At 34.6% G+C, this 65,715-nt stretch overlaps 5 protein-coding genes across 6 annotated transcripts; 3 read left to right on the top strand and 2 right to left on the bottom strand.

Moving 5' to 3' along the window:
• Positions 1-5,889: 5,889 nt before the first annotated feature.
• Positions 5,890-9,053, top strand: LOC115983329 (homeobox-leucine zipper protein HAT3). Its single transcript, XM_031105974.1, has 4 exons — positions 5,890-6,363; positions 6,769-7,091; positions 7,467-7,546; positions 8,469-9,053. The coding sequence occupies exons 1-4, from the start codon at positions 6,138-6,140 to the stop codon at positions 8,809-8,811; spliced, it is 972 nt and encodes a 323-aa protein (XP_030961834.1). The 5' UTR covers positions 5,890-6,137; the 3' UTR covers positions 8,812-9,053.
• A 3,961-nt stretch (positions 9,054-13,014) lies between these two features.
• On the bottom strand, positions 13,015-16,393 carry LOC115983411 (actin-related protein 2/3 complex subunit 5A). Its single transcript, XM_031106080.1, has 4 exons — positions 16,204-16,393; positions 16,031-16,103; positions 15,638-15,738; positions 13,015-13,407 (listed from the first exon to the last, which is right to left on the bottom strand). The coding sequence occupies exons 1-4, from the start codon at positions 16,299-16,301 to the stop codon at positions 13,272-13,274; spliced, it is 408 nt and encodes a 135-aa protein (XP_030961940.1). The 5' UTR covers positions 16,302-16,393; the 3' UTR covers positions 13,015-13,271.
• Positions 16,394-23,717: 7,324 nt separating this feature from the next.
• LOC115988069 lies at positions 23,718-26,179 on the top strand. The gene has a single exon (XM_031111700.1). The coding sequence runs from the start codon at positions 23,873-23,875 to the stop codon at positions 25,904-25,906; it is 2,034 nt and encodes a 677-aa protein (XP_030967560.1). The 5' UTR covers positions 23,718-23,872; the 3' UTR covers positions 25,907-26,179.
• Positions 26,180-31,975: 5,796 nt separating this feature from the next.
• LOC115983188 (peptidyl-prolyl cis-trans isomerase FKBP20-2, chloroplastic) lies at positions 31,976-35,826 on the top strand. 2 transcript variants are annotated; one of them, XM_031105830.1, is made up of 7 exons: positions 31,976-32,165; positions 33,442-33,534; positions 33,641-33,849; positions 34,195-34,304; positions 34,583-34,691; positions 34,822-34,898; positions 35,467-35,826. In XM_031105830.1, the coding sequence occupies exons 1-7, from the start codon at positions 32,080-32,082 to the stop codon at positions 35,584-35,586; spliced, it is 804 nt and encodes a 267-aa protein (XP_030961690.1). In that variant the 5' UTR covers positions 31,976-32,079; the 3' UTR covers positions 35,587-35,826. The 2 variants fall into 2 exon arrangements, with proteins under 2 accessions (XP_030961690.1, XP_030961691.1); XM_031105831.1 differs by having other exon boundaries at positions 32,009-32,165; positions 33,438-33,534.
• A 945-nt stretch (positions 35,827-36,771) lies between these two features.
• Positions 36,772-41,256, bottom strand: LOC115987606 (cationic amino acid transporter 9, chloroplastic). The gene is made up of 8 exons (XM_031111192.1): positions 40,837-41,256; positions 39,278-39,684; positions 39,012-39,188; positions 38,649-38,873; positions 38,383-38,559; positions 37,833-38,060; positions 37,217-37,306; positions 36,772-37,104 (listed from the first exon to the last, which is right to left on the bottom strand). Exons 1-8 carry the CDS (start codon positions 41,150-41,152, stop codon positions 36,955-36,957), a joined length of 1,770 nt encoding a protein of 589 aa, XP_030967052.1. The 5' UTR covers positions 41,153-41,256; the 3' UTR covers positions 36,772-36,954.
• Positions 41,257-65,715: the final 24,459 nt, after the last annotated feature.

The following is a 65,715-nucleotide window of genomic DNA, read 5'->3' as shown; positions in this document are numbered from 1 at the left end:
CCGAGGACAATGCAATACCTTGGTTCTGTCCAAAACTTCATTTTCTAAGTAGTTGGTTTCCCCATAGGATTGAGTCCGAGGACCATGCAATACCTTGGTTCTGTCCAAAACTTACGAGATTTATTTTTTGTGTTTGGTTTCCCCACAGGCTTGAGTCCGTGGACCATGCAAGGCCTTGGTTCTGTCCAAAACTTGTGATTTCCATCTCTTGTACTTGGTTTCCCCACAGGTTTGAGTCCGAGGACCATGCAAGACCTTGGTTCTGTCCAAAACTTACGAGATTTATTTTTTTTTTGTATTTGTTTGTTTTTCGGATGTAAGCCCCTAGATCAGGGCGGGGAGAGCCGGCTTGAGGCCAAGAGCCCCTAGGGTTGCCTACGCCATGGGCGCTGCAAGGAGTAGCCCCTAGCAGAAGTTTATGTCGGAACAACAGCTGCACGTCAAAGGAGACGGAGGAAGCTCCGTGAATTTTTGCTTAGTAGAGAGTTGACTCCACCGCCACCTGCGCCAAGCGCGCATGCTTCCCACAGACGGCGCCAATTGTAAGGACACGATTCCTGCGCGGCCCAGTGACATTTTTGGGTTCACGCGGGAGAGATCCCTCACAATACGATTTGTAGAGAGTGGGCTTGAAAAGCTTGGGCTTGGTCACGGGGGGATGGTCCGGTCTGGATTTCAGAAAGATCCCTGTGGAAAATGGACTGGGCCTAAACGTTTAAAGCCCCGCCATACTGCCACCTCTGAGAATGGGATCCTCGGACTTGATCCGAGGGCCCTTGTGGTCCTTTCCGGCTGTCCAACGGAGGGCTTTCTCTGTTCTGTGCATGGATCGTTCCGGCGATCTTCCTCATGAAGTCTCCCTTTTGCCTCTCTCCCCCCTCCTCCCCTTACTAGATTCACTTACTTCTCCTTTTATACTAGTGTGCGTTCAATGTCCTTCGTCCACGTGTAGGGTCAGTCTTTACAAATACTGACATTGGTCCCATCAGTCTAATCCCGGAATTGTTGGGGATGACTTGATAAAGCTGTAGAGTACGGTTCTGCCAGGCATTGGGCCTTATCCAGAAGGGTATTTAGGGTAATCGCCCCAAGGTATTTTGGATTTCCTTACGAATTTATCCCTTTATTCTGGGCGGATTATGGGCCTGCCGAGGACTAGACTGTCCTCGGCTGCCTCCCAGAAATTGGTCCGTGCTCGGCGTCGTGGAGCTTGGGCCACAGTTCTCCTTGGATTGGGCCCTCGGACTTTCTAAGGGCAAATGGGCCTGGTCCACGAATTGCTGGGCCCCACATTACTAATTATGTTTTTGTATTCAATTTGTTTTAAAATCTCATTTTTAATTGAAAATATGATTAATTCTCTTAATCTGATATAGTTGATTTCAGGTGGAATAAATACCAAAAAAGAAAAAAAAAATCTAGAATATAAAATTATAATTGTGGGTACCTAAGGCATGTTTGGCAACGTCCTAAGCATGCTTGCAACATCCTCGGCCATCCTTGGCATACTTTGCAACGTCCTCGGCATGTTTAACAACGTCTTTGGCCAACCTTGGCATGCTTACAACCTAGGCGTTCCACATCGAAGGAAACCCCCCCCCCCACTTTCCACCTTATAAGCTGTAAAGCAAAGGGAGTAGTGTACCACCAAGCATCTGGTACACTACTCCCTTTGCTTCACAGCTTATAAGGTGGAAAGTGGGGGGGGGGGGGTTTCCTTCGATGTGGAACGCCTAGGTTGTAAGCATGCCAAGGTCGGCCAAAGACGTTGTTAAGCATGCCGAGGACGTTACAAAGCATGATGAGGACGGCCGAGGATGTTGCAAGCATGCCTAGAACATTGCCAAACATGCCTTAGGTACCCACAATAATATAAGTAGATAAGTTTCAAGGTTTCAAGTAATAGCCTAATGGTATAGATACCTTTTGTGATGCTTGATGTTTGTGGCTAGAACTCCACATCTCACTCTCAAAGTATTATGAAGTCTGAATTGATTTGCCATTGCATCAAATTTGACTTAATAAGATTTGAGACCTAAGACGTAACTTTAATTGAGATATTTTTGTATAATTAGATGTTAAATTAACAAATAATATTTATGAACCTTATATGTTATATTTTTTCTATTAAAAAAAAATTTTTCCTCCCATTTTTATGCAAAAATTAGTAATTAAGCTTTTGGTATTCAGGTTTGCTAACTTCTCATTTTCAATTGATAATACGATTAATACTTAATCTTTTGTGGCATAATTATTTTAGGTATAATTATATTGATTTAAATTTTGAAGACTTATCATCAAAAGCAATTACATCATCAATTTTTTTTTTTTTTTTTATATAAATTAGTTCGCCATTTGGACTTTTTTTATTTGTAAAAGTTATTTTAAAACTTTGATTTCTTAAAATAAATCTAAACTATCAATATCATAATAATAATAATAATAATAATAAATAAATAAATAAACCTTTCTACAATATAAAATTATAATATAAGAAGATAAATTTTAGATCATAAAACAATAGAACCTAATTTGATAAATAAATACAACTTAACAATAGAATCATTCGTAGTCTCAACCTCAACAAGCAAGAATGAATTCATTCAAATCAAATTAATAGTTTTTTTTTTTTCTCACATTGATAATATATAGTGTAATTTATTAAAATAAAATAAACTTATTTAGCTTAAATGTGACTCAAGAGGACTAAGAATAAGGTGTAAAGGAAAAAAAGAGTGGTTTGATGGTGATTGGGTATCAATAAATTCTTAGAGAGAGAGAGAGAGAGATGGTAACACATTGGGTGAGTTATTAGATAAAGAGGGGAAGAGACGTTTGATGGGAAGATGTAAGGACCTTCTTACTTTTGATAGATGATATATTAATGATTTTTAAGTGAAATTGAGAGAGAAAAAAAAGTATATGGATTTCTTCTTTGTTTATTTATTTTAACTAGACATGGACACTTTCCCAAAAAGAAAAAAATGGGTATATGAAATGTTTTTACTTTAGATTGCTATACAAGCATAGCATTGTGTTATAATATCAAAATTATGGGGACTTAGTTTAGGGGGGGTTCATGCCATAGGCAGTTGCCTAAATTGCCAAGGAAAAGAGTCAATTCTAAATTATCCTTTTAAAATTATTCTCTTATTTTTGTAATTATAAAACAGTGCAAATAAACTATAAACAAATTTAAAAGATAAATGTATTGATAAAAAAATGTTAAAATATATTTTTGTCTTAATAATTGGTTCAAGTTTGATTTCCATCCATAAAAATTTCAAATGATTAAAAAGTGCTAATTTTAGTTCACTTCTGTTAAATTTACACTAGATTATCTCAAATATTTAAAGTAATACATCAATTAGGTGTGATTACAAGGCATGACAAGTTTGGATATAGATACCCCTATCTTTACCCTTGTTTGAAGTTGGGAAAACTTGTACGGACTAAGAGTGGGACAAGTTGGAATTGAGCAAGGTGTATAGATTTTTTCATCCTTAATAAGATGACTCCAACATTAGCAAGAGAGTATAAGAAATTGCAACGGAGAGTGTCGAGAGAGACAAATATATTTAAAGGTGGTAATAGAATAGGTATAAAAATTATATTATAAGTATAGTGTATAAATAAAGATTAAATTTTATATACAATTAATTTAAGACTATACATATACAAACACATTTGGGGATGCAGAATGAAATACTATAAAATGAACAAAACTTGTCCTAATCTCGTCCTATTTTTAGGAAAGGAAAAACCTGCATATAGCAAAATAGGGGCATGGTGGGTCTGAGTGGATTGTCATTTTTGTAATTGTTAACATTAATCATTTGCCTACAAAATGGGTAATTATTTATAATGATTTTCAGAAACAAAACTTTAACCTTAAAAATGCTGGGAATGAAAATCAATTTATTTCTGATTAAATTCAAAGTATATGTCACTGTGTCAGCTAAATTTTGACATCAAAAGTAATGTGATACAACTACAACGCCAAAAAATTATAACTACTCTACTACCAATTAATAGTTTCTCCTTGGATCATTATTATTATTATTATTTAATTATAAAGTCAGAATTTTGTAATTGGCATTGCAATTAAAGAAGGAAATACATGAGCATTAATGATATGTTATATTACCCCACTAAACGTTAATTTTAAATTTAATAAGTCTTTGGGTGGGTTTGGATTCAGCGTTTGCTGAGTCCACGTTTTTCCCTTTTTTTTTTCTTTTTTTTTTTTTTTCACTTTCATGCGTTTAAGGAGAGACATATTTTACTGTTCAGAGACAATTTTCACTATTTATGCACTGTTTTGTCACTATTCACATACTGTAGCAGTACTATTTACGCATTTAAAAATATTAAAAATAGATCCCACGGTACTTTTCACACATTTAAAAATTATTTTGCTACAATGTTTTCAATTTTCAGTTTTCAGTTTCAACAACAATAAGTTCAATCCAAACAGCCCCTCTATCTCAAAAAATAGAAAATACTTAATAAGTCTTTGAAGTTTCTTTAGTTTTAATTAACTTTAAAGTCTAAGAAAACAGAGAAAATTAAATAGTGTTTTGACGTGCATTAAAGTAAAAAAAAAATACTAGTACCATTTGCGTGTTCCCTTTACAGGTGTAACTCCAATTCAGTTTCCCCAAACACCTACTTGACCAAACAATGTAACCTACTACTATCATTTCTTTTCAACATAACAATAAATAAGAGTAATAATAAATTTCCTCTCTGAAACAACAAAAAAAACATAAAAAGTAAAAACAATTTTTTTTACTCTCCAAAACACACGCGCGGGTCCTACTTTTTTTTTAATGACACTCGTTTGCTTCGTGATTTGATGCTGGCTTTTCTGGTAAAAAAGGCCCCCACCATGTCAAGTGGGTTCCACATGACACTCGTGGGAAACATGGGTCCTACTTGAATGATGGCACATGAATCTCTCAATCTCCTTCCTTCTTATTATCATCATCATCATCATCATCATCATCATATTAAAATGATTAGATTGAAATTAAATTTCAATAATGTATTTTGATATTGGGTCCGGTCTATGTGTGCCCTTAAGCTATTTATTTTTAGGAATATTTTTCAGAAATTGAAAAAATTGTCAATATTTTTTCAATTCTTGAGAAATTTTTTTTCAAAAATAAAAATTAATGTGTGCCCTTAAGACACACATTAGTAAAATCCTTTGATATTTGGGTAAATGTCAACCAAGTTCAAGATTTTTTGAAACTGACTTATTAGGTTTTTAAAAGCTGATTTAGATATGTTTGTTAGTAGTTTTTCTCAACTGTTTTAACAGTTTTGAAAATTCTTGAATATGATTGATACTAGCACAAGCATCAAGTATGTCAATAAAACGAGAAATATTACGTTCATAACATTTTCACAACACTTTTACAACAAAATATTGGGTGTGACAAGTATTTCTCTATATATAAAATTTGCCCCATAGGTTATATTATCATGATTTGTAGCGAGTGAGCACACGCGCGTGTGGGAGTATATTTTGCAATTTGGGCAGTCTTTAGTCAACGGTCAACCAGCGAGAAAGCCGCTTTCTTTAACAGACGGTAATAAAAGCCCCCCTTTAAAGACAAAGAGACTTTTTAACCTATGGTTACAAGAAAGCCATCGACAATAAAAGAAACTCTCAGTTACACACAAAAGAAAAAGATAAACATATAATTACTTGTCCCTTTCTCTGTCTCTAGTCTCTACATGTTGTGTTGTGTGTCTAATTTTAACCACGGTTAAATTTTTTTATTTTTTTATTTAACCAAAGACAGCAAGCTAAAGCTATGGAAAAGCCAATTATATCATCATTGAGCCAATAGCCTATCTGACACAAGTCATCATTAAATCTATAACCCCCCACACACACACACCCTCTTTTTCTTTCTTTCTTTTCTCTCTGTATCTATATATAGTCCCATCCCATCCTTCTCTACTGTACTGCAATAACAAAAAGGCTGTGACACACCACCCACACCTGCCAAATTCAGTCATTTTCTTCTGTCTTTCTTTTCTTTTTTCCATTTTGCTTTCTCAAATCAAAAAATCAATCCCACTTAGGAGAGAAAAGTGAGAACCTTGGTGGGTTTTTGTTGGAGATGGAGAGAGAGAAAATGGGTGAGAAAGGTTCTAGCTTGGAGTTGGGTTTGGGGTTGAGTTTGAGCTTAGGATGTGGAGGTAATAATAATAATAATAATAATAAGAATAACAACAATCATAATCAGCCTTCTTCTAAGATGAATCTCATGCACAAGCCTCCTCCACAGTTGGTGCAAAATCATAATCAGAAAACTCCTTGGAATGAAATGTTTCAGTTCTCAGCTGGTAAGTTTTGGAAATTTTGATTTTGATTTTTTTTTTCTCTATTTTTGTCTCTATTTTTGAAGTTAAGAATCCAAGAGATTTCAAGGTTGATTTTGGCCTTTATTACTCTATGATTATATGAATATTAACTTTCACATTTTCCTTTTAGATGCAAATTGCATATCCAAAAAAAAAAGTTACAATACAGATCCGTGATTTGAGCCATTCTTTCTATCTTTTTACGTACCCCTTTATCCAATATGTGCTTTTTATTTTTCCTTTGAAGCTTGTTAAAAACTTTTCACTTATAGGCTTATAGCTAAATTAAATTCCTGGGTTTTGTTTTTCTGATTGTGTGCAAATTTACGTAAATTTTACAGACATGGTTTAAAGATTTTGACATGAAAAAACATGTTTTATAAACAGAGAGAAACCAGGATACAAGGTCGTTTTTGCGAGGAATCGATGTGAACAGGTTACCAGCATCATCAACAGTGGATTATAATTGTGAAGATGAGAATGGGGTTTCTTCACCGAATAGCACAATATCATCGAGCATAAGCGGGAAGAGGAGTGAGAGAGAGGCTAACAATGGAGATGAAAACGATGCAGAGAGAGCTTCTTGCTCTCGTGGAAGCGATGATGAAGATGGAGGTGGCGGTGACACTTCTAGGAAGAAGCTCAGGCTGTCAAAGGAACAGTCTATGCTGTTGGAAGAGACTTTCAAAGAGCACAATACTCTCAACCCGGTCAGTGGCATTTTCGTTATTTTTTTCCTGGGTAAAGGGTGAATTTTTAAAAGCTAAAATGCAAAACTTATTTCTGTACTCTAATTTCGTTTTCGTTAATTTCAGTCTTTGAAACTGCTTTTAAATTTATTCAATTTAGATATTTTCGTTAATTTTTGTTAAATGTTGCAGTTAGTTATATAAATTTTTAATTTTTTTATTTATTAAAAATTTGATTAATGATTGAAAAATGTTTTCATTTTTTTCAAAATAAATCTTAACAGAAGTTGATTAAATTTTTTATTTTTTTAATCTTTATGTGTTGGGGCAACTTGGTTATTTTGATTTGAAATAAGGGTGAGTTCTGAAAGTGGGGTTTTTATTTTTTATTATCAGAAGCAAAAGCTGGCTCTGGCAAAGCAGCTGAATCTCAGCCCAAGACAAGTGGAGGTGTGGTTTCAGAACAGGAGGGCAAGGTGAGATATTTCTGTAATGATTTAGGGGTATTATTGGTATTAAACCCTTGGAGTAGGGGTGGAATTGTCTGTTTCACTATGTTACCTAAAAAGGGGTGTTTGTAAATTGTAACATGTATTTTTTTCTCTTTGCCTTCACAATTTTCATGTGTGAGCATTGAATGAGACGAGTCAAAAGTTTTGGTTGTTTCATCAATGGTATTCTTTTTAACTGTTGGTAGTAGTAATGGTAATGAATACAACTCTAGCAACAACTCCCACAGAATTAATTTGAATATCTGAGAAGTTCTCTCATGCATTATATGCATCTTTTTGTAGATCCCACAAAATTAATGATGTATTTGTCATTTTATTAAGATATTTCATGCATTTGTTGACAAAAAAAGATATTTCATGCATCTGATATATATATATATATATATATATATATAAATTTTTCCTTTCATAGTAGGTGAACTCACATTTGAGAAAGTATATTATGTGTTGGATATATTCATCCCTCCTTTCATGGTGTGAGTTAGGTCCACACATCACAAACTATGCATGAAAGGAATATTGCATATTCGGACGCTTGAGATACTTAGGCTACTGTTGGTAGATTAAATTTATTTGGACAAAAGACAACTTTGTTTCTTACATATGGTTGGGCATTTGGGGTCTATTTTTGACAAAATTAATATGTAGAATTTAATACTCGTATATGATGACTATTATTTGTTGAGATCTTAACATTCAAAACTCGTGTATGAAAATAAATACTTGAGTACTTGTTTGTTGTGATGTCACATTCATTTCAAAGTTAGGTTTTATGATTTCAACATCCGTATGTAATGTCATCTATTTATGTATAACATGAATATCACATGTGCTATGAATGAAGGTGTGCAAACTAAATGCCTTATTGTTAAATTGATGGATGCAGGACCAAGTTGAAGCAAACCGAGGTGGATTGCGAGTACTTGAAGAGGTGTTGTGAGAATCTAACAGAGGAGAACCGGCGATTGCAGAAGGAGGTGCAAGAGCTTAGAGCATTGAAACTGTCTCCACAGCTATACATGCACATGAACCCTCCAACCACCCTCACAATGTGCCCTTCATGTGAGCGTGTGAATGTTTCATCTTCCTCCTCATCCTCCATGGTTGCTCCAACGGGCCCTACTCGTCACCCGCAGGGCCCTAATGTCCAAAGACCTATACCCATTAACCCATGGGCAACATTACCCATCCATCGTCGACCGTTGGATGCCCCCGCATCGCGATCGTAATTTGTTTACTCGAGTAAGGGCATTGTGGTCATTAGGAGGAAATGGGGTACAATGTGTACGGAAGTGAAGAGAATATATTGTTAAAGATTTAAGAGGACATGATAATTCATGTTAAGGGTTGTTAGGATATGATTTCATTAAGTCAAAGCCTTGAGCATATCTAATTTTATTTTGAGAGTTAAGTCTTGATAGAGGTTGTAAAGGGTGGATATTAGACAAGAAAAGAACTTTTTTTGTGCTCATATATGGTGACTAGGATGACTTGAATGATATAACAAAGAGAATCTGAATCTCCTTTTTTGATTATTATTATTATTATTAAGGACAAAGTAAAATGATGCATAAAAATAAGTTTATGAATTTAACAATGAATAATATTGATATGTGCGTTAAGAATATAAATAAAATGTAATTCAATGGTCAAATTTTCAAAAAATATAACTATATTAATAAGGGGTAATTACACTCCTGTTCCTTGAGATTTAGGAGAATGACATTTCACCCCAAATTTGAAAGGAAAAAACACTCCCCTCTCTTGAGTTTTGAAAAAATTAACACTCCCTTTTTTTGTTTACATTAGTAATGAAATGTTTTAAATTTTTATAAGAATCTCTTTACAAATAACAATAGTCAATAAAAAAATAAAACTGATAAATTTTGAATAAAAATGTAAAATTTATCAAGCACTAAAATATTTGCAATGACAAATCTCTCCATAACCCATTGAAAAAAAAATAATTAAGCAAATCTCACACTTAATATTTTAAAATGCACTTTAATAATTAAAAATTTAAAACAATGAATTTTAATTATGAAATAAGATGATTTCGAAAATTTGCCCTTAAGTAGAGAGCATGTTGATTTACAACATTTTAAATATTAATTTAATAAAAGTTGGTTAGTCAGATGTTAATTGGGAGAAAGTATTTTTTTTCCCTTCAAATTTGGGATGAAGTCTCATTTCCTTAAATTTCAAGGGAGGAGAGCGTAATCACCTTAATTTTCCTTAATGAAAGTTGTAACATTAAGCTACAACCTTGGTGGTGGGTTCCAGTTAGCTCAACTAGTAAAGTTTTTAATAGTTGAATTAGAGATCTGAGATTCAATCCCTGTCTACATCAAAAACTAATTGATGTATTGGTTTAATAATAAAGAGTTATTCAAAAATGTACGCTATAAGTTGAAACTTTCTAATTCAAAAAAAAGAAAAAAAAAGAAAAGAAAGCTACAATCTTGGTGCTAGCGAAACTTTGTCCTATTATTAATGTTATCTTGGTATGATTAGAAACATGGAATTGTGTGGTAAAGGGGACAGAAGAACAATATTAAGTTTGAAATTAAGAAAGAAATAGTGATGTCAAACAAGGTGATTTTGATGACCTTAAATTGATGGATGGCATTTTGTGGCAAATTGGCAAATGGTTGTCAATTACGGTGGATTAGATTCCGGGTTTCCTTTGTCAACATTATAATATGGGAATTGGTCCCTTTATCCATGAATTACAGACCAACGAATTTTGATATCCACTATCAGTGGCTACTTTTTAGTTCATCGTACATCTTACCAAGAGTGTCAAATTATTATCTGTCTAAATCCAATTTATTTATCGTGGGGAAAAATTATAGGTATCCTAGTATAACAGATAATACTATATATGATATATCTATTTTTAAAATAGACATTTCCATCTTGACCATAAATATATTATCAAGAGTAATGATATAATGGGTTATCTGTTTTATTTATTTATTTATTTTTGATAAAAAAAAAGTGGCTCACGATTCTTCATCGTTACTTATGGCCTATGGGAAATTGGGAATGACAATTACAAAATATATTACGCATCAAAATTTATATTAAAAAACAGAGGTTCTATCTATGTAAGAGAATTAAATTAAGAATAAAGTTGAAATCAATTGCGTACAAGTTATTTTAACTTTTACATTTGATTAAAAAAAATCATTTTTTTGGGTGATAAATGGCTTTATATAATGACTAATATTGAAAAATATATATTTATGGAGCAAGTCTTTCCTTCTCAAAAAAATCTTCTAATTAAGGGGGGTGTTGATACCCATTTTTGCAACACATTTTTTACAAGCCCAACCTTCTTGTGGATCCAATTCATGTATTATATTATATTTTATTCTTTTAAGCAAGACCCAAGCCCATGCAACATATTGGAAAAATTGAGAGAGTGTGATTTGAAGGATATGAGTCAATTCCTTTTAGACCTTTTGCATGAACCCAATCCATGCATGCTACCAAATGGGTAAGGGACATTGATAGCACCTTAAGCTCATGGAGGAGGTTTTGTACCCGAAATTTCCATCCAAGAAAGGGCTCCATGCTCTAGTTGACAGTGTCCCTAATTTTTGACTCAGCTCCATTTTTCACACAAAAGCATAGTTGACTGTAAAAACTAATTAGCCTAGTCTATTATAGCCACCAAATGCAGCTGCCAAGAGTTTGGGAAACACTAGCTCTTGAGTGAGGGTCACTTTATTTTCCAAATCATGCTAAAAGTATGTCAAACTCTTGAACAACAGCAATCCAAGCTAAGACATCAAATTATTAGTGTCATGGGGGATAAAAGTCTCTTCTACTACCCAACAATCGGTCATTAATAACATCCCAAACTCAATATAAAACTCTCTATTCAACTAAAAAATAGGTCAATCACGTTTTACCCATATAACTAAAACTTTAGAATAAAATCTCATTCAGCTAGCTAACATTCTCACAATTTTGAAGCTTGGGAGTGGAAATATGGGTACAAAGGAACCTTTCTTTTCTTTCTTACGACCTCTCTCAATATTCTCTTTTCGCTGATTGTAGGTCGAAATTTCAAACCTGTTGTGTTTTTATGCATTTATCTACATTTTTGTTTTTGGCATTTTGATTTATCTCTTATTAAAACACTATTAGCTTTTATTCACTAAATATTGGAATTTTGCATTTGATACTCTTCACAAATAATTACTTCTAAAGAACCCAAGGAGAGATTTGGATCATTCTAGCATTTTTGGCTCTTGTTGCACATCGTCCTTCACAGGGGGCATGCATACTAATTTAGAAACATTTAAACTGTAATTTGGGTGGTGTCAGGGAATTTAATGTGGTCCAAAACTGAAACCTTCATGTGGTCCACAGTTACTATTTTTTAATTTTTTTTTAACTTCTCCAGCTGCGACCTGCATATGCATATCCCAATGGCTGCAATGCAAATTACATTTTCATGGTTCATAGACAAATATTTCAGAACATTCAAAATGGCAAATTTTAAGGAAAGCTTGGAAACAATAAACCTTGAGATACAAAATTTTTCTGGACTATTGTGATTGGTAAATAATAAAAGTAGTGTTAAGTGGTGAACCCAATTAAAATTAATGTTGTTTCAATCACAAAAAGCCTATAACCCATGTTGATTCTACCATTATAGAAGAAGTCTTAAAGAGGTAATTTGGGGTAACATGACCATGAGATCCAAAAGCCATCTATTATATATAAACAAAAAATTATTTTTAAACACGTGTGTATGTATATATGTATTTTTTTTTTTTTTTAAATCATGAATTTTCAGAGGGCCATGCCCCCTCTCCCCCTGGACATTAAACTTATAAAGCATCTGTTATCTGGTCTTATCACTAACATTTTCTTCATTTGGACTTATCACTAACATTTTCTTCATGCATCTAGAATAACAATTTAATTGTATCAATAGTTATCATAACACAAACTCTAGAAAAAATTTGCCATTATAACTTTTAAAGCTACATTGAACTTTTTCACATTTTTTTCATATATATATATATAAAAGAAACTCTATAGTTACAATGGAGGATAAAAAATTTGAATTATGGATGTCTTCATTAGAAACATCACAAACACCATGAAAACTTCTGCACACAATTTTTTATTATAAGTAAATAAACTTCTGAACACAATTTTGATCACTGACTACATGCACTTAGGTTCTATGACATGGAGTTAAAAAAAATGCGTTCCCTCAAGTTAAAAGCCAAAAAAGCTTAAAAGTTAGAAGTAAATTTGTAAGTCAAGTCTTTATCATTCTCTCTCATATCAATATTATGCAGTTTTGGGAAACTGAAGCAACCATGAAAAGCTAGAAACTGAAGCAGCCAAGAAATAAGAGAAACAAAAAGACAGGAGGAATCAAAAACAGTAAGAACACAACAAAATAAATCAAATGATAAACTTTAGTCACAGAATCTTTGAAACGGGTACATATTTTACGCCAGAGATAGAATTGATTCTGCATGATTTTCCATAAACTCTAACAATTAAAGTCCAAAGATTTATACTTTGACAGCATAACTACCAGTGTAACATAGCATCGTAAGCTGTAGTTTGGCATACATGTGTGAGAGGATAAGAACAAATGAGAACAGACAAATTCTTCACAACATTAACTTTATTGATGTAAGGTGTGGGAAAATTAAACTGTATTCACAGTGTCAGCAAGGCAACGTAGTATGCATCCCAAACCAGCTCTCTCTGTCAGTTTTTCATGGATCCGAAGGCATTGGTCACATGTGGGACGATCTCCAGTAGACAACCCTCTATACAAGTACCTGAAAATGATACCAAAAATCTCAAATTGCTAAAATTGCCAAACATGTTATATACCAGGTTACAATGGATGACCATTCTTGGTGGTGGTGGTGGTTTTTGGGGTGGGGGGAAGAGAAATAATGACAAGGATAAAATAGCTATTGAAACTAGTACTAACAAAACTAACTTGCTATATTCTTTTCAATTTATGGAAAAAATTAGCCACATATAGTAAAAGAAAAGTGTATGGGTGAATCTATAGATAAAAGAATTTAAAATAGTCTTCAAATTGAGTTAGACTGAAATAAAGATTCCATTTCTTCAAGGAATTGTGCAATATTCTTTTTCTCCCCATTTGATATTTTATCTACAATCAATGAATCTATTATACTATTATTCATTATAAATCTTCTAAAAATATCAGTAAGGGACAAAAAGCTCATGCATGACCAATGTTGCACATATGGCCCGGGGAAGGATGAATTTTTAAATATCCAATTATATTACAAATGCTAAATATATCCAACTAATACAAGAACTGCTACAAACAATGCTAACTTTTGCAGCCTTCACTATCTTCTAATGAGCCAATACTTAATCAGCCAAACGTGCAATTGTTTTTGTCACAGCAAATACCGATCCCAACATAAGCATGGTGTGAAATGCAAATGATAGAATTAATACTAGAACATGAAGTGCGTCACATGTCACATCAACTATGATATGAAGGAAAAATTCTTCACATGATGATAATGTATCTGAATGCACGTGTTACTTTGTCTATTGATTGATACTTATGATTAGTAGCCCTGGTACCAACAAGGATGCTCAAATTCAATTCTTGTCTATCTTGATTGCTGAAGATCTAAATGTAGCATCGGGAAAATCTCAAGGCCAAGGTCTTGCAAGGGTGAAACTGGCTATTACATATTTACACTAAAACTCATCACCTTCCATTCTGCAAATGACAATGTGAATCTCATTTCTACGTTTTCCAACATTACTTATTCAAGGAACTTTAACATAATTGAATGCATCCATTTCCTCTTAGGCGAGGTAATGGTGATTGTTCAGGGTCTCCATTTCCTGTTGCATAACAATCACAACAATGTCTACGTCTTACGCATAGATGGAATCAGTGTTGGTAAAAGTGCCGGGCACACTTAAGTGCAAAGGCCTCCTGGATCCTAGGCGCCAAGTGCAAAGCAAAAGTGTGCACCTGATTGAAGTAAACTGCACATTTTTTTTTTTTTTTTAAAAATTTTTAGAATTGATAAATTTGAAAATAATTATTAGTAGGCAATAAAACAATCAAGTGATCAAAAAATCATATAAGTTGAAATAAAAGAGTACATATAATTCATATATTTATATAAGTCCCTTGTTTTGCAATTTTTCAAGTCATTTTTATTTTTTGGATCAGCTAGATATGAGTACTTCTGTCAATATCCTTTCTTGAACATCCAGCAGCCATAATGCACATTGACTATTTACTAATATTAGTTAATAATTTAATAAGTTTAAGTCTATAAGAATTAGTCAATGTAAGATCAATGATGGATTGTGGAGTGATTGCGGTCCCAAATGGGTCTTATAGAAGCGTATAGCAGCACACCATAACATTGAATTTCATAAATACCAAATCAATGGTTTATATCATTAGTGTTAAGACCCTATGACTACAATTCAGTTTAGCTTAGATTTTTGAAAAATATAAAAAAGCGCACTTCTTTGAATGCGCCTCACTTTAGAGGCGAAAAGTGCAGGAGCTTTGGTGCTTCGCACTTAAAGCGCAGTTTTACCAATACGTACTGTATGGAATGCCATGCAGCAGCCTAATTTTACTTCTAAACTTACAAAGAATTCCCTCAAACTAGGGGAAAATATTAGGATGCTCGAGTCAAACACATGTTCCCCCAGCTGATACCAATCCTCACTAACAATCGTGCCAATCCACCATTTATGTTAAGTTATATCAAGTTCATTCAATTGGCTCTTGAGGCCAATTCTTTAGTGTATAAGTTCAAATTATGGTAGGTTTCATATCTAGGCAGACTGTAGAGTTCCCAAGGGCAATCATGGATCCAAAATTACAATCTGAAATTCATACAATCAAGTAAATCAAAAAAAAAAGTAGAAGATTTGAGCCGCAACATATTATCAATACAAAAAAAATGAAAAGAATGTAAGACAAGTTCACATGCTATCATCAAGAAATGAAGTAAAATCAGTATTTGAGTGAGCACTCACTTCATGAGGATATCATAGTACTCAGCATCCAAAGAAGAAAGCAATCCCTCCACATCCTTTATTGCCATTAGAGCTCTATGCACTACTATCCAATTCGCCGACTGCAAAACCCCCGAAAATCACATCAATCTCTCTTCATTTTCACTACACACACCCAAAAAATCACACTTTTTTTTTTTAATGTTCAAATTAAAATTTGAGGCTTATATATTTCCAATTCAACACTGAACCTCAGCTCAACAGAAGAATTGTGAAACTTTTTTCACACATTGAATTGACCCTAACAACACTGTTTAAGTTACTGTTGAGTTTTCTTTATACAATTTTCTCAGGAACCAAACGCGGTATAAGAAAAAATAAAGAAAATAATTTCTAGAGAGAGAGAGTGAAAACCTTGCAACGTTCGTCTCGGGTCTTGGGAGGCGAGCCTTCGAGAGCAGTTTTCAAAGCTTCGACTGGTTTAGACCTGCCATGGATCAGAAATCAAAGTTTCTTACTTTTTTGGGATTTCGCAATTCAGAGTATAAAATCAAAGAAACAAAAAGAGGGTTTTACAAAATGATTACTGTTTGAGTAGGCTTTCGATCTTTCGAGATTTGTGCTCGATTCTCGTGATTATCGCCTCCGCGTTGTCTGCTTCCACAAATCCCTCCGTTGATGCCATTCTATCTCTCTCTCTATTGGATTTTCTCACCTCTGGGAAAATATTTTCCCGAGAAAGTGATTCGTTTTCATATTGGTTTTCAAAACGGTGTCGCTTTGTTGATTAGGAAAATAAGTTCACCTTTTGTGGGATGGGCTTGAATGAAGCCTAAAGGGTTCTAGGCCTTCTGGCCCATATTTCCATCCTTTTGTAAATTGTTATGTAAGTACAATTTCTTATTGATCAATTCAGCCAACAAAAACACACACAATTTGTCGCTGATAATTTGTTTGAGTGGTGATAGATATACTCGGTGTTTATGGGACACACTGTTGACCATTACATATTATAATTTATGATTGAAATTATGTTTTCAAAACACGATTTTATGGACCATGTGTAACTAACTGTATACAACAATAATTAGCATATTTGTTTACCTTATTAATAATAAATTTTTTTATTATAAAAAAGAGTAAAACTAAAAACTCAGAATTGACAAAGTGAAGGGAACCAAAAAAATTCATTGCTTTATGGCTTTGAGCTATGCTGAAGAAAGCTTAATGAAGCAGAAATCTAAGAACAAATGAACAATAGGCTAAACATTGTGTGATAAGAGCTGCTTTCTTTCCTAGGTTTGTCAAATTTAGAATAAAATATAACCAGATCAGTTGCCTGTTTGATGACTAAATGTTGAGGATCACAATCAGCTAAAAAAAACGACAATTGGATTCTATCAGAGGTTGTTGGGTATCCTAACTCATATTGATGTGAAAGTTTCAATAGCTTGGATAATCTTATGGAATCAGATATTCTCCTGAGGTTCCCCTAATAAAAACATGCTTTGCCTCAATGTGAGGTGGCAAATAGGAGATAAAGAGTTTTCTACGAAAGGGGATAAGGCTCTTGGATTGGATGATATTCAACTTATTTTTTTAGGGAATCTTGGATTATAGTGCAAGATGATGCCTTAAGGACCATAGGTTACTTTTTCACATTAGGTAAACTATTGAGCAAGGTGGGATCTACAATCATCACTCTTATCCCAAAAAGTGAGAAATCCCTCTAAAATGGGTGATTTTAGATTTAGATCCATTTCATATTATAAGTGTATCATCAAAATCCTAGCCAATAGTTCAAAGTTGTGTCTCGTTGATGTGATTGGTCCTACTCAAACAACTTTTATGCTAGGGAGAAACATAGCTGAGAATATATTATTGACTTAAAAAATGGTAAGGGATTATCACGAGTAGGATGACTTGCTGTACTATTAACATTGATTAAATGAAAGCATATGACTCAATTGATTGGAGATTCATAATCAAATGTTTGGCAACTTGTAGTAATCCTAATAAGTTCTTAAATTGGGTGGAGGTATGCATAACTTCACCTAAGAATTTATTGCATTTAATAGTAGTCTTGTAGGCTATTTTAGTGGATGCAAAGGCTTGAATTGAGGCAGATTGTCATCCTACCTCTTTTGTCTTTGCAACAGAGGCATTCTCTAGACTTAAAATTGCGACAGCTAACAAGGAGCATGGCTTTAAGTTCCACTCGAAGCTTGAGAAGCTTAAATTGAATCATTTATGCTATGCTAATGATCTTATGGTGTTTACAAATGCTGACTTAGCCTCCATCAAGAGTGTCAAGAGTGTACTAGAGGAATTTAAGGCCCTATCAACTCTACAAGCTAATTGCTACAAGAGTTAAAAAGTCTTTTTTGTTAGGGTTTAGGCTTTTAGCAAAAATAAAAGCTCTAACTCTACAAGCTAACTGCAGCAAGAGTACTCTTTTTTGGGTTTTAAGCTTTTAGCAAATATAGAAGCTCAAGTCTTTTGTGTATTAGAGTTTATACAAGGGCAACTACTTGTACTACAAAAAAAAAGGTTCTATGGCCATGTTTTTAAAACGCAGTTATAGGACATAAAAACGTGGCTATAGCACGATTTGATATATAGGCTTCCCACTGATATCGTAAGCTTTCAAGCAATGACTGCAAACCATTACATACAAGATCTCCACCAAAAGGTTTGCCACAAATTGTCATTTGCTGGCAGACTGCAATTGAACTCATCTATTATGGCATATAGGTCTTTTGGTCTAATCTGTTCATACTTGGGACAAAGTATGCTCTCCAGAGTCATAAGAGGGCTTGGGCCTGGAGAGACCTCAAGACTGGAACAAAACTGTTGTTATTAAAAAAAATTGGAACCCTTTCACCTAGGCTAGTTCATAATGGGTTGGTTTAGGTTCATATGTACTTTTTAAGGTGTAAGAACATGTCTGGTAGGAGGATTTCTGTTTATAAAAACAATTTTCAAATAGTTGAATTTGAAACTGGTTTTTAGATAATAATTTTTACATTATATGTGTTTGACTCTCTCCTTTAAGAATAATTTTCAAAATAATGAAAAAAAATGATGTTTGAGAGACCATTTTTACTACTGATTTTTTATTTTATTTTATTTAAATTTCACATAAAGTAAAGATAGATATATTTTTTTTTTTAATAATAAGATTCAAATTTGAAGAGTGAGAATTTTTTTGTGGGGTCTATTGTTTTCAATTTATTTATTACTATGCTATTAAAAACATTTTCGGTATTTTGTTCTATTTTGAATAGGGAAAATAGAAAACAATTTTCTAAAACACAATAGATTCAAATGTGGGACCCACCATCTTCTAGTTTCCAAAACAGAAAATTGCATTTAAATCCTTTTACAAACAATCCTTAAAAGTAATTTTTGGTGTGTAACTACTACTCAATGTTGTTCATCTTCACATCTGTATTAGAGCAAGGGTTGATCAAGCTTCCCAAACCTAAGAGACCAAATGAGGCGGGATGAGTAGGAGATCCAAATACTACACATTCAATCATGTTATTTTCATCCAATAGAAGATTGTTGAGTTCTTAAAAATTAGGTCCAAAAGTGATTAAATGATGGTATTGTTAAAATAGACCCTAATAAGCAAATTGTGATCACCTCAAATCCAATATTCATAATAGTTGGGAATTGGAGAAAATTCTTTATTATGGGAATTTTTCGAGCACATGGATCAACACAAAAAACTTGACTTGAAAATTGGCATCCTAAAGGTGTTTTATTGCCCAAGTTTGATATTGTTGAAGTTGCTAGTTGAAAACTGCCATCTTAAAGTTGGTTTATTGCCTAAGTTTGGTATCGTTGAAGTTTCTAGTTTCTTTACTAATAGGGATGTTCACAAGTCAGCCCGGGTCGAGTTTGTGTCCAACTTAGACTCAACCTAACAACTTTGGGTTCTGAAGAGGCAAACCTACAACTGACCACCGTTTCATGTCAAAATCGACCGCTAGATATTTAAAACTCCACCGATTTGGTTAGTAAATTGATTTTTGGTGGAACTCAATGGATCTAGCAAGATATCTATTAAACTTGGCAGAGATCTCTGCTAGATCTAGTGAATATCTTGCTAGATCTAAAAAAATGGGGACAAACCTTGCTCACGGTGATATTGGTGAGGGGAGGAAGAGGCGAATGGTGAAGTGTACAGTCAGTTTGAGTTTTTCAAGTCTCATCTAGCAAAACCCATCACTCGACTTGCCTCCCTCAAGTGTTGAAGATGTTGACCTACCGCTAACCGCCTCCTTGCTCGGATCAAGTTGGTTCTGATTTGGGTGGCTTTGGGTTAAACTGATTTGTTGGGTGCCAAGTCCGATTAGATAGCCCTATTTACTGCCCAAGTTTGAGTTCTTACACAATCTGTAGTGCATTCAATTTTAGTTTTCTCCAATATTTTAATATATCTTTTTGGTAAAAAATTGTAATCTTTAGTGTTTTAAGTAATTTTTTGACAAAATAAAAAACAATAAAAGTGGTGCATTGTTTTAATCATACTACATATGTGTTTATAAATTTGAAAATTGATGCATGAGATAGTGATTGATATATATAGGCATGTTTTACACCTATTCAGGAATGCAAATATTGTTTTGATTAAATAAAAATGTAAATATCCTTCAATTATTATTATTATTATTATTATTTTTGCATCATTGATTGTGTGTCATTAATTTTTTTTTTTATATATATATTTTTTTGGACTTTGTTTCAATGTTGGAAAAGCAACTAAATTCAAGCAAGATTATTATATTTCAAATCAATTGTTTCTCATATAAATCTTAGAAAAATGATATCTAAATTTCATTATACTTAAATAATTAATGCACCAATTAAAATAATAAATATAACAAAATAAAAGTATTATCATATTAGTAATTTTTTTAATTACATAGCATAATACTACAATATTGGTACCATATATATAGTACATGTCGCTTAAAGAAATTAGGAAATCTAAATACTTAAGATTCATTTTATTGAATTCACAAATAGTCATTTTTTGATAGCTTTTGTGTCAATTGTTGTCAAAGAAAATTTTTTATTTATTTTTAGAAACAAGTCAAAGCAACTAAACATGAGAAAGAATGTCATATTCTAAATTTTTTATTATTATTACAAATAAAAATAGTCTCTTATATAATTATATAAATTCATTCAATATAAATAATTAATGAACAATTTTTTTATAAATATATGCATTTATTCCACCAGCTAATCTATGAACTAATACTTTAATATAATTAAATACACACAGACACACAATTATATATATATGCATCGGTGCTTATTAAGGTTAAAATAATATAGGTCCCACTTAATAAAAAAATTGGATAAATTAGACAAATTGTATAAAGTTGGCCCTAAAGCCTATAAAGTTGACAAAATACTGACATAAAGTTAGGTGGCTGACAAAAATTCTGACATAAAGTTGGGTGTTAACAAGCACCTTGGTGGAAATTAGCCTGACAAAAATTAATGGATGTGTCCTGCTAGATCCAAAGAAATGGTGCTCTCCCAAGCAAATTTTATCAAGGATATAGTTGGCTGAAACTGATTCTGTGCTGTGCAGTAGGTAATTTTCAAATTAGGTGCCTATATTTGTTATTCTGCTTGGAACGAGATTAGAGTTAAACATGAAGAAGCACCTTGGAAATTAGCTTGGCATAACTCTTCCACTCTCGAGCATGCATTCATGTCTGGTTAGCTATTTTAAATGAGAAGAGTTACGTCCATAATATTTTTACAACACTTTCACAACAAATCATAGATGGTAAGTTGTCATTAGTTCTAATTTGAATCCACAATTTAAATTTACTTTTTTGTTCACCCGTAACAGCCAATAACAACATGTCACTTAAGATTTATTGTTAAAATGTTACAAAAATATTGTGAACATAACATTTATCGTTTTAATTAGGCTATCAAGTCAGGAAAGACTCTTGAAATGTGGTTATGTTGGTGATGTGTTGTGTGTTTTTTGTAGAAGCACAATTGAGACTCGAGACCATCAATTTTTTTATTGTCCTTTTACTAGTAGGATCTGGTCTCAGTTGCTGGCATTGTGTGGCATTCATCAGATTGGTTCCTCTTGGTCAGAATGTCTCTAATGGGACCTTAGAAGCTTGAAGATCGGAGGATTTAGAGCTATTGACAATTTGTATCAGCTGAAAATGTGGGTTGCTGCAATATATTACACACTAGAGTATATATCACTATCAGCAGCAATATACTATCAGAGGAAGCTGTAGTTAGACAAATCAAGAATTTGTACAATAGCTTATAACAACTGTAAAGAAATGCCAAATATCCTATGTAACAAGATTCTGTGTATTTGGAATATCTCTTCCACTGTATTTGTCTGTGTTTAGAGCAATAATTGTTTGTGGGGACATGTCTTGTTATTATATGAGAAACCTAACCTTGAATGCTGCATACAAGAGTTGTACTATTTTATGACTAATTCATTTATAGTGTCATAGCCTCTTTCTTTTCTTTTTAATTTTTTTTTGGATAGTGTCATAGCTTTTGATCGGTCACAAATTGCGCTGGGTATGATGCCATGGCAATAATACATTTTTATTTTTAATATTGTGTGAGACTCATGATGCAACTACCCTTTTGTATATTGTACCCTAAATTAGTCTTTTTTGCCCCCAAGAGGTTAGAAAACTTGAACTTTGGATGCTATTGCTAATTTGCTACCCATGATTGATGAGTTTATTGGAATTAAAAGTTACAATCATAAATTCTTAATCATTACTACTTAGATTGGCTTATCATGAGAGTTAACCTATTAAATTACAATTCCTCTTAGATATTTCTATCATTATACAGCAAACATCTTTGGCAAAATATTACTCATTAAAAGATGTTAAGCCTTCTGATCTCTCACTTTAAGGAGATTTTCATGCATTATAAATTTCATGATTTTGGATGGCAGAGGTGGGAATGAATACAAATTACAATCAATGCTCTATTGCTTTTGCTTAAAGCAAGGATCATTTCAATGAGAACAATCTCGTTGTACATAGAGAAGTTCTCAATCACTTAGCAGTAGTTGACACTAAGTTACTAACCACTCAAACAAAACTTTCACTTGACACTTCAAAATTTTTATTCCTATTAAATAAAAATTGAAAACCGTTTATTTTCTTTAACTCATTGCATCCAATTTCACAAAGCAATATATAATAAACTTCTTTAGAAGCCTTTAACAACATACTATGTAATCAAAAATCTAATTTATTAAATCTATATTCTATGATAAAAAAAATGTCTTCAACAGACAACTACTATTTTTTTACTCATTAAAAACCTTTATATATTAGCTATATTTTTTAATTTTATTCAATTGCATATCATCGTTTTCTTTTCTTTTTTTCTTTTTAAATAATTGCAATCCCAAAGAATAAGGCAATTTTCTCTAAATAATATTTTTTAAGACAAATATTTAACAGAATAAAAATACTTAAAATTTATTTCAGAAAATTTCATCATTGAAAATTATAATTAAAGAATAATTTTTAAAATAATATTATTAAGCAAATATAGCCAAAGAATAATATTAGAGGTTTAGAGCACTAATATCAAGTGTATTAAATGCTAAATACTAAAAAACCACCTAATAAGATGTGTCAAATATCAAAATAATTTGGCACAAACTATAGTGCAATTCTGATACTAGCACAGTACTGTAAGAAATAATATAAATATTTGTTTATTTTTAGGGAAATATTAACCAATTCCCTTATAATAAATAATAAATATTGTTAACAGTTTTTTAATGGGTTAAAATAATTTTTTCTTTTTTTGGGTGGTGTGCCTGCCTGCTCATGCGAGAAGTAAAATTCTAGTGTAACTTATTACGTCAAAAAACCATCGCCTCAAAAGCTTACTTTAGTAAAATTCATTATATGATCCGGCGGAATTACCTTAAAGACCCGGCCGAAACTGCAAATTACAAGTACAAATAACCAAGGTCAATTCCGTCATTGAAATAGAACGGTCATAACAATAATGACACTTTTTGAAATCTATCTCCCTCCTCATACACTTTTCCTCTTCTCTCTCTCTCTCTCTCTCTCTCTGCAATGTACACTTTTTTTCCTTGGCCACAAAGTCTTCCTTTCTTCACCACCACCCCCTAATGCACATTTTCTCTTTTTCTCACCTAAATCTAACTTCTGCACAGGAACCTCACCTGTTTCACCAATGGCGGATTCAAGTCCTTACACCAAGACCCACTTCCCATTTTCAGAGCCTAACACAACAAACCCCAAATGCAAAGGTATGTCCTTTACAAATTTTTTCTCCAAAGCTCTATTCTTTGCAATCTTCCTCCTTGTTCTCCCACTTTTCCCTTCACAAGCTCCTGACTTTATCAACCAAACCATTCTCACCAAGTTCTGGGAGCTTATTCACCTCCTCTTTATAGGCATTGCTGTGTCCTATGGTTTGTTCAGTAGAAGAAATGCCCAAATGGGCATGGAAGAAACTCACTCAAATTTCGATAATTCAGTGTCTTATGTGTCTAGGATGTTGAATGTCACATCGATTTTCGAAGATGGGTTCGAAAATCCATGTGGGTCTGATGAGAAGAGAGTGATTTTCGATAGTGAGCATATGGGTTTGCCTGTGTGCTCTAATGGTAACACTGTTGTTGAGGAACAGTGTAAACCCCATTTTGCAATGTATAAGAATGGATTTGAAAATCCATATGGGTGTGATCAGAGCAATGTGGTACAAGCTTGGAATTCTCAGTATTTTCAAGGTGAATCTGTGGCTGTAGTGGCTCAGCCAAGCTATGGTCTTGATGAATGTGTTAAACCCGGATCGTTTATCGATTATAAGCCTCTGGGATTACCAGTTAGGAGTTTAAAGTCTAAGGTGAGAAAGAGGGATGGTGCTGAGTTTACTAGTGGGAGTGAATCTAGCTCAGGTTCAAGGGGTTCATCTACATCTAGGAGTTCTGATAGTAGAAGAAGAGGAGGGAATTTTGGGGATTTGGGTCCTATGAAATTGGAGCAGGAGTTTGATGAAGCTGCAGCAGCAGCAGCTGCTGCTGTGGCTTCCTCAATTCCGTGGCGCTCGAGATCTATGAGGAATGAAATGAGAAATAGAGTGGGGAATGGTAATCGCTCTGCGCATTTTAGGCCTCATTCTGTTGATGAAACTCAATTTGAGTCATTCAAATCACAGTCCTTCACGTCGACAGCATCTTTCTCATCCCATGCTAGTTCAGTCTCTTCCTCACAGTCTATTTCCTCAGAGTCACAAAACTCGAGTACAGAAGCATTGGGAAAACAGAAGAGTAGTCAAGGAGCTTTTTTGGAGGCTTCACTATCACCAAGAATACCAAAGAATGACAAGGGTTCATTGAATGTATTGCATTCCCGGCATTATAGTATCGGTTCTGCATCTGGAAGAGATGTTTCGAGAAGCTCTGAAGATGAGTTGAAGGAATGGAGTAGGAGTAGAAGAGAGGATCCACGGGATAGCATCGGTTCTGCATCTGACAGAGATGTTTCAAGAAGCTCTAAGGATGATTTAAAGGAATGGAGTAGGAGTAGAAGAGAGGATCCACGGGATAGCATCAGTTCTGCATCTGACAGAGATATTTCGAGAAGCCCTAAAGATGAGTTAAAGGAATGGAGTAGGAGTAGAAGGGAGGATCCACGGGATAGCAAAGAGTCCAGTCCGGATTCTTCGAAATTGAACATGAGCCCAACAAGCCTCACAAAAGCTCCCTCAAGGGGAAAATCAGTTAGAACAATTAGGGCTAGTAGACTGCCTGCAGGGGCAATGAAAAATGGAGAGATTTGTCAAAATCAAATTGACCATAAGGATGAAAAGAGACGTGAAAATTTGGAGGAAGCATATATGAGGAAAGATAAAGCAAAAGTTGCAGTCGAAAGTCTGATGATTGGCACTAGTAAACAAAATCTTGATAATCCCTACCCTATGCCAAATGGAACAAATGCAAAGTATCACAAGAAGGGGGAATTTTCTGAGAATGCTGCTCTAGGGTCTGATCAAGACTCAGAGAGTGAGGCTGAAAGCTTTCTAGTAAGCTCTGAAGAAGATGCTGTGCCTGGCTCTGTTGCTGATGCAGGACCATACTCTGATGAGGTAGATAAGAAAGCTGGTGAGTTTATAGCTAAGTTTAGGGAGCAGATTAGACTTCAGAAGATGGCATCGATTGGAAGATCAAGAGGGGTAGGCATGAGCGGAAACCATTTTAGATGATATATAAGCTTATGCTGTTATATATATATATATATATATATTTCTAACAAGATGGTCACGATCATATGAAGTTGATGATTCTTCATCTAATCTTCTTTTTATCATGGTCTTTGGGTAATATATGCTTTTTTGTTGGATTACACTTGGGTACTCATGAATTTACAATTTAATTATGTAATAGAGGTTCAATATCCTTAAATCCAGAAACTTTTCATGGGACGAATTGTTGTAATTCTTTCATTTTCATAATAGAATTGTCATGCCTTTAAATCATGCTGCACTGAATTTTGTTCGCCTTTTGCAGGCTTCCATTGGAATGTTATACTTGCATGAAAACATTATTGAGAACTAGCTCAAAAATTACATCTATGAGATTATATTGGATACCTTATCATGTTCGTGAAAATGGGGAGCCTAAATAAATTGAAGCATTTATTTTATGTAGCATCTTAAATTGTATTGCAAAGTCTCTAAAATGAGTTGTTTGTACTGTAAAAGAAGTTGTACTCAATGTTTTCCTGTTGATTATATCCAATCTCCTTTGATGACTATCTTATAGAACTAATTTTTGCTTCTACATGCTTTACTAGTGGTGAATGTCATAATCTTAAGCTGCCAAATGCTGGCCCAATGTTCAGTTTTGGGATCCTTGATACAAGGTATTACATATTTGTCCTGCACAGATCTGGTCATTTTTTTTTTTGTTTTTGTTTCTGTTTTTGAGAATGACTTTTAAAGGCCCTCTGAGGATCATCAAACAGATTTGAAACCTTAGTTGCATAATAAGTACCCTTTGGTGGAACCCGGGGGTGGGGATGCCCCTTACCTTATTTGTATCTCTTGCCTAACCAATTTAGCACATTTGCACAGAGTTTCCCTCTTTGTTGAGGTTGCGTGAAACTTCCAAATGCAGGGTGAGGATGCATTGAGGCTTTTTTCATGGCAAATGCATTAGGAGAAAAGTCAATAAGATATTGACCATGTGAATGAAGGCAAATGCAACTCCTAGAAACTCCCATCATTACTTGCAGTTCCTTACTGAATATTATGAAAGTTCTTTGCACTTGTGTTTTTCTTTACTGGTTGGGGAGGTGGAGGAAATGTGTGTTGAGTCCAAAATGTAATGTGAATTGTTCTCACTAAGATTGTATATGTACAAGGATCAATTATGCAGTTGTCCCATAAAAAGATTTCAATTTGCTCTCTCTGTCTCTCTGTCTCTAAGTCGGTGAGTAGCAGATACACCACCACTATTACCAATCAACAATCAAGTTGTCAAGCTCCTGCTAGTCCCTACCGTGATTCTTACATTCAAGACAAGCATTGAGATTGCTTTGTCTTTTAGATCTGTTATTCAAATGTCCAATTTTTTTACCAAAGGAGACCTTACTCAAAATTTCACTAGGATCATTGCTAATGGGAAAATGTTGAAGCTATTATTAATTTTACTATAAAAGGCTTACTAAACTTGATAATGAATGTAATTAGTGTCACATCAACAACATGATAAATAATTCTCTAGGTTACTTTTAAAGTTGACATCAATTTATAAAGTTTTTATAGTAAAATTTATAGTAGGCACAACTTCTCCTTTGTTGAGAAGATATTGTAGTAACAAATAACCTTATGAGTCATGGTTGAAACTTGAAATTGACCGCACGGCAAGAATCACAGAAATAAAGAGGACGATAATTTTATTGATTCAAAATATATAAATCAAGATGAAACCTCATAAAAAGTTGATACATTTATTATCTTTCTATGTAGAAATACTTATAATATTTATAGATTTAAATCTTTTATACAAATTTATAAAAGAAGAAGATATATAATTTTCCATTTCTACTTGAATATATCTCTACTTTTATTGAACAAAATAAATAACCTTTGTTTTCTAGTAAAAATAACTATTAAATTTATGATCAATTATTTTGCATATAAGAGATGTTGATGGTAAAATGCAATAAAATTTCCTTATTATATAAATAAAGTATATGGCTTCATCAATTTTGATTGGCAATTGCCTTATCATAGTTTTCGACACACACATGTGCACGCCCCCACACATTTTAGTTTTAAGTACTGTCTTATTAGTAGAAGCGTTATTAAAGGAAATTGTTTTTGAAAGATAGGACTTTTCATAAGGATTTTTTCAAATCTCATCTTTTGACATTGACATTAGTGTCTACTTTGGTCACTGGACTTTGGATTTGAACAGTTAACTTCATGGATGTTAAGTTTGTATCAAATCAAAACTTTTGTCAATGTTTTTAGTTAAGGTTTAATGAATTTAATTATGTGACATGCATATATATATATATATATGTGTGTGTGTGTGTAATTAACTCCCTTAAGATTTCAATTTGCTTTTGATAATTGTATTCTTTATTATCAAACTAAGATACCAATTAATTTTTGATATAAATGCGAATTGAACTCAGATTTCTTATTTAACAATACGAAATTTTACTAATTAAACTAACTGGAAGTCCTAATGGCTTGATACCACTGAAAATAAAATTAGAAAGAGGAAAAGAATAAGAAGAACAAGGACTGATAAGAATGCTACCCAATCTAGCAAGAAAAGTGCCAAATTGGATAAAAATGTTACCTAATTTGACTGGGATGATGATAGATCTAGATTTTGACTAACATCTAACTCAATTAATTTGCACACAGGGCATTATATTATTGAGGGAAAAACCACCCGACATTATAATTATATATATATATATATATATAAATCAAATTCAACCACAAAATAAAAGAGCCTACACAAAATACTAATAAAAAAGAAACTTTTCTATCTAATAATATATAAGACTTATTTAAACACGTACAAAAGTAAAAATGAGAAGAATAGAATTGTATGTATGGTTAACCCTATATGTATATAGATATATATCTTTTAATTTTTATTTATATTGATAATTCAACAATACAGTAAGATAAGAGGGATTTGAACTCTAGAGATATCTTTATTGAAAATCACAAAAGATGTCAACTAATTGAGATACAAGACTTTTGTCAACCAGTTTCCTTTATTCCATTATTATTCCAACAATGTTGTGCTGCACTAATCTAAAATGCCAATCAACGCATCAATTAGTTAAATCCCATTCAGCTTTTAACTCATAATTTTTGTTGTCAAAGCTTTGATAGATACCATACGATGTAATCGACTGGTAATTTATTGCATGGCCTGCATCACTGCTGGGATCGAAGGCATACCAGTTTGCAGTAAAGGGGCCAAATGACGCAGTGCTGTTAAGTTTTTCGTTTCTTGTAACATTCCACTTGTAAACATCATTGAATTTGAGCGAAATCTCAGGTTCACCAGCAATTTGAACCTTGACCAATGCGGCGCTTGCAGATAAGACATTTTTAATTTGAATCTCAGGCAACTTAATGTCAGCTGTTTCGGCAATTGTTATGATACTAACCAAGCAAAAGCAAAAGCACAATGCAAAGATGTGGGAGATGGCAAAGAGGCTTAGATTAGTCATTTTCGCAAGCAGATGGTGTTGAAATATTTGGGTATCCTTCCCAGTGGCGTGGTCAAGAATTTATCTTTAGGGTGTTAAATATAAAAATAGATAACTAATTTTTTTTTTGGTCTAAAATAGTAATGTACTAGTGTCTGAATTACTGTCTTCCCTTTTTTTTTGAAGAATAAGTCAATAGTCTAAAACTTGCCTATGAAACTAAATTTTTTAAATTAAATTATCATCCGTTAAGTATAATAACTAAAATTTTAAAAAAATACTAATAATTTAATAATTGCTAAATAAAAGACAAACAATCATTCAAATTTCAATGTATAAAAAAAAAAAAAATGATATGTCTATAATATTTTTACAACAAATCCTAAGTGGCAGGTTGTTACTGGTTATTATTGTTAAGACAAAAAAGTAATCTTTAGTGTTAGTTTCAAATTTGAATCAATAACAACTAACCACCTGTGATTTGTTGTAAAAATATTGTAGACATAACATCTCAAAAAAAAAATCTAATAAACTACAACCAAATACATGTTATATTATTTTATCTATAAATTAAATAATAAAAAGTAGTATATTTTAATTACACAGCTACACACTACTTTTTGTAAAAAGAATCTTAACCACACACGTAATTCTCTAGTGGAGGAGAATAAGGATTGATGGGGACTGCAATTATTATTTACTTGTATCAATGTATTGTTACATAAATTGTAAATGACGAAGAAGAACTAGAAATACAGAAAAGAAAGAAAAAGAGGCAAATGGGGGGAGAGAGAGAGAGAGAGTCACCTGTGGACCTACAGCTGCGCCTTCAATCTATCTGCTGTTGCCGTGGTGCAAGTAAGCCCTAGAGGCTGGAAGTGTTAAAATTATAGATTTTTTTTTTACCTTTTATTTGTTGAGATAATTTTTTAAAATAAGTATGTGTTCATATTAATATGCTAAATGTATAATTATTGTAGTAATTTTTTGACATTTATTATCACTAATTGGATTGTATCCTATAGAAATGAAAGTTATATGTAATGCAATTTTAGAATTTCTTTTATATATTATCTGCTGGGGTATTGGGGGGCCAAAAGGATAAGTGCTCTTTAAAAATTTTTTAATTTGGTTAGTATAACTCCAAAATAGTCTGGAACCCATAAAAGAGTGATATTTATAATATTTATAATAAAAACTCATTTTACATTCAAAACAGCAATCTCCTGTTCTAGATTAAAATATGTTGAGTTCCTAACATAACACCATAAAGTTTTAAGATTATATATATATTTTTATATATATATATTATTGTCAATGAATGCTTTGCTTCTTGCATTGTTTCCCACGCTTCATGGCCCCAATTTCTTTCTTCTTAAGATAAGTTTAAAGGGTAAAGCATGGTGGGGTAGAGTATTTTTTCTGTAATCTTTTTTGGCTTGATCAAAAAGTCTTAATGTCCTCCAAATCACAAGGTGTTCTAACACTAAGCGTGAATCCCGGATAACTAGTGCTAGAAAGTAGATAGCCATGAAGACTTCAATCACTAAAATAATTTTTATTTATTTTATAATTGATATTTAAATAAACATTGAGTAGTTTAATTTTTGTATTAATTTAATCTTAGTCACGTTATGGACGCTTTCTACTCACTCTTGTTTAAATATACCCCTACTTGGTCGATTACTCATAGCCAAAGTGGATGTGTTAATGGAATTGTTGAAAATAGTGAGTGATTTACCACATCAACATGTTGTGAAATTGGGTTTGTCCATTGTGTTGTTAAAAATTTGAACTAATTATCTATGAATAGTTATGATCAAACACTTTATATGGAGTTATTCAACCAACTCTAGAAAATCTTCAATTTTTAGGGTATGTTTGGTTCAACAAAAAGTGATTTCCGGAAATTATTTTTCTGCATTTACTTGTTTTTTGAGTGGTGAAAAATGATAGTCAATCAGAAATTGTTTTTCAGTTGACTGTAAAATAGAGGCACTTATGACGAAAATTGGTTTATACTTTCATTTATCGTAAACCATTTTCCATCCCACCCAAAACTTATCAATAGAACCTCCACTCTCCCCCCCACTATCTGCCACCCAACCACTACCCCCACTAACATCTCTGGTCTCCAATGGCCAACCATGATTGCCGGTGGCTAGTGGTCGTTGCCACTGTCGATCCTCAATCACAAATTTTTAATCTAAAATTTTTCTTTTTTGTTATTACTATTATATATGTGCTTGGGAGATGAGAAAATGTGAAAAAGTAGTAAAAAAAACGTCTTTCATAATATTTTTAGGTACACAACTAAATATTGGAAATATTTTCTAGAATATTTTTAAGAACATAACAAAATACTAGAAAATAATTTATTTTCCGAAAATATTTTTACTTGAAACATATTTTACAGGCGGTAAATATTTTTCATCCAACCATATAGGAAAAAGGAAGTAAAATGGAGAGAGAGAGAGAGAGAGAGAGAGAGAGAGTTCTCCCTCCCGTGATCCTAGAAATATTTTATACAACAAGGGGGCATAAATGATAATACAAGAAACCACAGGGTGTAGTATGATATTTTCCCATTTCCAGCAAACTGAGGATAACATGACACAGTAAACAGGAAACGGCTAACCGTGTTGGGTCTCTCTTCTTCCTTCTTTTTTCTGGTAAACACAGTAACATATGCTGCAAACCTCAAATTTCCAAAGAAAACATGTTGCTAACTTACTCATCAGCTCCCTCTTTCATATCCAACCCACCTTTTCCTTGTAAGTCTCTCTCTCTCTCTCTCTCTCTCTCTCTCTCTCTTACACACACACACACACATACCCTCTAGAAACACACTCATTTACTGTCTAATTTAATATCAGAATTTGGGGTGTGGAACTTCTCAGCATTTTGTGGGTATTGCAGCTTTTAGTGTGTTTTGAAAAATTGCCTCCACTATATTGTTTGCAGCTTAAAAAAATGATGTCTTTTTGGTAAGAGCAATTTTTTCTTATTTTTGCAAATGAAGGAAAATGGTGTTTTAGGGTCTTTTCCTTTTTGTAAAAATAAGCCACTTAAACAAAAGGCATCTGTTCACTGTGCTTAAGATACTTATTGAAGAATATATATGCATTACTGTCATTTGCATTCAAATGATGCATGGTCATATAGCAACAATACTACTTCTAAGGCTAAATTTCTACCAGAACATGCAGTGTTTAACAGTGACTGACTGCCTCACCATTTGATTTCATGAGTTGTAGAATATTTATTGTAAGGACATATTAACTGGACATTAAGTGATGGAGATTGCAAAGTTTTTGTCTTCTCCAATTCAATTTCTCAAATATTTTCTTGACACAAAAAGAATGATGAGAACTTGAATAATGAGCATTTTTCATCAGTTATCTTGCTTAGATCTTCCAACTGAAATTGGGATAGGGTGAGAAAATTATCAGTCTTAAATGAAAGAAAATTCTATAACTTTTAATGGCTGAACTCTTACAAAAATTCTTAATTTGGTAACTATTGTTCTTTTATGATAAGTTTTTACTTATAAAGCAAGAGTATTGCTGAAAATAGTCTATTATGATTGTTGTTGTTTCAATAACAAGAAATTTTTTTAAAATTCAAATAAATCCTTTTTGTTAATGGTTGATTTGAACCAAAAAGGTCCAGCAAGGTTCTGACCTCCCAGCTTATATAGTTCTCTTAGTGATCACAGTAATTCCCCTCTGATATTTCTCAATAATCATCACATATTTTACCTACTCTATTCTTGAATTATATGACAACCAGAGGTCACCATATACCTGTTCTCTCTTTGCAGAATCAATACACACTATAATCTTTAATAAGAAATTATTGGATCCTTACAACTTTTTGGGGTTACTGTGGTTGTGAGATTCTAAAATTTCCTTTTTACTCAGTAACAAAAGGAAGCATGAGCATAATCATATTTTCCATCTTCAACCATCTTTATCTTCCAAAATGAAGGGAAATAATTCTAATTTCTTCTTTTATCAATATATCTTATCTACACTGTATGGCAGACAGAATTGTTTCAGTATGTACTATGCTAGGAACTTTTGATACTCAGAAAAAGCAAATAACGCGTAGCTGTCCAATTCTCAACTTGAAAGATGAAAGGTTAGATTTTGATGAATTGGTTGATGGATTTTATGCTGTAATTGCTGAGTTTTTTTTTTTGGTTAACAATAAAAAATTGTTGCTTATGAAACAAAATCATTTTCAGACAGAGTGGTTACACATCACATGTTGATGAGACAATAAGGCGGAGGCTTTTATTTGGTTTGGTCACAACAGCCTTGTTTCCAACTCTATCTTCTTCTGGAAAAACAAAGAGTAAGAATCCATATGATGAAAAACGCTTGCTAGAACAAAATAAGCGGGTACAGAAAGAAAACAATGCACCTGAAGACTTTCCAAGTTTTGTCAGAGAAGGTTTGTGTCATGCTGTTGTTGCAAAGCCATTACTCTTCTCTCTTTCTTTTTTTTCTTTTTTTATTAAAATTCAATAATTGGGGGTGTGGGAATTTGAATCGTAGATGTCTATGATGCAAAGGCATTACTTTGAATATAAGCTATGGTGTAACCAATAATTCATCTAGTAAAAAACTACCTTTTCAGGCTAAATATTGTGTCCTCTGACTCTGATCTTGAGATCATGGTCATATTAAAAGTGCAATTACACTTGTTTTCTCTCTCTGCTTGCTATGTAATATCTTTGTGATTGATTACCTCAAAAATTCTGTTTAATCAAGATTCATGTTTGAATAAATTTTTCAGGTTTTCAAGTTAATGTAGTAACACCAGAAAACTACATAAAATGTGATTCTGGGCTTATATATCGGGACTTTGAAGTTGGTAAAGGTGATTGCCCAAAGGATGGTCAGCAGGTTTTACTTTCATTGTCTTTGATAGCTATGGTTTAGTTTCCTGAACTTTAGATTTTGATATTTTCATAGAAGAAACATTCCAAAATTTGTTATATGATGTTAAGTACTAGAATTAATGTACATACTTTAAACTGTAGAACCGAATAAAATAAGTAATGTGCTGATATAAGGGAAGAAGAAAATTTCCCTGCAATCTCTGAGTATGGGGATTTATATATGGTTTGAAAATTTTCTCTCTTCCAATCCCAACCTCAAACCTGACGTGAGGTACTTTGCAGGTGACTTTTCACTATGTTGGCTATAATGAGTCAGGCCGCCGTATTGACAGCACATACCTACAGGGTTCCCCTGCCAAAATCCGCTTGGGCAATAATGCATTGGTACCAGGTGTGGAAAGAAATAATTCTGAATAACATGATAGTCTTGTCTGATTTCTTTGTAACCATATGTTGAGGTATCTCCTTTACCCCAAGGTTAAAAAAATATGGGAGTAGCTAAGCTGCAGAAGTTTATGCAGGATTTGAGGAAGGTATTCGAGACATGAGACCTGGGGGAAAAAGAAGAATAATCATTCCACCAGAACTTGGACCACCGGTCAGTTTCTCAAATCTCTGACTTATGCTCTCTTTTGTGTAAATTGGCCTTTTTCAGAGGGAATTAGCAGTTGCGTCAACAATTCTAACTCGCTAGTCTTTATGTGTATCTATGAGTTATATGTATATAAACAAATGAAGAATCAAATCCTTTGATTCAATTTTTAAGAAACTCTGGACAATTATGGAGGTTTGGACAAAATATAATTGTTGGTGTTAGGGATCCAACTTGGGTCATGACAGGCAGTTGGGGCACAACATAATCATATTGCCTGACCAAGAATTGATTTCTTAAGTTCTCTTCATGCACAGCCTTGTAACTAAAATTTTGATGGACTGTTCCTCCAAGAATTTTGACACCCCCTCCAGTGTAGGCTCCTCTGTAGATAAAATTAATGCATACTATTTTTTAGTTGGGAGTTGAAATGTCATATTACTTGTGTTGGTACTGAATTTTTAAGGAATGAATGCCAAACTAGTGAGTTTATGAATTATGATACCATATGCAAATTTTTCCAACTATATTATAACAAAGTAACTTGGTTGATAAGAATATCTTGTTTTCTCAGGTTGGACCTTCCACCTTTTTCAGCGCAAAACAGTTTGAAGTTTTTGATGTTGAGCTGCTTAGCATTCAGACCTGTCAAAGGAGGACCATAGCTTTTTACTCTGATTTTGTGTGCAATTAAGTGATGAAGCTATATTGTGCTCATTTGAGTCCTGCATATCTCACCATTTTTTTTGGGGGTAATTGATAAGTTTTTGAATGAAGAAATGTCCTCTGCAACACGTGCAGGTAAATCCTTAAGTTCTCATTGGGTAATTGGTATATAAATGGCGACGAAATCAGAAACTTCTTTTTGTAAACTGAAATATTATGTTGAAAATTGAATGAAGATAAGTTGCACTAATGTAGAAAATTGAATGAAGATGAGCTCCACTTGTTTTTATACATTTGATGCTACAAAATATTAAAAGGTATGCCACTACTTTTTTAAGATCTGAAATATGACCATTCAAAGAAAATAGTGTCAAGCTTGGCAAATGTGGCTGCTACATCAGTGGAACAACAGTGGCTCAATGGCACTATGTTGATGATAGCTGCCAACTATAACAAATTTGTTGTCCTTGTCAAGTGGTGGGCAACCAAGCCCATCTAATGGCGGTGTTTGGTTAGCAGTTTACTATGGAATAATTTACTAATGCTTTTCAAAGAAAAAAAAAATAGCTGCAAAAGAGGCACCCAACATGGGCAGTGAAACCTTTGAACCAATAAGCTGGCACCTAACATAGGTGGTGAAACCTTTGAACCAAAAAGCCTACTCGATATTTGCCCATATCTAAACACAGGGACCAAGCAATTCTAGCAAAATTGGCTAAATTTTTGCTCATAAGACAGAAAAGTACCATTACGGAGGAAATACAGAAGACACTAACATGTTGCTCATGTTGCTATACCCCCCATAAAAGAAGAGACATGAGAATTGCGGAGGCATTCAACAGCCACTTACACTAGGGAATATAAAAAAATTCATTTGGAAAATTGATCTTAGGAAAGTCACACTACTCGATGATACCTAGTCATGTCCTTGTTTACCAGTGATTTACTTCATTGCTAGAACATGCTGTTTCTTGAATCCTAAATATCAATAAAGAAGAGAACCATTCCTACAGCTCGAAAAACCAGACATATCCAAAGTAACGCTTAACTGAGTAATCACTTTGCATGGAATATGGAAAGGAGTGCCCCTTGATCTAACACAATTTTTGTAGCTTGTAGCCAGATAATTAATATGATGTCCTCACGATAACAATCCATGGACCTTTTTTTTCTTTTTCGTTTTTTTTATTTAAAGAATCAATCCATAGACATGGTTCCACCGTGAATGATCGCTATATAGATATGAATATTGTAATTTCCCATAGATTGTTCTAACAAATGTCTATTATGATACATTTGGCTACAACCTACTCAAATACACACTTAATACAAGACAACCAATGCTACAACAGATGACAACTCGTACAAGATGCACAAAAATTTCCTAAAGAAATAATCAAGCCTCTTCTACAGGTTCTAAAGGGGCCCTTTGATAGACAAATGTCTCTTCTGTCCTCGGACCAGCATGATACTGCCCATAAAATGCATAAACACCAATTGTAATAATGCTAAGGATGACGAATCTCACCCATCCTTCATAGTGTAACTGCCCAAAGAAAAGAAAACAGATATAAATTTAATATAAAAGGTACGATTTCATTTCCTTGATTGATATCTTCCCTAGCACAGTTTTTATAAGATGTCATTTATGAGCGTACCTGAGCAAATAAAAACATGTTCAAGAAGATGCAAAGAGCTGGCAAAGTAGGAACCCAAGGACAAGAAAACCCTGGCGGAACTGCATAATCCTGAGAAGAAGAACAAATAAAAAGGGTTTAGACAGAGAGAACTATATTCAATGCAAGTTATACATGAGTCGTTACACATAATCAAATTAACAATAATAAATAAAGCTGGAAGACAAAGCCTACCATCCTATAAGCAGTAAGTAGTGACAGCATCAATCACTGGAAAACTATGAGACTTCCCATTCTCTCTCTCTCTCTCTCTCTCTCTCTCTCATGATGGTGAAGCAACTACTTCTGCACATCTATATGAACATAAATGCCCTAGACCTTGCCTCTAATATGTACTTCTAAGTTATAACACCAAAAAAGATTATGAGGTTCATAATGATAATTTTCAAAATTACAGATATACAATTTTGGAAATTATAGAGTTTTCTTGTTGTTGCCATTTTTATTTTTATTGTGTTCACCTTGTCATACTTCTTTAGTCGGTAATTCCATTTTGGAGGCATTTTAATATTATAGTGCAGGCACCATGCAATTAGTAAAATGGAATATTCAATTTAAATTAAAGATCAATACTCACTTGGTGGAAAATGAGAGCAAAAGAAGCAATACTTGCTAGAACTACAGCTACAATCAGAAAGATAAACGAAGCACTGACACGGTAGAATAGTCCAGCACCAAAACCACAACAGGCAACTGTGATGAGGCAGATGACACCTTCCAGCCAAGATGAAGATAACACTTGACTTGCTGTCTTATCATTCCAGCGAAGAGTTATAACGCATGCTGAGACAACAGAATAGCCTGTCTGAAATGAGCCAATGTATACTGTGAGACGCAAATAGAGCAATTTTTCTAATGGCAGAAAATACGCAAGCATATTAGCCCTAATAATAGTGAGATCTAGTTTCATAAAAATATTGCAATCGCCCATTACAGAATGTCACTCATTGTACTTTGAACAGTTCCATCTTATGCATGAACTGAGGATAATGCAACGATGTAAATAGTACTTGCATGAACTGCGTGTTAGTTTGGGAAAATAAAAACTAGCCTCAATCCAATATAGATAAAATCTAATCAATAAACAACCTTAACATGTTGCAAACAAGAATTGTAAACTGACTTACCAATGTGCCAACTGAAAGAATGTGTGAGAGCACATGCACATTAAATAGCCCTGCCAAAACACTAGCAACAATACCAACCCAGACCTGAGAATGAATAGGAGTGTGGCGCTTTGGGTGTACTTTAGCGAATAATGCAGGTAGTAAGCCATCCCTTCCAAGCCCAAGATATAACCGAGACTGATCACGAGAAACATCCCATCATTTACATTGCCACACACTACAGGATGAGGGCACATCAATTATGTCAAAAGTCTGAAGTGTCTCACCTGAACATAAAGACCGACTAGAAGGGTTGTTGTAAGTCCAGCAACGGCACCTATGCTGATCAGAACTGAAACATATTTCAAGCCCTTGGATGTAAAAGCTTCAGCCAAAGGAGCATCTTCCCCGAGGAACTTGTAAGGTACCATTCCAGTTATCACTAAACAGACACCAATATATAATGCAATACATATGAGAAGGCTTCCCATGATGCCTATTGGCAAATCCCGCTGAAGGATCAAAGTAAAGAGGAAAAGAAAAATGTTAAACAATTTATAAATTTTTAAACCGACATATCAAAAAATAGAAATTCAAATTTCTAGAGTACTAATTCCAGAAGGCATCAAATCAATATCAATGTGATAGACCTGTGGTCTCTTTGATTCTTCAGCTGAATTAGCAACTGCATCAAATCCAACATATGCAAAGAATACTACAGTAGCTCCAGTCAGAATTGATTTAACACCATTTGGAGCAAAAGGAGACCAATTTGAAACATCCACCTCAAAAGCACCGACAAAGACAACAATAATAACAATGATGATCTGCAACAAAGTTGGGGTAGAATAAATATTCTTGTTTGAGTTTATAAACATTCGCTTGCTTTTAAAGAATGGGAGGATGGGAAGTGCACCTTTAGCGCAGTCATGAATGAGTTCAAAGCAGAGGATTCTCCAACACCCCGGCAAAGAATTATAGTAAGAAGCACTAGCAGAATTGGAGCTAATAAGTTGATAGATAGAGCTCCTCCTAGAAACTCTTCACCATTTCCAATCCAGTTTGGCATACCTTTGAAAATGGGAAAAAGTTCTAGAATTGTAACTACATAGCTTGCTAAGCTTCGAGCTATGCTAGCTGCCCCAATATGATAGTCAAGCATTAGTTGTGCAAATACAAGAAAAGCAGTAAGTTCATTGAAGGCTGTGTAGGTATACATGTATGCTCCCCCAACAAGAGCAGGAAAACGAGAAGCTAACTCGGCATAACAGAGCGCATTTAACACACACACTGCTCCAGCTAGCGCAAAACTAATTGTAACTCCTGCATTTTTAATAACAAATAAAGAGTAAGGTCACAACCAAGACCAATCACATAAGATACACACCAAAAAGTACAAGTGCCAGCAAACATATTAAAACAATATTTTAGATTTTATTAAAGCATATAAATGATGTTCTAAGGTACAAAAGATAATTACATTACTCCTTATTCAGATGCAGCATTTCATCACTACATTTTGTTCACAGATTCATTTTAATTATCTTAACAAAAAGTATGTGACAATAAGGCTCGTGGTTATCTTCAATCCTAAAATCACCTTGAACTGATGGAGTAGAATTCCAATAAACAAACCATGGTAATGTTCATAATCAATTCAATCAAGACAATTTCCCAAAAATCAAAGGCAATGGAATATTCGAGTAATACGCAAGAATTTCCTTCAGAAGTAACAAAGTTCGAATTTTTTTTTTTTTTTTAAGAGTCTGTGCAATCAGAAGGTATGACCTCACGCTCAACCCCTTAATTATTTGGGTGAGGATATGCTTTTTGAATTATTCTTACCATGTTATTTTCTATGCTTCTTCCATATTTTTTTTTTCATTGAGAAGTCACACTATTCACCCAGCAAAAAAATGTCTCATCTCATGCATCAGATATATACATCATCCCTCTCTTAGCGTGTGGACCCCACATGACTATGGCCCATATGCATCATCCCTCTCTTAGCGTGCGGACCCCACATGACTATGGCCCACACGCTAGGAAAGTGATGAACTAATGATGCATATAACCAATATATGAGATAATTATTGCAACCTCACACTCTACCCCATTCTTACATATAGTGCCTCTTCCCTAATACCAAGTAATTTGACCATAGTGTCCTTAAAATCCTATTCGTCCCATGTGAAATAAATTGTTCAAAATTTCTTCAACTTTAAATATATATTTGAAGTGTATTTGAATGAGGCTATCTTCATTGACTTCTATGATGATTAACAAATAAGCTACCTAAGCTAAAAAGTGAAAGCTTTAAAAAGTCATTTGCAAGCTAATGATGAAAAATAAGCTGGAATTGTAAGCTAAAAAAAAAGAGACCCGTAAAACCCAATCCAAATGCTAAGAATCCCAAAAAAAAAAAAAAAAAAAAAATCATCCAACAAAATGGGAAGCAATAGAAAAAAGACGAACCAGGGCCAACGTCGCGAGCGACGGTGCCGGTGACGACGAAGATGCCGGCGCCGATAGAAGCTCCGACGCCGATGAGAACGAGGTCGAGCAAGCCGAGTCGCCGGACGAGTCCATCGCCGACAGCACGAACGGAGTTTTCCGACGGAGAAACCTGCGGCTTTGTTCTGAGCGCCGAGGAGCAGAAATTAGACCACCACGTAGACGAAGACGAAGACGTAGAAGACGACGTCGTATTATAAGGAGCAGTAGTAGTAGAAGAAGAAGAAGAATAAGAAGAAATCCTTGAATTTCTGTTGCTCCCTTTGCTTCGTCCCATGGCTGAAGAAACAGAGAGAGAGAGAGAGAGAGAGAGAAGACTTTTTGTTGTTTGTATCTAAATTATGGTTGGATCGTTTTGGGACACGGATTTGTGTAGTGGGTATTTATAGGTTTTTTGAGTTCGAAACTGTGTGTTTGGTAATTTACCTACATAATTTAATATAAGAGATAAAAAGGAAAGTACGGCTTTTTTTTTGTTTTTTTGGGACCTACCAGCTGGGACTTGGGAGTATCATGGCACACGTATGTGGACTTGTTCTGGAACATAATTCACACTTTTGGATTTTTAATTGATTTTTAACTAGTATTGTCTGGATTTTTTTTTTTTTTTTTCTATTGGAAATGGGAATATTTACACGTGCTCATTTGTAGTATGAGTTTTTGTTTTTATTTTGTATGGGTAACTAGTGACATTAAGAGCATTTGCAATGGGTCAAGGATACGCCAAATGTAACCAAAATTTAGCAATCAGATCCAATTTGTCTCAACAGCCGGAAGGCTAAACATGAAAAAATGTAAATTTTTTTGGCATAGTACTACAGTACCATCGTAAATGTATGATGGTACTGTAGCATTGTGCCGAAACAAAATAATAATATTTTAATTAGCGCTGAAGCTCTTATTGATATTTGGTCTGAGGTCTCTCATTGATATTTTAGTGACCGTTGGAATAGCTGTTGAATTTGAAAAAAAAAATGACGGTTGGAAAAAAATAATAAAGAAAGATAAAAAAATAATATTTTAATAAAATGGTAAAATAATTGAGTTTTGGGATGTTGGGTGTATTATAAAATAGTATAATATAATTGATAAAGTAACTTTTTAGAATGGTAAAATGGAATAGGATGACATTTTCCATTGTAAATGCTGTAAGGTTTTTTTTTTTTTTTTTTAAATTCTGAAGAGAAAAAAAAATAGGGTTTTCTTTTACTGCACGAATTAATATTTATTGGTGTGTAGAGAGTGTGCGCCACATCAGAGGGAACGAATATTAGCATTTCGTTGTTGCACTTGTAGGAGATATATGTTTTTTTTTTTTTTTTTTTTTTTTGGGTCTAATAATGCTAAACGTGTGAATGTGGAGATCTTCAATCATTCATTAGCATATACTCTGCAAGCATATAAAAGATCCATTGGACATAATAATTTGGATGTTGATTTCTTGGGGGCTTTTTTTGGAAATTAAATAAAAAATAAAGGAAGAAATTAATTTTAGTCAAAATTGAATGAGGAATAAAATCTGCTTAAGCAAACAAACTGTTGAAGGCCATTTTTGTATGCAGACACGTGTCTTCCGCTGGAGGGGTGACTTTGCTAGACCCAGATTTGTTTTGGGGAGTTCAATCCGGAACTTGACACTAGGCCGCATAGACCAATGACTTCCAGTGCATTTTTAAGCCTACCAAGTAGACAAATCCCAAAATATAAGAATCGTGATAATAGTTGAAATAAATAAATAATATGTTTAGCATAATAGCTTTGATTAAATGATGAGTTGAATATCATAATTATTTATATTAAGTGATATCCAATATTAGAGAATAATTAGTTAAGTGTCAATGTCCAATAATGGGATGAGTCCAAAATAGTCCATATCCAGCTGTGGTTTATGTTTAAATAATATATGTTCAACAGTGATTTATATCCAAATAATATATATCCAGCAGTGGTTTATGTCCAAATAATATACATGTCCAGTGATGGTTTATGTCTAGGTAATATATGTCCAGTAGTGGAATGAGCTCAATTTGTCAATATTTTTATATTCATTATAGAAATATTGGTGAATCCATTTTTGTTAAATAGTAAGATATTATCAGAGTAACTTGCATTTGGCGGTATAGTGATAATAAAACAATATGTACTCAACAATGTAAGTTTATAGATTGAGACATAATGACTTATCTTGATATGGTTTGGGGTTCAAACTATAGCATCACTTTATATGGCTTATAACTCTAGTCGTATAGCTTCAATGAGCTAATAACATTCCACTTCATAGTTTGTGGCTCTAGCCATATAACATCAATGGACTAATAACATTTCAACAGCATAATAAAATGAGTCTAGCAGTACAGTATGATATTATGAGTCCATTCATGGTGACTTCATGATTGAAGGGGAAAAATGGGTGCAACTGGAGGGAGGGAGAATATGTTCAGCCGTGTATATAGATTGGTTAAGTTTATCCCCTTTATCATGCACTTAAATGATTTTTCTCATATAATGCTCTTTTAGTTTTTAGTCAAATATGGGTGATATTGCCTTCCATGAGAGGGGCTTTTAGTATTATAAGTTCGTGTCTTTCATAAGAAGGGATTTTAGCATTATAATTGTATGTCTTCCATGAGAAGGGCTTTTGTAACATGTTCTTAAAAGAGTGTTTGATATTTTTTAAGATGTATGAAGATGGTAAGAAATATATATGTTTTATGAGATATGGTATTTGCAATATGTATAGGAAGTATGTATAGATATTTTGTGGGAAAAATGATTTGCAAGGTAAAGAGTTGTAATGTTTGTTTACTATGAGATTTTTGTAAGAGAAATGGAGAAGTAGATGTTTAGAGATATGGGTAGCAAGATAGATGTATTTTCTAAATATGGAGAATGAGTATAAGATGAGTAATGGTGTGTTGTGTTTTAGAATAAGAGAGTGTGGGAGAGATGGATAGTGGTGTTCTAGTGTGTTGGAAGAGTTGTGGCTTAGTCCTCTTTATATAGAGCCAAGTATGTAACTAAATGAGATTTAGTTAAAGGAATAATCAACAAATAAGGAAAAGTATTTGGCAAAGTAAGTGATTTCCTTAGTTGGTTTTTGGTTTTAAGCTATAAGAGGAAAATTTGAAATGCCAAGGTTGCTAAAAAAGCTGTACTGCTGTCTATCACAACTGACATAGCAGATGATGTCAGTTGAATGATATCTTCTGCTGGAGGAAAATATTTAGCATTTAATTCATGGTTTGGCTGAAAATAGTATGATATCTTTTTATGTGATCTTTGCTTCTTTGGGTATAGCAGCAAGCTGTTGGGGTTAAGCATTAATGGGCTGATGATGTCATTCTGGACATGTGTCATTTACTGGAACTTCTGCTAATACCTTTTGGCTAAGCTTCCTCTTTTGGAAAATTATATGTTTAGTCCATGGTTTTATTATAATATAATTTTAGTAAGTAACAAACTAATTGGTTGATACTTGATGAAGCTTTTGAGATTTAGTTTATGGTCTCTTTATATTATGACCAAATCTTGGAGAGTAAGGAGGGCATTTAATGCTAGATGAGATATTAAATAGATTTTTTTTTATATTTAGAGATAGCCAATAAGATTTAGGCATGTGTTTGGGTTGTATTTAGATGAAAATAATAGTATAATTTATATGAAATAATGTAATTAGATTATATGATGAATATTAAGTCTAAGGTAATGGAGAGTTTTATCATTCTAAGTGTTTATGTGATATTATAGGCTTACTAGATGTTAGTTATTGCACACTGTGCCGTCAGAGTTCAGGGAATTGGGGAAGACATGCCAAGCAACATGTTTCCTTTATTAACTTTGAACCACTGGAACTTTACTAAACATATTTCTTGGCCCTCTAAACCACGACTCCCAAAATTCCCTCGATGAAACTCATGAGTTTGGATCATGAGCTAAAAATGAGAAAATGTGCCATAAACTTGAACCATGGGCTTTGATGAGATAATATTGCCATGAGTTTTGGACCATGGGCTTTGGCATCGTTTTGTGTAAATATGGGCTCTTTTGGGTTTTAAAAGATATTTTCCCAAGATCCATAATATTTTGATGTGGTGCGAGTTGCTAATGAAATAAAGTCATATGGCGTGAAAATTTTGTCCTTAACATACTTCTACTACTCTAGTAAGGGGAGAAAAACGAAAAGGTGTATGGTGTTTCTGTTCCATATAGCATCACACACAATTTGTGGGTTTTATGATTAGGTGGGGCACACACACTATAAGTGTAATGTTGTATGGAGCAGAAACATAATATACTTCACTACTGGGTGGGGCTCACATACTGTGTGATGTTGTATAAAGTGGAAATATAATATTCTTTCATTGTTGAGTAGGGACCACATGTTGTGAGTGTGATGTTGTATGAAGGGGAAACATAATGTACTTTCATTGCTAAGTGGGGACCATACATTGTGACTATGATGTTGTATGGAGCAAAAACATAATGTACATTCACTGTTGGGTGGAGACCACATGCTATGAGTGTGATGTTATATGGAGTAGAAACATAATATGTTTTTGCTATTGGGTGAGGCCCACATGTTGTGAGTGTGATGTTGTATGGAATGGAAACATAATATATTTTTGCTGGGTGGGTGGGGCCCACACACTGTGCGTGTGATGTTGTATGGAGCGAAAATATAATATACTTTGGGCCCATGCATTGTGAATGTGATACTATATGAGTGGAAATACCATATACTTTCATGAGAAAAACTACATACAAACCACACAATTAAAAGCTAATTAAACCATTCTTTAATAAGATAGAAACAAAATTTGGGATGCTTCTTGGTCATAGTTAATAAAAAAATGTGACAACACTCTTCATTAAAACTAGAATTTCCTATTCATCTTTCATGATTTGTATAGCAATGACAATGGGTAGGCTTTTTTCTTTTTAGAAAATTTATAGACAACTTTTGCACAACATTTTTCACAATTTCGAAACAATAATTGTGAGTAGTGGAGAAAAAATTATGGATCCATATACAAATGATTGTACTCTTCACACAGTCAACCACTTCATCAAATTTATGCACAAGTTGTGGTAGAAAAAGTTCCCCCCACCCCCACCCAATTCTAATATTAAGAATTAAGCCTTTTTAAATGGATAAGGGTCAAGTTTGGATTCAAATTTAACTGGTCAGTGGTTTTGAGTTTTTTTCCCCATAAAGGACAAAGGGGTAATATTAGTTTTTATTTATTTATTTATTACTTTCATATGTTTTTCTTAGTAACCATCATTTTTTTTTTTTTTTTTAATCTTCTCATGGATAGTGAAATTATTTATTTATTTATTGCTAAATATTGTTCATTGTTACCAAACCGTGGTTAGGGTTTAGTCCATAAAATCTTTTAAGAATTTGGAGTAGTTTGTTATTGTTGTCCTCTATATAATTTGGAGTATTCAATACCTAGTTTTTGGTGATAACATTACCTCTTTTTCCTGAATCGAAAACAAAATAAACAAAAACACTTGGATAAGGATAAGGCATCTCTAATAGCACTAAGTTGGAAACATAGAGTTGGAGATTCCTTGGACTTAAGGAGCCTATGAAAAAAATGAGAATCACCCCACTTAACATACCTTTTTGACAGGTAATATCTATTACTTTTTAGATAAGGAATAGATTTTTCTTCCAAACTGATAAAATGCAAAGTGCAAATATGAATTTTAAGAAATTTCCAGCACATTCAATGAAGCATTTCAAAACTTCCAATGAAAACACTTTCTTAGTAAAGGAAGATATGATTAGCATCATAGTGCGATAGTTCACGGTTATTATTTTGATATATGATATAGCAAACGTTTAGAGAGAGAGAGAGAGAGAGAGAGATGTGTATGAATATATATATATATATATATATATTAAAAAAAAGTAATGAAAGTTTCATTACTTTTGACAATTTACAAAGAAAACCATATTGTGACTCCAAAGTAATGATATGTTCAAAAGGAAGGATGAGAACTATTTTTAAATGGTTTATTAGTAATTCAATAGTTACGATGACAGATTGAGATTTAAATTCTGAATGTTTCTGTTAAAAATATAAAAAAAGTATTAATTGAGTTACAAGTAAGGTTAGAACTATGAGGGCAGAAATTACAATGAGAGTATGCATGATAATCAAGATAGACATAAACTATTTTTTTTTTTTTTTTTTTTTTTTGAGAAACAAACTATTGCTTGACTGTGTTACTTTTTTACATCCTAATAGTTTCTTCCCTATTGATGTAAATGCCTGCGCTATTGCTCTATTAACGCAAATCTACGTTGCTATTTGAAACTTTAAGCCTATAAGCAACTCATATTCTAGGCTTGAGTTAAAAAGTTTTGAGCCCAAACCGATCTGACTTTTTTTTTGGGCCCTGCTCTGGTCATATGTGATGCACGTGTAAGATGAATGTTTTTAATGTGTTTTAAAATTCATTAAATATTGACAGATGTACATTTTGTTTCTTGGTTATTATTTATGTCCATGTATTTCTCCCAAAAAAAAAGAAAAAAAAGAGTCCATGTGAATATTATAGATGTTTTGTGTGTCCTGTATACTATATGCACTTGCTCCTTAGGGTATTTGTTAGGGGTGGCAATTCATGTTCGAGTGTCGGGTTTGTGTCGTGTCGATTCTTGAGTATTTGACTATATAAGTCAACCCTAACCTGACATATTTATTAAACGAGTTAGGATTTATCAACCCTACTATAACCCATTTATTAAACGGGCCAGTCATGTTGACCTATTTATCATATTTTATCAAAAAAAAAAAAAAAATTGCATCACAAACAAATAAATATTTGTTAATTTAAAATTAAGTACTAATGAGTAACTGCATCATAAATAATAATACAAAACTAAAGCTTATCTCAATATTACAAATAATCAATCATAATATGTCAAAGAAAATAAACCACAACAACTAATAAGTTTATATACCTAGAGTTTGACAGGTCAAACAGGTTCCATGTGATAGACACTAACCCAACCCATTTATTAAATGGGTAAATTGTGTCAACCCGAATATGACACGAACCCATTAAGTCTCAACCAATTATTAACAAATGATTTTAGAACATTTGTTAACCTTTCCCTTATTTTATAACTTCCAAGTTAGGAGGTAGTATTTTCTGTAGGAGATCATTTTTTGTGAGTGTTATATTAGGCAATTAATCACATTATTTGTCACATTAATTTATAAGTTTTATTTAATAAAATTTGTAATATCTTTAACATTTTTCTTAGTTTTTTTCCCAAATTAAGCTTGACTTGGCATGGCTAACACTCTTAAGGCTAATTTCTATATGCTTGATGTCTTGATGCATGTTAAGCCAGTATTTGGACAATGCACCAATTATGTTTGTTGTGCCTAGTTGACTATTAGTCCCTCCATTTTAGTATTGTTGATGCCCACTTTTGAAAAAGGGCCTAATAGCAAAAAAAGCCCAACAATATGAAGAAAGTGAGAAGAGAAAATAGTAAAGTAAGCCCAGCAGGCTGGAATGGCAGAAATGATGGCCAGCAGGCCCACTAGAGTAATAAGAGGTAAAGAGGAAGTAAATGGGTTGAGAAAGCCTAAGGAATGAAGTAGTAAGCTTATAGGAACAAAAAGAGGTAAAGAGAAAGTAAATAGGCCGGGAAAGCCTAGGAAATGAATTAGTAAATTCATTGGGTTGATTTAAAGGCCAATAAACTTGAAAAGTAATAAGAGGTAAAGATGTGGTAATTGGGCCGAGGAAACCCTAAGAATTTAGCAAAAAACCCATAGAAGTAAAAGAGGTAAAGAGGAAGTGAATAGGACGAGGAAGCCCGAGGAATGAATTGGGCTGGCACAGTAGGAATGTTGGCCAACAAAACCCAAAAGAGGTAAAGATGTGGAAAGTGGACTGGCATAGTAGGAGCATCAGCCCGTAAGCCCACAAGTAACAAAAAATAAAAGAGAGAGAGGTAATGATATAGCAGAAACAACAAAGTGGCCTAGTAGGATCCCTAGCCAAGAGGCCCACAGACACAGGAAAGAAGAGAACATGGGCTAGGCAAGAAAGAGAGGGCCTTCACCCAAGCAATGCCCAACCTAGGGAAGGAGTGAAAAGGCAAGGGACATGAGCCCAAAAGCCCATATGTCCTTCACGCCACAAGAGTTAAACACCCACCAGAACGTATAACAGAATTAGACAAACATGGAGGCAACAGGAATGGCGTGAAGGCCAGAAAGGAATGGATTCAGACATAAGTGGAGCATACACAAAGGGCCTAGGCACCACCTACTTGTACACAACCAATACATAGGAGGTGGGCCACGGGTTAAGGGTATCAAAGGGTGTGGTCTGGTGGTGGGGAGAAAGATGGAGTCTATTTTGGGGTTCTCGCTCAAACTTCTTTAGAGAAATGTCCTGCTAAGATGGTATCTCACCCAAAAAAGGATGGTAGCTATGAACAATAGAGGTTCATCAGAAAAAAAAGGTATCATCACCACGAAAAGAAATAGAGGTAGAACAAGGAAGAAAAGGAGGGAAATGAAAAGGAAAACGCAGAAATCAAAGAAAAGCATGAGTGATAGGAATAGAGGCATGCATCAATAGGCTACCAATTTCTCTCCCTCTTGATAGACCCATACTCTGAGAAATTAAGAATTAGAGTTTAAACCATCTAGGTCATTTTTCCAAAGTGCATAACCTCTATGGCAAAAGCCTTCTCTGAGGTTACTCACATTGGAGATCGACTCCCTTTTTGGATTTGTATTTGCTAAATAGCTAAGTCCATTTCTTTGGCAGATGAGTTTTGCTTTTTTGATTGATGAACTATTAGTTTGTTACCTTATTACTGAATTGCTTGCCGTAACTTTGTTATTTGTGGTTGTATTATTCTACCATAACCTTGTTAGATTCCTTTGTCCTTTTATTTAGGTGTTAGCATTATTTGTTAAATGTTATAGCTACTTTGCTACATTGTATTTCCTATTGTAATATCTGTAATAGTTGTTCCTGCCATGGGCACGCCATACACTTAGGACTCCTGCCAAGGCGTGTTTATGTTAGGATGGCCCAACTTGTGCACAAATTGCCCTAAGGTGTGTTTCACTTAGGCCAATCCCAACTCTTGTGGTATAGCAGGAGAGGTCAAAGCCCAACAATACAAAAGGCCCACCACATGTATGAACAATACTAACACAACATTTTTTTTTTTAAACAATTTGTTGAGAAGACAGATTTTGATTAGTGCAATATTATCTTTATTGAAACCACTAATCACAATCTGTCATCTCAATAGTTGTAAAATTTGTTGTATTAGACTTATTATCTCATCCATATGAAAGCTTAGCTATAATGAAAAGACAATTTTTGAGACTAACCTATATGATGTAATGATAAGTCAATACCGTTGAGCCCTTTGACTAGAGTGATACGTACGATTTGCATCTCACAATGAAGAGACCGTGGATTCAGATCCTAATGTTGTAGTTCACTTAAAATTTTTGTGAGCAATATATATGGTAAATTTATTTTATAAAATACTAGTGTAAGTTGGGGGAAACAAAGTAGAAAACTAGTGTAAATCAAAAGATCAAAAGAAAAGGAAATTGTCGATTTACTATACTTTGAAGCCATCTAGCTCTTATCATGGTTATGAGTTAAGATTTTTTCGGAAAAATTACGGAATAAATCCTACAGAAAAAAAAAGTCATTTAAGTCGATAAAATTTTTTACAATACCAATATATTTTATTTTCATTTTTTTTCCCAAACGAGACCAAATTTCTTATACCACAAATTGCCTTCGCAAAAAAACTTATAATTTCTTTTTGAAAAGTTTTGTGCCGTGTTAAGACTTTGTAAATATAGCCCAATACGCATGAAATTACAAGAGTCAAAGAAAAGTTAAGTTGTGAGAGAGAGAGAGAGAGAAAGAGAGAGAGAGAGAGAGGGAGGAGGTTGTCTTTGACTTGTGTAATTTATTTTATTTTATTTTATGTTTTTAGAAACGAGACAATGCATTTCATTAAGGAAGGCTATTGAGGTCAACCTGAAAAACCGATAAAAGGTTTGGTGGTAAATCTTCCATCCAGACGGTCATATAAGGTAAAGATTTCGCTTTTCTTGCTAAGGAATGAGCCAACTGTAGGGGCCTTTTTTGTATATGGTATATTGAGCTGCCTCCTGTGGTAATGGGTTGGGCTGCCTCCTGCGGTGATGGGCCCTAGTGTTTCTGAGTAAGGGAGCTGGGGCCAGTCCAATTGTAACTCAACTTGGGCCGGTTTGTGCACAAACTTATACCTTGTCTGCCAGGAGCAAATTTACAGCAAGCAGAACTGTGGCAGACGAGTTACGGCAGACAGATATAATAATAACTAAAACAGAGTACTTTGACTTATTTAAATAAATGGCTATATATTCCCTGCTAATAAAGCATGATTACAGTCATAATGATATCAATCACAGAGAAAAAATGAAGAAAATAATACTGGCTAATTTAAATGGGCATAAATCAGGTTTTAAGCTTAGTTTGCCACAGCAAAGCCAAAGAGGAGAGAACGCCTCTTTTCAATGCAAATAATCCCCCAGGAAAAAGATCCTGCCGTGGGAATTAATGACTTTGAGGGAGTCGGACCTGAATGGTTATTGCCCAAAAAGAAAGAGTCCTTGTTTGCGTTTTGGAAGAAGGCGAGATTTGAAGGGGGAGAGAGGGAAACCGATCTAATGGTGCATGCCCATTGAACTAACTCTCATTTTTCTTAGTTTTCCTTTCTTTTCTTCTCTGTTTTCTTTCTTATCTTTTTTCTTTTCTTCTTGCTCTATTTTTTCTTTTCACTCCCGAAAATATACTCTGTTTTCCTCTCCTCCCTACAAGGCACGGCAAGGGCCTTTTTATAGCGCCTGCCGTGGCTAGTGTTTTATCGTCTTGCCCCTTAACTGCCTTTGTCTGGTCTGGGCGTACTTGCCGACCACCAGGACTGTGCGGCATCCACCCTTGCCAGACAGAGGCAGGTTTGTTGTGTTCCTCTGTATACCGTAACATTTCTTCCTGCCACGGTATTAATGCTTTCTCTCTCTACTCTCAGAGCATGCACCCAACGGTTCCCCCCTCAAACTTGCCTCTTTTGGATGGTCTATCATCCCAGCAGGACATACCTCCCAAAAGAGGCTTGGGTAGGAACTGCAAATAGATATTTTCCCCTCTCCTCACCAACAAACCATACACCCTTTACCTCTTACCTCTGGCCCATGGCCCCACCATGTCCTATATTGGCTGGGTACAGGCTGGTGGTGCCTGGGCCTTGCGCGTGCTTCCCTTTCAAATTTGTCCAAGAGTCTGCCTACTGCTCATGCGTCTGCCGCGACCTGGAGACTCTCCGTCTGCGTTTCCTGGCCTTTCATGTGGGCTTTCCTTTGGTTTTTCGCTCCATTCAGGAGCTGGGCTTCGTATGATGATGGGCCTTATATTTCTTTGGCCCACTTTTGATTTCTTTATTGCCTGCCACGTTGAGTTGTTATTCCTACCGTAATAACTTAATCCTGCTGGACCTCTTTTTGGGCCAGCCGTTCATCCCTTTTCTCAGTAACCTGTCATGGGCACTGTTTTGCTTTTACTCATGGGCTCCTATGTCCCTTTGGGCTTTTCCTTTGGGCATCCATGGCCCGATTGCTTTCTTTGGGCTTCCTCGGCCCGTCTGCTAATTCCACACTTCCATGGGCTTTTTACTAACTTCATTGGGCTTCCCCGGCCCAATAACCTTATCTTTATCTTTGGGGTTCATGGGCCTGCTATAAACCCCTTACTCTCTTAGTTTGCATTGCCTTGGGCCTGCGGCGGCCCTTTCTCACTTTTCTACCTTATACTCTACCAATGGGATGCTATTTCTTTCTTTCCTGGCTTCTTTGAGCCCGTTTGCCTCTTCAAGACCCATTTATTTATTTGTTGGGCCTGTGATCCATTATTCCTGCCGCTTGGGTCTAATGGGTTTTTTGCTATTTATCTTGTCAATTCTTTGTGGCCCTCATTATTGGGCTTTTCTGTCTACCTGGGCTTCCACAAAATGGCCCTCAACACCAACTTATTACACTGTCAGCGTACAAAGGATAAATTAAAAGCTAAAAAATGTGAGCTGAGGAATAGAATGTCCAGTGTAAGATGTCCATACTATGCCAAGTTTCTGTCACCATTCTTCATTGCTTTGAATAGGATCTCATTGGCACCTTCAAGTACTATATTGTCAAGACCAATTTCCAGTGCAAGCTCCATCGCTCTTCGTGCTACCAATGCCTCAATCTCGATCATAGTGGCTGGCAGAGGGAGTTGTTGCGTTAGTGAAGCCATTTCGAGGCCTTCACTGTTTCAAATTACAACCCCCAGACCAGCTTTGTTGTCTTAAGCAAAAGTTGCAGCATCATAGTTGATCTTGTACCGCAGGGCTTCCAGAGGAGACCAAGATGCTTTTTGTTGGCTTCGGTGCAATGATGAGGTCGCTGGAGAGGCAAAGGCTTTAATTTGTCGTTCCCGAAAGTGCTCTAGTATTTTGTTGAGGGGCAGACCGCCTTGCCTAATTGGAGATTGTTTTGGTGATTCCACAAGTTCCAAAATGATAAGGGAGAACAGCTCTAGATCCTTATTACTTGCAAAAACAAATTCAATAAGGTCAATGAACGTCCTGCTGCCCCTAAGTGCATCATGGTTCCACATTGGAAATTGTCTCCACATGGAATCCAGCACTGGGCAACAATAAAGGGCATGATTTGTGTCTTCCTAGTGCATTTTGCAGATATCACATAAGTTATCAATGGTGATTTTGCGATGGACCAGGTTTGCTTTGGTAGGTAAGGAATTTGTGTAAGCTTGCCAAACCTGGTTCTTAACCTTGTTAGGCACTTCTAGGACCCGTATTTTTTTCCACAAAGGTTTCATGGATTTTGTGTCTGATGGACCTGGTTGTTGGATTTTATTTGCTTCCTATAAGAATCAATATCTAGACTTGACCAAGTGCTCTCTGTCTGGATTAAAAGGCCAGTTTAGAACATCATCTTGAATGGAGCGACAAAGAGGGATATTCTTTATAATAGCAGCCTCAAAATCATAGAAAACCTGGTCAATCACTTCCTCCCTCCATGTTCTATAAACCGGGTCAATCAGGTCACTAACCCAAACCGTACCTCCCTCCTCAAGCTTTGGAGATATTATTCTAGGATTGTTCTTCACAGGGAGCCAGTTATCTTCCCAAACCTAAATTGAATTCCCCAGGCTGATTCTCCACACTACTCCTCGCTTAATAACATCCCTCCCTTTAATTATGCTCTTCCAGGCATAAGATGCATTATTCGAAGTTTTGGCTTCCATCACAATAGTAGTTGGAAAAAATTTGGCTTTGAAAACCCTATAGAACAGTGACTAAGTATCATGTAGGAGCCTCCAAGTTTGCTTGGCCAAAAGTGCATTATTGAACATGACTAAGTCTTTAAAACCCATACCTCCCTGCAATTTGGGTTTACATAAATCTAACTATTTCACCCAATGAATCTTTCTATTATCACCTCTTTGTTCACAAAAAAATTTACGAATTAGGAACTCAATCTTATTACACAGTGTAAGTGGAAGCTTAAAGCATTGACTTGTATAGATTGAATCATCCTTTTTAAGTTTTTTTTTTTCTTAATTTATCTTTACTTTTATAAGAATATTTAGTAACTAATTATTAATCCTATTATAGGGTTATGGTTTTTTTTTTAATTAAATTTATAATGTATTTTATGTAGGGGTGTCCATGGGTCGGGTTTGTGCCCAACCCGGACTCGACCCGAAGCTGTCGGGTGGGTGAAAATGGAACCCGCAACCGACCCGGAATGTTAGTCAGATCAGCCAGTTCGGGTCGCATCGGGCTTCGGGTTATATCGGTCGGTTTCAAGTTTCATCGTCGGTGCCGTCGTTCTGGCCGGATCCATCGAGATCTGGCTAGATCACGATGAGATCTCGCCGAATCTCAACATGATCTTGCCGGATCTCATCGAATCTAGACTAGATCTCGATGAGATCTCGTCGTATCTCGTCCAATCTGATGGGTTTCAAGTAAATTTTTGTCGGAGAACTCCAAGTATCGCCGATTTTTGTATGTTTTCGCCGGAGAACTCCAAATATCGCTGGAAGTTTTTGACTTTATGCTCGAGTCGGGTTGCTTGGGTTTTGGGAGAGGAAACCCACCAACCAACCCGAAGACGTCGGGTTCTGTGGGCGGCGACTCGCCACTGACCGTCGGAGTGGTCGGTTTGGGTGGTTTTCGGTTCAGGTTCAGGCGGGTTGCTCGGTTTGGTCAAGTTCCAAGTTGGGTTGGATAGTCCTAATTTCATGTGTTATTTCTTGTCCCCATCATGAAGTTTGATTGTGGTTAACGCACTAAAATTAATAAATAAAACATTAAAAAAAAATGTAAGAGTGAATAGAGATTTTATTATAAGTGATTGAAGTTTTTTTTTTTTTTTTTATAATTTTTTTTTTAAAATCAAATTATTGGAATGGTTGAAAATAGGACCTATTCCTGTCCTATAACATATTAGGACAATATTCTTTTTGAAAAAAAAGTATGACTTCTCCTTTTTCTGCGCCAGCCACAGTTGATTTAATATTTTACATAAAGCAGACATGACTTGTGAAATGCAATACTTACATGACTTTATATATAGGTTAGTGTTTAATGCACACGATGTATGCAAATACACCCGAATCAAACCAACTGAAAATGTGGCTTTAAGTTACGATTTCAAACTTGAAAATGTTTCTTAAAGTCATGTATTGTATCAAGTTAAAACTCAATTACACAATTGTAGATAAAATGTCAAAACACTTAAGAGAGAAAGAAAAAGCTTGGATTTTTTAGCCTACATGTTTGATATTCATTTTTCCGTTCTAACTTGTAGTAATATAAGGTGGTTTTACCACCAAATAATCAGAGAATTCATGGTAATGCTCATGATGTATTTGATTTACGTGTTTAAATAATGTAATTTGGAACTTATTAAGTCAAATTGGAATTTCTATTTTGTATCGTGGGAATATACAACATCCTACTCACGATAAGACAAAGTACCACCTCAACAAATAGGCTAGCTTTTTTCTTTTTTTTTTGAGCAAAATCAAATAGGCTAGCTTATGATCCATTTGGATTGAGGAAGAGGAAGGGGGAGTAGAGTAGAGTAAAGTAGAGTAGATTTAGTACAAAATCAGCTTATTTTTAGCCAACTCTGCTTTACTCCCCTCCACTCCCCCTCCTTCCCCCCTCCATCTAAACAGGCCATTAGGGTAAAATCAATATGACATGACTTATTAAAGAACATGGTTAGTGTTGAATTACATGCTTTTTTTTTTTTTTTTTTTTTTGGGAGGGGGGAATGAAACTTTACCCTCCTAAATTATATCCCATTTTATAGTTTTCTTATCTTCCGAAACTATGAGAATGTACACTTATTTTCTTAAAGTATTCATTATCTATGAGATGGGATGCAAAATGTTACATGGATAATAGTTTTTTTGGGGGAGGGGGGGGGGTGGATAAGCGTGCACTTTCATAGTTTAGAGTGTAAGTGTTATGCAGATAATAAATTAAGGAAAAAAATATGTATTCTCATAGTTTATGAAGGGTAAGTATAAATAATATATAGTTTAGGAAGATTAAGTGTAATTTAAAAAATAATTAAATAACATACTTGGATAGAAGAAAGAAAAAGCAACCTTCTCGAAAACCACACAAATATGAGGTGACTCCTACCAAAATACATGTATAGGCAAATTTAGCAAAATTGTGGGCAACACAGTGTGCTTCTCCATTTTCGTGATAATAAAAATCAAAAAGTGGGAGTTAGGTTATAATTCTAATTTATTAGACTGTGATGAAATAATAATAATAATAAATTATTATTATTATTTGCTAAATGGTGATGCCTATTGGCTATTGCCAAGCATCATAGTCTGCCACATATGCACCATACTTGGATAAAATCTTGCATCTTTCTAAATTTGGCAAGTTCGTGACTAAAAATCTTATTGAACACAAAGCCACATAACTCGCAAGAATTTATTGAACGCAAATAATTACATACTTGGAAGGCATTGTTATTCTTTTTCAATCTATAAAATTAGAGTAGTGTTGATGTGACCAACCTTTTATTGGTTTTCATCTAGACCCACCATTAATATCACTTTTTTATTTACCAATAATTACTCACCATATTAGTAGTTTATAAATTTTTTTATTAAATAGTTTGTATTTCTAGCATTATTCATAGATTTAATCACATGAAGGCTTTCCTTATATACTAGCACATTTTTTGGGAAAACAATTAAAAATCATTATTCTCTTACTAATTATTTATAATATAAATTAATTTGGGGAAACAAATTCAACAGTCAACTAGGGTCAAAATGTTAACATAATGACTACATTTTTAAATTCTTATGAGTTACTCACATTTCATATGTTTCAATTTTCGTAGGTCAAGAGCATTATAGTTTAATTGACACCTCTTGACGTTTTTATTGGTGAAGTCTAGGGTTCAAATCACCCCATTGTTGTAATTATCAAATTATAAAATTCAACACCTCTCTCTCTCTCTCTCTCTCTCTCTCTCTCTCTCTCTCTCTCTCTCTCTATATATATATATATATATATATATATTTGTAGGCGACTTCCAAATACATCACATATATTGTTCAAAGTCCTTTTTATTTGTTAGAGTTCTTTTTAATGCATTTTTTAGAGTAATATTACTCATAATCCATCTTTTTTTTTTTTTGGTAAACTGGATTGCATTAATAAAAACTAAACAAGTTCAAGGTGAGGCCATTCAAAATACGTGCCAATGGCATTAGAGTACAATAACATAGTAAGGTCCTCAGGGGGATCATCAAAAACAATAAAGTCCTACTGTTGACTAGCTCCTTTCCTTGCCAGCTTATCAGTACATTCATTTGCTTCCCGGAAGTAATGCTTGATCGTCCACCTTGGAATCAAGTTGAAAAGGTACCTGCAGTCCAAAATGAGAACTGAGTGAGCAGTTACTGCAAGCACTCCCCGAGACCCACTCCACTACCACTTTAGCATCTAAGTCAATTTCAACAGCCTAAAGGTTTAAAGAAATACACAGTTTCAGTCCATCTCTCAAAGCCCACAATTCAGCCTCCACACTTGAAGCTGTTTCGATAGCTCTAGAGAATCCCCAAACCCACATTCCATTATGATCCCTTATAATTCCACCTCCACCTACCAAACCTGGATTTCCCAACGCAGACTCATCTGTATTAAGCTTATGCCATCTCAACATAGGTTTGCTCCATTTAACATTTATTGGATATCTTCTAGCCACACTCCTAACGCCCCCAGCACAAGACATATAGAATAGAGCCATATTACTCATTTCCCAACTTACCATTGGGTCCAGCTTCTTTAAAAATTCTTTTGTTATGTCGCATCCATAGATCCTATACGCCAAATGCAAACTGAACATCCCAAGGAATAAGAGTCCTTTCCTAAATTTTTGAGTAAGCTAGATTTGTTTTAAGCCAACTACACAGGTCCGAATTGAAGAACATGTCGTTGCACTGAGGGTTATTAGTCTAAACCCATAATTTTCTTGCATGCTTGCAATCTCACAAAACATGGATGATTGTTTCGCTTTCCCTACCACAGCTCTCACACATTCTATCTTTAAAGATTCCTTTTGTAACTAACAGGTCTTTGACAGGTAGACTATAGAGATAGCATTTCCAAATAAAACATTGGATTTTTGGTGGCGCATCAACTTTCCAAATCCAATTTCCTGCGAAATCCTCACTAATGCCTTCTTCTCCTCTAGCTAGCTTATACACACTCCTTCCATCAAAAAGGCCAGACGGGGAATAGGCCCAACACATGCTATCAGTGCAGGTTTCAGAGAAAGGGATAGGGATAACCTTAATTTTTTGTTGGATCTCACCAAGAAGCACAAAGGAACAGCTATTTGTGTTCCATACCCCCATCAATGTTCAAATCACCCACCATAACCGATAGATCATCTTGGTTTAGAGGTCCTGAAATAAACTTCCTTAAAGGCCCTTCAGCTAGCCATTTATCTTCCCAAAAGCTTATAGTACTATTCGCCCCCACTAGCCATTTCGATCCTTTAAGAAAAATCTCTTTCCCTTATTTCATAGTAGCCCAAGTTCTAGAGCATTTCCTCTCTTGATTTGCGTATTTTCTTTGTAGAAATTTAGCCCAGGCTTGATCCTTCTCCACATGCATCCTCCAGTTGAGTTTAGCAAATAATGCTAAATATTTTGGTCTTGCTTCAGACAAGCAAAGTCCACCTTCCTTCTTTGCTATTGTAATCTTTCCCCAGCTTACACTTTGAAGCTTTTTTTTTTTTTTTTTTTTGGGAGACAATCCCCATAAAAAATTCCCGCTGGTTTTGTCAATAGCATCAAGAATTTTCCCCGAGAGCATAGCACCCTGCATAACATAGGCTGGGATTGCTCCCAAAACCGATTGGGTCAGCACCACTGTTCCCGCGAAGGAGAGTAAATGAGCATTCCAACCAGCTAATCTCCCTTGAACTTTCTCCAAAACAAAATCAAACTCTTGATTTGTTAATCCCGGCATCTTCAAAGGGAACCCCAGGTATTTCCCAAAGTTAGGAGTAGAATGCAAATAAAGACATTCATAAAGGACTTCTCTTTCTTCCTTGGGAACATTAGGGGAGAAGTAAACACGAGGCTTGCTGTTGTTAACTTTTTGTCCCGACACCTCACAAAAGGTATTAAGCGTATCTTTGATATTTTGGCAATTTTTCCTATTTGCTTTGCCAAACAAAACTAAGGGGCTTTTTGGATTCAATTTTTTTTATCACTCAATTTTCATTATTTATCACTCATCACTCATAATTCATAACTCATCACTCAATTTTTCACATCCATTTGACATCATCACCCAATTTCCATCATTCATTATTTTTCAAACTATTTGTAGGTCCATACCTGTCAGCCGGTGCAGCTTTTTTTTTTTTTTTTTTTTTCCAGTACCCAAACTCATCGAAGCTTAAAAAAAAAAGAAAAAAAGAAAAAAGAACTGAAGGCCGAACCAGTGAAAAAAAAAAAAAAAAAAAAAAAAAAAAAAAAAACCCAGAACAGACTGAACCAATGAAAAAAAAAACCGAACAGCCAACCCAAGAGAAGAAAAAAAAAGTCAAAAGTGGTCAAAAGGTGCGGCTGGTACTGTTTGTGGGTCCCCTATGTGTGTTTAATTACAATATTGCCATTGAGTTATGAGTTATGAAAACTGAAAACAACCAAAATGTTTTTAGTTTTCATAACTCATAACTCAAAAATCAGAAAATTGAGTGATGGAAACCAAGGATGTCAATACCGTACCGGTTTGGCTACCGGTACTATATATTTCGGATACCGGTCAATACCGGTGTACCGTTTCGGGTTTACCGCTATTTTTTATATTTATAAATATATATATATATATTATAATAAATATAAAAGTTTACCATAAAACATTTCCTCAATTCAAAACTAATTATTCATGGTTTTAAACTTTAGTATCAATTAAAAGGGAAAAAAATAAAAAAAATAAAATAGAAAACTTAAAAGTTACCATTGCATACTAAAAAAACAAATAATACTAATAAGTTAATGCAAATAAGTTACCATTCTTTCTTAACAAAAATTCAAAAATTACAAAACTTAAAAAAAAAAAAAAAAAAAAAAAAATTCTGTACCGGCCGGTACGAGGCCGGTATGACCGGTATTTTTACCGGTACGAAACGTAGGGGTTAACCGTACCAGATCACCGGCCGGTACAGTTTATTCCGACCGTACCGGCCGGTACGGTACGGTACGGTATCAACAACACTGATGGAAACAGAATTATTGTTTGCCAAACAACCTTTTTGCTATGGGTCCCACCATTTTTGAGTTATGAGTTATGGAAATTGCCAATCCAAACAACCCCTAAGTCATCAACCAGTGCCGGCTCAAGGCCTAGGCAAGTTAGATCTAGTCCTAAGGCCCCACAACAAATAAAAATTTTCCCTACTAAAAAAAGGCCATATCTCCCTTAGTAAAAGGTCCAAAATTTTATAAAAATATAACATTTTTTAAATAATTAGTACTTTTTTTTAAGAGTGATGCTAAAAATACCACAAATTTTATTATAGATTTAACTGACATATCACCAATCACATAAAAAAGTAATTCAAATACAAATAAATTAAGTTGTTAAAATTCATCAATTACAGTCATAATCACATTTATTGTGAACATTTTGTAGTATTTTTAGTATTTTTCTTTTCATTTCTAACAAGCCTTTTAAAATAGGAGATCAATAAAAATTTAACCCAATTGAAACCCTAAGATGTTTCAAATAAAATGCTGCAAATGTGATAAATCACCAATGATGACTAATCTCCTACTAAGTCACACACCAAATAATATCTATCTATCTCTTTCTCTTAAAAAGAATATATAAAATTAAAATTTAGATTACAACTGTATTTAACTATGCATAATCATATATCCAGGTTAAAGTAAGTTCCTTTTGATTCAACTATAAAATTCAATCTTTTATTTGAAATTAACCTTAGTTTAGCTAGTATTATTCATCAATTTCTGTATTTACATCAAATTAGTCTTAATTTAATTAGTATTATATAATTTTATTTAATTAATGTTTACATATAAAAAGGCCTCATATAAAATTTTTGCCTTAGACCCCAAATTTTGTTGGGTCGGCCCTGTCATCAACAAAGAACAAGATCCCAAAGCTTTGAATCACATTTATCCTTAATAATGAATCCCAAGACCTCCATACACAAGATAAAATTGTAAGGGGATACCGGATCTTCCTGTCTAATCCCCCAGGAAGGCTAGAACTTTTCTTGGGTCCCTTCATTCAAAAGCACCTCAACACTTGAAGAAGTAACACAGCTTATGATAAAACTCCACTCCAACCTGTCATAGGCTTTTTCTAAGTCCTTCTTGATAGCCATACTTCCCATTCTGCCTTTCTTCCCACTCATGGTATGCAAGATTTCTTGGATTATAATGACATTATCTATGTCTTTCCTTCCTAGCACAAAGGTAGTTTGCATTGGGGAGATGATATTAGGCAACAACAGCCTCATTCTAGCAACAATAAACTTAGTGATAACCTTATATACCGTATTATACAAACTAATTGATATGAAACTCCCCAGACAATTAGCTCCAGGTCTTTTTGGAATGAGATTGATGAGGGTTTTATTAAGGTGTTCAGGAACCTTACCCTTTCCAAAAACATCCTTTACTGATTTAATAATCAACTCCCCAGTTAGTAGCCAAAAGCATTGAAAGAAACCCGCATACAAACCATTTGGCCCGGGAGCTTTAAAAGGCTTAAGAGACCACATGGCATCCTTAACTTCTTTGCTAGTAGTTGGGGAGGAGATCTGGACAGCTTCCCATCAAATATTTTTACTAGCCAATTAGCAATATCCCACTATCTTCTATACCCAACCTCCATGCTGGTAGTAAACAGGGAGATGAACCACTCCCTCACATTACTTGCCACATCCTCTACTTCATGTTTCCAAACTCCATTACTGTCAACCAAAGAGACAATGTGGTTTTTTTTGCCTTCGAGCAAGAGTAGAAATATGATAAAAGGAAGTGTTACGATCTCCATGAACTAGTCAGTCCACTCGAGATTTCATTACCGAGAACTCCTCCTCAATCTCTTGAACCTCAGCATACTCCCTCCTTAGTTCTTTGTCAAAATCAATGAGAAATTGTGAGGGCCTAACACTGTTAGCATTTTGAATCCCCTTAAGTCTAGCTATGATTCTCCTTTTCCTAGCAAAGATATTTCCAAAGACATTTGTATTCCAGATCTTTGCTACAGAAGTGAACTTGTTGATTGCATTCATAAAGGTTGGGAATTTCTCTAAGAATCTCTGACCACATCTGGGAAGCCCGGGTGTGATAACCAGTAAGGGAGAAAGTGAAAAGGTTTGAGAAGGTTCAAGGCTAGCTTTTTCTCAAGCTCAACCAAAATTGGGCAATGATTAGAATTAACTCTTGTAAGATGCCTGACATTTGCTTCTGGATATAGCTGTCTCCAGGTAGCATTGCAAAAGCTTCTATCCAATTTCTCTTGAATGAGCTCCGTTATCTGCCTTAGGTTCGACCAAGTGTACTTTGCTCCATTGAAACCCGTATCTATCATTCCACAGTCATCTAAGCAGCTTTGAAACTTCATAGCTCTCTTCATATTTACAGGTCAACCCCTAAATTTTTTAGGCCCCTTTAATACATCATTAAAATCCCCCATCATAACCCCAGGAAAGTTATGGTTAGCAACAACAATTTCTAAATTATTGCATAACACATATTTTTCCCTAAATCTAGGACTAGCATAAACAACTGATAAAAGCCAAGAGAGGTTTGAATTACTAACCTTCACCATGGCATGAATTTCTTGCTCTGTGGACGCAAGATGAGCCATTTCAACAGTCACAGAATTCCAAAGAATCCACAAGCCACTAACATAGCCTATAGTATCCGTATGAATAACTCCGTCGAAGGGTAACCTATCGGTAATCTCCTTAGCTCGATCTCCACCAATTCTGGGGTCTTAGTGATGATGAGAATATCAGATGATGAATCTTTCACCATATTCCGAATTGTCTGGGCAAAATTTGGGCTAAGAGCCCCTCTACAATTTCATACCATTATATTCATCATTAAACGGATGATAGGTAACAGAACAACATCAATAGTTGGTTCACAAACCCCCTGACTCAATAGTGCTAGCAATGTTGCTTTCATTTCTCAACTGGAGACTTCTTCTCCATGTATTAGAGTCATTGAGTGCTCTAGGACTCCAATCTCTTTCTCACATGACCTAATCATTAGCACACTGGTCTTTGTGGGATAAAAGACTTGGATTAGCCTTTTTGCTTGGAGATTCCCCAGCCATCTTGATATCATTGGTGCCTGCACCATCATCCTCCACTCTATTATGTTGACTACTGGTATCAATCCGCATAAAGTTGGCAGAGGATAGTGGTGGGACATTGTTCGCCAAATGTGGGAATTTCTCTCTACTAGTGTGGGTTTGTCTGAGAGGAATATCAACCATGAGTTTGGCCATGTCTGCCATGCTGGGTCTGATATCGGTAAGGACCTGATTTGAGCACTGATGGTTATAAATGGGAAGATGACTTTCCAAGCTTTCATTAGGCCCACATCGAACCACCCCATAATCTCCGCTGGACTTGCACGAATCATGTTGAAATTTGCATTTGATAATCGAATAAATTTCCCTTGGAGATTGATTTCCCATTGTCTCTGATCTTCCATCTTCCTTTCGGGCTTGCTGTCTTTTTTTCTTTTTTGAGATTTCACCCTTTAAGAACGAGAGGTTAGATTTCAATTTCTCCAAGAAAGTGTTTTTTTTTTTTTTTTTTGTGTGGAAAAGTTTCTAGATAGGAGCGCCTCTCCTTTCTTCTTGGTTTTGTTGTGAGACACACTAGATAGCAGCCCTACAGAGGTTGAGGTCCTAGCCCCTTTAGTTTTCTTGACACTTCATTTGCGTATCATGAGCTACCTTTCCCATCTGAGCTCCATTCTCCACGCTACCTATCAATGCCCCATCATCACTAACCCTAGTTGATGGGCTCAAGACGTTAGGATTGCTTTGGGAAGGGCCCTGATTGTTTTTCCCCAGGCCACACTTGCTGTAAGATCATTTAACCCCGGACTAGCTAGTTGAGAACCAACTAAACTAAGCGATTTATCATTCATCACTGACTGGTCATTAATCACAGGTCCATTTACCTCATGTTTAACTTCCTGTTTCTTAGGCCTAGGCCCAGCTTTCCTTCGTGTAACAATGGTCTAGGCTCCATACGTATCTTCCTCTGCCGGAATAGTTAGATGCATCGCCCCTTCCTTCCCATTACTCACCTTATAAGTTGCTACCAGAGCTTGAATAATGTAATGGCAGTTGGTCTTTTTATGACCCAAACTTCCACATGAGAAGCACAGGGAGCTCAATTCTTCATAAAAAATTTGCTGAACATATTTCCCAATGAAAACTGTTCTAACAAGAGGCTTTTCTAGATCAACCTAGACATAGATTCTAGCAAACCTCCCCTTGGCCTCCATCGTGGTGTTGGAATCTATTCTAAGCTCCGGCCCAATGGTGCTTTCAATCTTCGCGAGGATCTCATTATCATAGTATTCTATTGGAAGTTCTGGGAGTCTCACCCACACTACAACAGATGATACAAAAGTTGTGGAAGCTCTAAAGCTTGGTTCCCAAACCTTGTTAGATAGGAAATGTTCCCCAATAAACCCCCCTTTTAGAACTTTATCATAATCTTCCATCTTTTCAAACCTAATGAGAAAGAATTCCTTCTCCAAATCCACATAGTCCATTCTTCCACGTGGTTTCCATAAACTTATCATAAAGAAAATGGTAACCAATAGACCGCCCAAAAATTTAATGACAAAAGCATTAGACCATTGGCCACTTATGCAAAGCTTTGTGCACTTTGATAGCCTAACAACAGCAACCCCTTCCACTAGATCGTTCATCTCATCGTTTGAACATGCATCTTCTTCCATATCAACCTTGAAACTAAATGCCTCAACATATGCTCCAGGCAATGAACCTGTGAAAGTTTCCTTGTAGGAACCTTGTTTCCTTTTAGGAATACCATCAGATGGCTCCCCATCCCCATCATTCGAGCCGAACCATTTGCTCCCTTTGTGCTTCTTTCCAACTCTGCCTTTTTCTCATAA

Source organism: Quercus lobata, chromosome 4, assembly GCF_001633185.2.
Source record: "Quercus lobata isolate SW786 chromosome 4, ValleyOak3.0 Primary Assembly, whole genome shotgun sequence".
NCBI classification, from domain to species: Eukaryota; Viridiplantae; Streptophyta; class Magnoliopsida; order Fagales; family Fagaceae; genus Quercus; species Quercus lobata.
Note: the sequence above shows the minus strand (reverse complement) of the source record. Positions and strands in the feature narration are given on the sequence as shown.

Coding starts and splice junctions, on each gene's coding strand:
- LOC115983329 (XM_031105974.1), top strand. CDS start 6,138: ATGGAGAGAGAGAAAATGGGTGAGAAAGGTTCTAGCTTGGAGTTGGGT. Junction 6,364..6,768: donor AATGTTTCAGTTCTCAGCTG/GTAAGTTTTGGA, acceptor TTTTATAAACAG/AGAGAAACCAGGATACAAGG. Junction 7,547..8,468: donor TTTCAGAACAGGAGGGCAAG/GTGAGATATTTC, acceptor TGATGGATGCAG/GACCAAGTTGAAGCAAACCG.
- LOC115983188 (XM_031105830.1), top strand. CDS start 32,080: ATGCTGCAAACCTCAAATTTCCAAAGAAAACATGTTGCTAACTTACTC. Junction 34,692..34,821: donor CAATAATGCATTGGTACCAG/GTGTGGAAAGAA, acceptor AAGTTTATGCAG/GATTTGAGGAAGGTATTCGA. Junction 34,899..35,466: donor CACCAGAACTTGGACCACCG/GTCAGTTTCTCA, acceptor TTGTTTTCTCAG/GTTGGACCTTCCACCTTTTT.
- LOC115983411 (XM_031106080.1), bottom strand. CDS start 16,301: ATGGCATCAACGGAGGGATTTGTGGAAGCAGACAACGCGGAGGCGATA. Junction 16,104..16,203: donor ATCGAAAGCCTACTCAAACA/GTAATCATTTTG, acceptor GATCCATGGCAG/GTCTAAACCAGTCGAAGCTT. Junction 13,408..15,637: donor TACTATGATATCCTCATGAA/GTGAGTGCTCAC, acceptor TATCATTTTCAG/GTACTTGTATAGAGGGTTGT.
- LOC115988069 (XM_031111700.1), top strand. CDS start 23,873: ATGGCGGATTCAAGTCCTTACACCAAGACCCACTTCCCATTTTCAGAG.
- LOC115987606 (XM_031111192.1), bottom strand. CDS start 41,152: ATGGGACGAAGCAAAGGGAGCAACAGAAATTCAAGGATTTCTTCTTAT. Junction 39,685..40,836: donor CGCTCGCGACGTTGGCCCTG/GTTCGTCTTTTT, acceptor TTAAAAATGCAG/GAGTTACAATTAGTTTTGCG. Junction 37,105..37,216: donor ACATGTTTTTATTTGCTCAG/GTACGCTCATAA, acceptor TTCTTTGGGCAG/TTACACTATGAAGGATGGGT.